The 66497-nt window shown below is 42.5% G+C and overlaps 1 protein-coding gene across 1 annotated transcript; it reads right to left on the reverse strand.

The window, feature by feature from the left end:
• Positions 1-24939: 24939 nt before the first annotated feature.
• DDX1 (DEAD-box helicase 1) lies at positions 24940-60263 on the reverse strand. Its single transcript, XM_002923069.4, has 26 exons — positions 60130-60263; positions 57469-57520; positions 57114-57177; positions 55958-55987; positions 55248-55344; positions 53414-53461; positions 52187-52270; positions 49721-49804; positions 49272-49348; positions 48518-48590; positions 46807-46883; positions 46578-46692; positions 45717-45855; positions 41040-41100; positions 37739-37837; positions 36801-36890; positions 35302-35490; positions 34356-34407; positions 32437-32583; positions 29174-29265; positions 27770-27842; positions 27542-27614; positions 27415-27457; positions 26592-26687; positions 25960-26080; positions 24940-25280 (listed from the first exon to the last, which is right to left on the reverse strand). The coding sequence occupies exons 1-26, from the start codon at positions 60143-60145 to the stop codon at positions 25150-25152; spliced, it is 2223 nt and encodes a 740-aa protein (XP_002923115.1). The 5' UTR covers positions 60146-60263; the 3' UTR covers positions 24940-25149.
• Between the last annotated feature and the right edge of the window lie 6234 nt (positions 60264-66497).

A 66497-nucleotide genomic window follows, 5' to 3' on the forward strand; every position in this document is an offset into this window, starting at 1 on the left:
ACCTCACCTCGTCGGTTGGCAGTCGTTTAGGTGGAAGAGGGTAAGTAGGGAAACGGGACAACCAGGTAACCATTGTAGGTCTTTTCCCCCAATGCATCCTAGAGACAATATCCAATTCCTATCACGGGAGACTAGCTCCACTCTGGAGTGTTGGACTTACCCACATTTCTGCTCACTAGACACATGGACGGATAGACAGATGTGTGGACAGGGGAGAGAGTCGCAAGCTTGTTTTGCCCAGGCCATCTTCATAAACCCAGCTGTGTCATGTATCTGCTCTCTGAATGGCAGATCACCTGAGCAGAACATACCAACACAGAATCCCTACTTTATTGGGTAACGAGTGTCTCTTCCTGTTTGGGGGATCTCCTGTGCGCTTGGTGGAAACTTTTTCTTTCCCAATGAGAGGTGGAAATGTTTTATTTATGTGCAGCTTTTCCTAGGTTTATACCTATTTCCTAATCACTAACCATTCAAAAACATTGCCCCAAACCAAGAAGCCATTTCCTTTAAAATGTCCCAAACTCACAGCTTGCATTTTGTTCATGTTTTTGAGCTGTTCCAAGCTCTTGTCTGTGTTGCAGGCTGAAAGATGTCCCTTGGCACAGGCAGTGCTCACAACCACATGGAATTCACTAGATAGCCAGACTGCTCTTGAGCTCTGTCTCTATACTTACCAATCATGCTAAGTCCTAGCTCTGTATTTAACGATCATGGGGACCCTGGGCAGATTCTTTAAGTGCTCTGTGCCTCCTTTTCCTCCTGGTACAATGGGGATAGTATTAATATCTAGCTCACAGGCTTGTCCTAAAGTTTACATGAATGGATCCATGTAAAACACTTAACGACAGCAAGGACTTACAGATATTCTTGCAACTCACAGCAGATTTCCAAAAAGATACAGCTCAATTTTTGGCAGATTTCCCATTTGGCAGAAGAGGGTAGAGATTCTCCAAGGCGCGTGGTGAGGGGACAGCCAAGCTCAGGCTAGAGCCCAAGATGTCCCCTCAAGGCTTTTTACAGACGTCGAATTCATGCTCAACCGCTACCTATTATGGCTTGATATTGAGTGAGCTCATTGTGGTCCAAGGTTATTTATTACTGAAAATTCTGAGAGCTTTGCCTGAAAATGAGAATTTCAGCTGTTGGTCAGGCCCAGAGCACAGGTCCACAGAGACAGGTCTCATCAGCAAACCTCCAGGTACCCCGGTGACGTCAAGCTCCCTTCTCTTCCTTTCCTGTTTGGATTTGGATGGAATAGTGCTTTTTGCTTTCTTTCTCTTTCTTTTTCTTATTTTACTAATAGGAAAGGCACTTTTCAGAAACATAATGTTTGCTTTTCAGATGTTAATTATAATACATTTTTATAGTGTTGAAAATGTAGGAAATTGATGAAAAGCAAAAGAAGAAAAAAATGTTAACTATCCAAAATTCTATCACTCAGAAATCAGCGTTGGTTTGGTATATTACTTTCATGTCTTTTTTCAGTGCATGGGATGAGCATATGTACATTTCTTTCTTTTACATAATTTGGATCTTGGTGGTGGTGGTGGATGGGGTGACTTATGTGACATATTGCAAGCATTTTGTTTGCTCACCTTTTAATTGCTTTGGGGTTAATTCTCCAAAATATAGATAAAATAGCAGAATGCAGGGGTGTAAAGCAAGGACAGCTCAGGTTTGAGTCCCGGCTCAGGCACCTGTTAGCTGTGTGACCCTCAACAAGTTACTTACCTTCACCGGGTCTCAGTTTTCTCTGTGTAAGACAAGAATGATAGTTTACACCCCAGAGGGTTGACATGCTTATGGAACGGAATGAGCTAAAGTTAGAAGCAGTAGTGGCTTGAACTTGGAATGCGATGCTTTTATTTTGTTGGTCTGGACTAGAGCTACATTCCATGTAGGATTGCTGGTTGTATAGAGACACAAACCAATATAAACCCAAAAGAAGACTAAAGTATACTGAGTAGAATACCTAGTCTTCCACCAGGAAGGCCATTTGGATGATGACCACTGGCATCACTTGAGTGCCTACTTTGTACCAGACACAGTGGCTCCTTTAGGCCCCTCTCACACTCATGGAATTTGTCCTCATAAGTTCCTACAAAGCAAATGTTAGGATCTTCTGTGTATTAGGCACCTGAATCTCAGAGGGATTAAATGATTGTTCAAGATCACAAATAAGGAAGTAGTGGAATCAAGATTCAAACCCAGGTCTGACTTAGTGGTGTGGCTCCTTCGTGCATGCATTCATTCCTCCGTTCAGCATCCCAGAGTGCTCACTCGCTGCTAGACTGGGGGCTCCTTGGTGAGCACGCAGACATGATCCCTGACAGCATGGGGCTTACAATCTAAGCGGAGAGAAAGACATTTGTCCAGTTACTACACAAATAAAAATGACACAGCAGCAGTAATGTGGGCTCTGGAGGGGAGGTCAGTGGTGCTCTGAGAACCTGTACTAGGGGGCGCCTGGGTGGCTCAGCCGTTAAGTATCTGCCTTCGGCTCAGGTCATGATGCCAGGGTCCTGGGATCGAGCCCTGCATCCTGCTCTCTGCTCAGTGGGGAGCCTGCTTCTCCCTCTCCCTCTGCCTGCCACTCCCCCTGCTTATGTGCTCTCTCTCTCTTTCTCTCTGTCAAATAAATACATAAAATCTTAAAAAAAAAAAAAAAAAAGAACTTGTACTAGGGATTTGACCTTGACAGGGAGGTGATGAAAGATGATCTTAAAAAAGTAATGCCTGAATGGAAGTGGGTTGTGAGTGGAGTTGATGGCCAAGGCCTGGGGGGGTGGAGAGGACTGTGTCAGGAAAAGGAAACTGCACAGGTTCTATGAGAGAAAGAAGTGTAGAGTTGCAAGACCTTACACCTGCCAAAGTGTTAGTTAGAAATGGGGAAAAGTAGGGAGGGGTGGAGAGGTGCATCTACGGAAAGGAAGGGGCAGGTCATATAAGGTTTTGAAGTTAACCAAGGAGCTTTGGCTTCTCCTAAGGTCAATGGAAGTCTTTAAAGGATTGAAAACAGGGAGATGACACAGTTAGATTTCACTTCAAAGATATCACTCTGGCTTCAATGGGGAGCATACGTCGGGATGAGGAACTGGCTTACCAATCGGGCCTGTAGCAATAGCCCAGCATGGCAATGACAGCAGCTGAGACCAATGATACGGAGAGATGTGGACAGACTTGGAGAGATGTGGACAGACTCGGTAGACCTTTGGGAGGTCTACCAAACCTACAGAGTTTGGTGATGGATTGGCTATGGAAAGAGAGTGAGAGGGAAGGGTTGAGGATGATGCTGGGACTTCCAGCTGGTTTAACTCAGAGAATGATGGTGCTATTCACTGACCAGGTCCATGGGAAGATTCAAATTGGAGAAGGGTTTTCATCAGTTTGGGGTATGATAAGTTTGAGGTGTCTTTAAAATACCTCCCCAAAAGATGTTGAACAGAAAGTAAAATACAGAGGTCTGTAGTTTACAAGGGAGGCCTGGGACAGAATCGTGTGAGTGGGCATCATCACCTATGGACATTTGTCATTCTTTTGGCTGTCCCCCATCTGAACTGCCTTTCTCATGTTTGGGGAATCCCTCATCTTATGAGGCAAAGCCCACCTCCCACTGTAGAAGCTAGAAAACCAGCTTGGGGGTGACCTACAACAGTTTAAATCCAAACCCACATCTCCCAGGACCTCTGTGGTCCCACAAGCTCCTGGTTTGACTTGGGTTTGAATCAGTGCCTCCTGCCTGGCAAGAGCAAGTCTTTCCCCATTTGCAGTGAATTAGACCAAGGTGCAAGCGTCAAAACAGAGGTTGTATGTTGTTTGCTAAGGAGAACGGGCTGGGGACAGGAGTCAGGAGGACCCCCTCTGCCACAAGCTAGTCATGTGGCCTTGGATAAGTGCCCCCCCCAACTCTTGCTTTTGGCAACCCTACATGTGGCTAGGGACCTCAGGGCTCTCCAAGGCCCTTACTTTCCCTAAGAGGCTCTGATGTGTGCTTGCCCTTAGCAGCCTAAGGACAACCAGCCAGAGCAATTACCTAGTTAATTCAGACAGAAGAATTATCTTATTGGGATGAGAAAGCAGATTTTATTTTCCTGGCCCTGAATAATTGCAATTGTTCATCCCCAAAGCTGTAAATATGCCACCCAAAATAGCAAAGAACTGAAAGAAAATGAGCTCATCAGCAGATTGAAAACAAAGTTTCCTTCTTTCTCATTAACAATAGATTTTTTTTTTTTTTAAATCTACATTTTTCTTCAGTACGAACTGAAGAAAATTTCCTTTTGCTTACCTAGGCTAATGTAATAAAACAGTCCCGGGGGTAACAGTTACCGATAACTGAGACAAAACAGAACCAGTTTGGGCCCTGGGTGGTTTTGCCTGAAGAGCAGACCGGCGCTGCCCGATAGAACTTTCTGCGGTGATGGGAGTATTCTATTCTGAGCTGTAATTTACTAGCTACTAACGACATGTGGTTAGTGAGCAGTTGAAATGTGGCCAGCGCAGCTAAAGAACACAATTTTTTATTTTAATTAATACAAATGTAAATTTAAATAGCCACATGTGGCTCGTGGCTACTGTTCTGGACAGGGCAGAAGACATTTGCTGCTCTTACCACGGACGTGTTTTCTGCCCCTACACAAAGCTCAAGGCAAATCTACATTTCCGGAAGCTAGTCATTGGGAGTTTTGGGACAGGGGATCAGGGGACGGGGACAGAATTCACTCTTTCCCGGTGCTGTGTGTGGGTTTATTAATTGTCTACATGATTGCTTCTGTAAAAAGACTACCTCTCTGAACCCAGAATTAGGAGCTCTGAATTTGAAGCCATTTATTAGGCTTAAATTTATGTGGTGTGAAATCTGTTAGATCATTTGCTCATCAGTAGGTTGTCTAGAAAAAAGGCCCATCTACAAAGGCTTTTCAGGATGAGGGTCAGCAGTGTAATCAGAAACATACCAAGCCTGGCCTCCAGCAAAAGATTGTGTGCTTTCAAGTAAATTTTGAGTTTGCGAAGTGGCCTTTTGAAGACCTTGCCATTGGTAACATTTCCTCTCTTATTTAAAAAAAAAAAAAACAATTATTTTTCACTATTGTTCAACTTCACCGAAAGGTAGAAGCCTCTCGGGTGGTTCACATTTGAAGAAACGGAGCATGGGACCCGCGTGCTGATAGGAAGCTTTCGAAGCTAATAGGCAGATGTTGCGATCCAATAAGAAAGTTTGATTAAAACTCAGACAAATCATACAACAGCACTGGCCAACCAACCCCAGGAGTCAAAGTCATATTCACTGCAGTTGATGAGAGGAAATAATTTGTCTCGGGTTGGAGATCGGGTCATTCATTCCACAGACACTGGGACTGTGGGTCCCGCGCAGGCAGGGTTCTATGGGCAGCTGCTGGCCGGGGGCTCACATCCCAGGGAGGAGGGCAGCATAAGCCAGGCAGCATGCCGACCCCTGTGAGCGTTGTTTCCCAGACCCGTCGGATCCTAAGAATCATCTGAGGTGCATTTTGAAACACGGATTTCCAGGCCCTTCTCTCCAAATATCCTGATGCCATAGGTCCATGGCAGGCCCTGAGAATATGTATTTTCATACAGCACCCTTACAAGGCTCTTATTAAAGACAATTTGGGAAATTTTTTGAAGTGAATGCATCCTCTCTCCATCCGTAGCTCTTCCTCGTCACGTCGCTCACTCCAGCGAGAACCAGGGAGCCACCCTCAGCCCTGGCCGCATCACTTTGCAACATCACTTCGTCCAGCTGAGTGTCCCTCCTTTGTAACTCACACGGGACCAGAGCAAGTCCCTCACCTTCCTCAAGTCTTGATTCTTCCCTCTCTAAAGTCATTCTCCGAGGAACTGCCAGCAGGAGCTCTTCAAAATACAAAGCTGAAGGTGTCTCACTCTTGCTAACACAACCTTGTGGCTCCCGCGGCCTGAGAACAGAGACCCCTGCGGCACCCAGTGGCCCCAGCAGCGCCCAGCCTGCTCTCTTCCCCTCTCCCTTCCACATGACCCCTTCGAGGCATGGATGTTACTTCACCTTCAAGGCTCACCCCACACACACCGCCTCCATGAAGCCTTTCCAGATCCTGCCAGATCATATCCTCTATCTGCCTGCCTCTGGCCAGGGCACGGCGAAGAGAAAGGGAAGTGGAACTTGAGATTGAGAGAAGCAAATTGTCCATGTGGCCAGAGTGTCAGGCCCGGCAAGGTCGCACTGGGACACGAGAGGGAAAGTAAAGGCAGCCTGGGTCAAGAAGGGCATTAACACAAGGTGCGGAGGCTGGCTTTTATTCTGTAGGAACAGGGAAGAAATCTGGATAAGAGTTGCTTCACCTCAAGGAAGGGACACAGACAGCCCCCGGGGTTTTTTGGGTTTTTTTTTACCTTGTATTTTAGAAAATCTCTAAAATGTTTCAAAAATAGGAAACATAGAATAATGAAACCTCATAAATATCTGGGGACTGACTGAATCTGGAACATTCTATCCAATCAAGGGGAAGCGAGGGGAGCTTTGAACGGACATATTCCAATCCTAACCACTGATGCCCAGGCACCTCCACCTGCCCAGCAGGTCTCTGCACCCCTGGCTTACATCTTCTGCTGGGCTTCCACCTAATTCAGGAAATTGCTGCCCAGAGAGAAAGAGAGGCGAGCAGCACCCCTCATCCTAGCATGGGGCCACCCCCTGCCCAGCAAGATGGACAGGAGCACGCTGTCCTTCCACCTGATCACGCAAGGTGTGCAGTGCTGGAAGAGACAGGTGCTGGGTGCACACGTGTGGCAGGCACTGTGGTGGCTTAGAACGTGGCCGGTGCTGGAGAGAGGGGAGGGAGGGCTGGACGCTCCGAGCCTCGGGTGCCCTACCACGAGCCTGGAGGCCGTGGGCAGCCACGCAGGGCTCCCAGGGAAGAGAGTGACAGGCTCAGACTGTGTTTTGGGAAGAGCAGGCTGGCAGCGTGCAGGCCATGAGCCTGGAGCCTGGAGCCCAGTCAGGGACCCTTTAGGACCGTATCCACGCGAAGGATGTCACTGAAGGGAACGCTGTGGCACAGGGCAGGCAAGGACACGTGTGCGGGAGGTAAGCAGAGGAGCTCCGCAGGCCTTCCTCGGTGACCACGGCCAAGGGGGCAGTCAGGGACAGCACCGGCTCCCTCCCCAGAAAACCTCCGGACTCCAGCCCCCACCCCCCACCCCCTCGGGCCTCCATTAATGCTAACCACCTGGCACCTGCCATTTGGTGGCCTGACACTGGCCAGGCCTCCTCGGGCACCTTTCATGTGACATTCCTCCCTCTTCGGCTTTCACAGGGCGAAGGGTTACTGCCTGTGGCGCTGGGAGATGAGAAGCAGGCCCCAGGGGTGAAAGGGGGTGTGCTAGGACCCCCGGCTTCCCCGGGGCAGGGGCCGCAGCTCCAGAGCTGCCGGAGCTAGACGGGAGGTGTGAAGGCCACGGAACGGGTCGATTTGAGCAGTCACCTCCACGTGGGGCCCAGAGAAGCCTGCGACTCTTGGCTGCCACACCTGTAGCCACTGTGTGTCACCAAAAGGCCAGGAGAAGGTCTTCTGACAGCACCCGAGCTTTTCCAAGAAACCCAGAACAGGCACTGCGGGTCGCCAGATCCCTTTCAAGGACGCACTGCAGAGTGTGTTTGCAAAACCCTTTGGTCTCCGGTCTATCAAAACAACGAGGAAATTCAAAGCATGAGGGACCACTACTGGTGCTATTACTTCAGGGGGGAGATTATTCAGAAGGTTATTAGCAATTTTAGGCACAAATCTCTTCAAGCCAAGCTAACCCAAGAAGCAGGAAGAGAAGAGGGAATGGGGGGGGGGTCAGGTAGAGCCAAATTCAAGTCCCGACGCTGACACTTGGCATCCAGGTGACCTTTGGCTGAATCATGGAACCTCTCGAGTTCCGTGGGCGGCAGGGGCAGCCAGGCCTACCCCGCTGGGCGTGGTGAGGCTGACACGAGCTGATGCTGGTGACATCCTCTTGTGGAGGGCTGGCGTGGGGAAGGGCACTAGCCTCGCTCAGGTCCCAACCGTCCATCCGGGCTTTTGGGCATCTGATCCCAGCGAATCTCCCAGCAACAGCGCAAGGTCATTCTTTTCGTGCCTGTGTTACAAATGGCAGTATGTGACTTGTCTCACATCCACCAGCCAGGAAGGGGCCGCAAGCTTTGAAACTGGCCTCAGGTAATCAACCCCGCGTCGCAGACAGTGTGCAAATGTCAACTCCTGCAGGGACCCTGATCCGAAGCTTGGCCACAGAAGGGTCCCAGACTGGAGGCTGAAGCCTGTCAGGACTCGGTGTCTGGGTTCCCAGGGTGTGCGAGGCACACACCTCACATCCAAGGGGCAGCAGGGAGGACGGGCCGGCGGTGTTGGGTGTCTGTGGGAATTGTCGAGTTCGCTGGTCATTTGGAACTGTGTCTCTTTGAGGGCTGATTTACATGCACTCCGGAGGCTCGCCTGTTTGATCTCCAGCCCGAGGGCTGAGTGCATTAGTGCGGCCATCCGCCCCCACCCCGAGGGGCTCCCATTACCAGCCCGTGCCCAGCTTGGCCCCGCAGGGCCAGACAAAGGCCTGGTGGGCCAGCAGCAGGGGCAGAGCTGGGAAGGGGAAAGACATTCTTCAGGGTTATTTCCAGGGAGGCAGATCAGGGTGGCAGAGAGATCATGAGCTCTGGGGCAAAGATTCCAAAGTTCTAATCCCTGTTCAGACTTACCAGTTGAGAGTCTCTGGGGGCATTTCTCAGAGCTTCCTTAAGCCTCTGTTAGTAGAGGCTCGGTATGGCCTCCTCTGAAGAAATCTGGGGGCAATAAAAAGAGATAATGAGCCTAGAGCCCCTGCTTTGGGGTGAGCACTCAAAAAAATGTACCTGTCATTGTTATTATTTCATATCAGAAAACTGGCCCTGTGACAATAGCCCAATTTCTAAACATTGGCCCCAAGTTCTAGCTTGTACTAGTTGAATGAAAGGGAGATTCATGAGGCTTTTTGTCGAGGTGGCCAGCCAGCAAGTTCTGCCACCAAGCTTCATGGTAGCCCAAGCCGGGACTGGAGAGCTGACTTGTGATTCCAGCTCTGCCTTGGTTGCACCTGGGGTGCCCCCTGGGCCCTGTGAGTCTAGCTGCAGAGCGGGCAGGGGGCCAGGACTTTGATGAAGCTTCTCCGACGTCAGGCTGAGGACAGGCTCACAGCATCGGCCTCACCCCGGCGCGTTCTCAACCATCTCATGGCTTGCTTAACACCCAAGTGATGTGCGGGGGAACTTGAAGCTGCTGGAGAGATGGAAGGCATAGTGTCTGGGAAGTTAAGCCTTTTTTAAAAGGGAGAAAAAGCAAAGGCGTAACAGCAGCAGCAAAGCAGGTGCCATGAAGCCACCACAAGTGTTGAGATCAGGGCCCACAGTACTGGGTGAGAGACACCTGGGGCATTTGCAGCCCACAGGCCCCCTCAGTGTGGGAGGAACTTGCCCCCTCCCACAGCCACCTCCTGGGCTAGGCACACCTGCACAGGTCCCAACACACGAGTGCGCATCGGCCCTCAATACGCAGTCCCCGTTGGTTCATGCATAGCCCAGTGTTGTGTCAAGATCCAGGTCTACCCTTAACTCCCTGCTGACCAGAAGTGGTGGTAGGACCGGACGGTCCCCCTTGGCCCTTCCAGGTTGACTATTCTTCCTGTGCTCTCCCTTGAGTCATTAATGTCTCTGACTATGTCCCCTCCATGTGGTAAGTCCTTGGAAGTGATAAAGGAAGGGGGCTGGCAGGGTGCTGTGTCCAAAGACAGTGAATGGAGCACAGGATACATGTGGGACCAAGCTAGCAGAGACAGAGCTAACATATGAAAACACAGAGAGAGAGAGAGACAGAGAGAGAGAGAGAGAGAAGAATATGAGAGAATCAAATTCACATCCTTTACAGCAACAAGAAGGTACCAGCGGGCGCTGGGGAACATGAAGGGAAGAGGGAGACTGGGGACCCCAGGTGCCTCGGGCAGCCCTGGTCTCCCCTCTTCCTGCTGGCAGCTGCCAGAGATAGCCCTGCACATGGCTCTGCTCAGAGCCAATTAACTGCTGCATGGCAAGATGGGAAAGATGGGTCCAAAGATTAGATGGGTCCAGAGATTAGATGGTTAGAAACTGGGGGAAGGAATCATTGTCCTCTACGGGGTGAAAAGCAAAACACCTGGGGGGAAGACAGAATCAAAGCTGTGCAACCCTGATGTGCTGGGACCAGCAAGGTAATCTCTACCAGGATAAGTCACAGATTTGGGCTCAAGATGCAATTTGAGGAGGATGGCCTACTGGCTGGGAAGGGGTGGGGGTGGGGTGGAAAGAGAGCTGAGCTGCTCCTAATACCTAAGAGCTGCCAACCCTTAAGCCACCCTAGGCCACATGAATAGAGGTCAAATGTCCAGTTCTGAGGAGGTGAGGACCCTGCTTCCTTCCACACCAGCCAGACCCAACTTAGACAGTGTGTCAGTCCTGGGGTCCATCCCTTATCACTTGGAAATTCAGAGCAAAGTGACCGGGACAAAGGGGACCTTGAAGTGATATTAAAGAGACACAACTGAAGGGGTGCTGGCTCTTTGGTCTGGGGAAAAAAAGCCCAGTGGGAGGTATTTCTGAAGGACTTTGAGGAGTAGAGATTTATCTCGTTTGGAAGAGTGAAGAGCAATAGCGGGAATTATAGGAATCCGTATTGTCACACAGAGCTACAACTCGTCCAACAGTAAACTCATGGCCTTGCACAGAGTGAGCTCCCCATCGCTGGGAGCATGCAACTGACATGTGCAAATACCATGTGCATGGTGGAGGGGCAAATCCCCATGTCTTTCTCTGCATTTCTGAGATAAGAGTCTGCGGTTAAATATGAATTCTTCCCCAGGATGCAATGCAAAATGTGCCCATCCAGATGCAGAAACACGGGCTGCCAGTCCCCCTTCCAACAATGTGGGCTGCACATGCTCGTTGGGTCCAAGATGCCAAGCCTCAGGTCCACAGCAGAGGTGATGTCACCGTGGAAACACAAACATTCCGGCCCACACCTTTCCAGGTCATGGAACTGTCCCTGCAGCAGGAAGAGGCACTTCCTGGCTCTGGTCCCTCTCAGGGGTCCCCGGCCTGGTATCCTGTTTCTCATCTGGCAGAGCATCCTGTGATGGTCCCTGGGGCTGCTGGAGCCTCTCGGGGGATGCGGGCCTGGCAGAGCCCTAGGTGCCGGCCAGGGACATCACAGCGCTCAGGATCTGCTGGGAGACTGGGCAGGAGGGGGCGCCACCAAGGACAAGCTGGGGAGCGGCCGTCCCACCGCGGGAGGAAGCACAGCCCGAGAAGACCCCTCTGCCTTCCTGTCACTGCCCTTGGTCTCCCTCAGCCAATTCTCTAACAAAATCCCTTCCCCAGTGTACTGGAGGCGGCCCTTGAAGATGACCCAGCTCCTGCCACGTGCCGGGCTGCGTGGCCAGCGGGAGGGTCACCAGGCTAGGACAGAGTTTCTCTCAGAAACTCAGAGGAGTGCTCTGTGTGCAGGGGCCTTGGCGCCCAGTAGGGAAAGGGGTGTCTGTCCCCCAGGAGGAGCTGGCAGGAGTCTGAGCACAGCCGCAAGGAGCCTGCCTGCTTTGGAGCCCCTTCCTAAGGGAGGCATCCAGGGTCTCTCAGCTCTGAGTTTAGGGAAATGAGAGCCTGAATATATGGGGTGTGGTTTCACTGGCCACAGGTCTTGAAGCGACCAAGATCATAAAAGACAAAAAGTGCCTTAAGAAAGTGGGGCAGACCATTCAAAGGATTGTGTGCTATATGCCAATGGGGAAACTGAGGCACTGGGCAGGCGAGTTTTTTCTTCCTCTAGGTTCTACAGGCCATTTCGGTAGCATCCCAGAGCAAAGCCACCAGGCTGCAGGTCTCTGGGGTATCAGTCATTCCCGTGCCACCAGGACAAGCAGTCACCCCTCCGTGAGGCACCATCCAGCTCCCGAGGGCGGCGGGGCCGGTGACTGCCCACCAGCACTAGTGCCCGGGACTGGCCCCATGCGGAGGTGTGATCGCTCCTGGGTGCTGCATTTGCCACTTATTCAGGTCACCTATTCCTAACAGACATTCTAATCCCAGAAGAACCCAGTCCTGGCTAACCACCCCTCCCTGAGGCTGACTCGGCCCCTCGGTTCTGGCTGGCAGCTGCACTGGACACAGGGTAGCCTGGCACTGCTTTCCTCAGCAGGGGCTGTGGAAGATGCACCTTATCACCTCAAAGATTCAGACATAGACGGACATGCCCGATGGACATCACCTTACCATGCTGTGTGGAAAGTAAAATGGAAAACTCTCCCCCCTTGATCAACAGCTACGGTGCCTCAGGACACAAACCCTATTTCACCTTCTGATGTCTTCCCTGATTGCCAGGGCTCAAATCCCAACTTGCTACTCACCAGCCATGGATTGTGGATAAGTTATCTAACCTCTGTGAACCTGATCATTTTCATCAGTGAATGTCCACACCCCCAGGGCCCATCTGGAGTGGGTCATCCAGGCTCCATGCCCCTCCTTCCAACCACAGCTCTAACAACTTCTCTTGGGGGACCATCTTCCTTCCTCATCTCATTCATTTGCAGTGGGGCTCTGACCCCAATATGCCCAGATTTTAAGAAAGGAAGGAAGGGAGAGAGTTTGGGAGAGAGGGAGGGAGAGAAGAAGAAAGGAAGGAAGGAACGGGGGAGGGAGGGAGGGAAGGAAGGAAAGGAGGAAGGGAGGAAAGGAGGAAAGGAGGGAAGGAAGGAAAGAAGGGGGAAAAATGAGAAAACTTAAATGTTCTAGCCTCCCTTGCAGAGATGTGCCCTCAAGTTCTGGCTAACAAGATGTAAACAGAAGTTGTTGGGTCAGACTCTGAGAAGACTCTTCAAAAGGATGACAGGTAGGGAGTTTCCTTTGGTCCCTCCTTTTTTTTCCTTTCTACCATTTTTAGTGCAGATGTGATGGCTGGAGCCCCAGCAGCAATCTAAGACCATGAGGCATCTTTGAGGACGAAAGCTGTGACTAAGTACGGCAGAGCAGAAGGAGTCTGACTCTCCGATGATAAAGGTCCAATTACAGCAGCTTCAGACTGCCTGCCTCCACACTTCTGTTATATTAAAAAACACACAAACCTCCTTTGTGTTGAAACCACCATATGAGTATACTGCTGCATGTAAATGGACCTAATCCTGATGTAACGTATCACCAAATTTTTATACTAATATTCATTGATCATAGGTATTTATCTTTTTCTAATTATAAAATGAAATTTTAAATCTATGTCCAACATTTTGAATAGTGCGTGTGTGTCAGATATTCTGGTGACAAAACAGTGGGAGACACAGACGTAGGAACGAGGAGGGGGAGATATTTTACAATTACATCACTTTCTCTAAAAAAAAAAAGAAAGAGAGGGTATTATTTTACTGATTTATGGTATGGAAATTAGAGGTTGTTAATTTTAAAGTTAGAATTAAGGCTTATATTTCCTTATGCTTAATTCTGGTCCCTTCCGCCCCATCAACAGCAGGTGGGAGGGCTGTGGGTGATCAGAGTAATTCCTCCACGGAGCCTGAGTGGATCAAAAGGCTAAGAGAATGAGGAGACTTTTCTCCTTCAAAATAGCTCCTCGGCCCCTTGAAATGAATGAGCACCTTCTTTAACGGACTTTTCCTCCAGCTCACATTCCCCATGGTTGGTGAGGCAGAAAATTCGCAAGAACAAAGCTCTTGCCCTAAAAAGATCTTCTTTTCAATTTAGGGTCAATTCCACATTTGGGGCTTCCAGGAGAGTCACCTTTAAATTAAGAAAAGAAAAAAGGGGGCTATTGCATCTAAGCCGGGGAAATCACACACATGAATGTGCACAACGCCCGCCCTCCCGCCCCGCACCACACACACACCCTTCATGGGAAACTCATACATGGCACTCCTCAAGCGGGCTTCCAAGAGGCAGGGGTGTGCCAGAAATCACCGGACCTGGGAGTGCCCAGAATGGATTCATTTCCCTCCCCACTGTGAGTCCTCAGGCAATTTCTAGGGGCCTGACCTAGTCCTTCCTGAAAATGGGCGAACAGTCTGCATCCTGCCTTCCTCACATAGCAGTTGTCCAGCCAAGAAGAGCTGCCATTTTTGAAGCCACCCTGCCTCCTACCCTGCCCCCCGGACAGGTGGCCTTGTCACTCCAGCCTGACCATGTGGTAAGCGTTCTGGCATATAATCTACCTGGGATCACCTTCTCCCCTCAGCCTTCAGGGACATATCAACATGCACTTGGGTTAATTAAAGTCAACATTCTTTACATTTCACCCCTTATAAAATGTCAGAAAGCTAGACTCCACATGGAGCCTGGTCTGGCTCCGCGGGGGGTGCCACTGCTGAACCCTTGTTCTTAACCTATCGGCGTGGGGTGGGATCCTGTGGGATTGGCTGTGCTGTGGGATTGGCTGCTCCCTCTGAGCCGGCCAGCCCTCAGCATGAGCGGTAACCAGGATGGGGGAGAGGGCGGCCAGGCGGCCAGTCTGCACCCAGGGGCTAGGTCAAGGTGATCGAGTTTCTCACTGCAGTCAGACACCCCATCACCCCTGGCTCCAGGGTCATAAACTCAATCTTGGGGCTTGAGCTGTAACACGGTTCATTTCTGGGCCAAATCCCTGAAGCCGAGGGTTTATTTTTAAGGACAAGCAGTTTGCTGTTTTCAGCGTTTCTCATCAGAAATAGTGCAATTCAGCCCGATCTGCATGGGAAGCATAATTTATCATCTCACACAGATGGTGACTAAGGGTGGGGAGGAGGTTTACTTTCCATTTTAGTTCAGCAAACATTTCCTGAGCCCCTGCGTGTGCCAGGCACAGGGCAAGGCAGTGGGGCTCACAGATGAGTAAGGCAAGCTCCTGGTCCTTGAGACAGTCTAGGTAAGAGGAGACAGACCCCCCCCCAACCCCAGCTTTGGCATCAGACAATCCTGGCTGGGAATCCTGGCTCTGTCATTTACTATCGGGGTCCCCCTGGGAAATTACCTCACCTCTTTCTAACCAAGGTTGGTCACCTTTGTTGATTTTTTGAAAAACCAACTTTGGTTTTGTTGATTTTCTACTTTCTATTTCACTAATTTCCATTCTAATCTTTATTATTTCTTTCCTTCTGCTTGCTTTGGGTTATTTTTCCCCCAGTGCCTTAAAGTAGGAGGTTAGGTTGATTTGAAATCTCTCTTCCTTTTTAATTTAATCACTCACAGCTATAAATTTCCCTCCAAGCACTGCTTTACCTACATCTCCATAAGATTTCCTATGTCGTGTTTCTGTTTTCATTCATCTCAAAGTACTTTCTCTCTTCCCCTTTGATTTCTTCTTTGAATCATTGGTTGTTTAGTAGTGTGTTAATTTCCACATATTCATGAATTTCCCGAAGTGCTTTCTGTTACTGATTTCTAGTTGCATTCCAATGTAATTGAAGAACATCTTTTATATAATTTCAATCTTTTCAAATGTACTGAGGCTTGTTTTATGGCTTAGCATATGGTCTCTCTTGGAGAGTGTTCCATGTGCACTTGAGAAGAATGTGTATTCTGCTGTTGTTGGGTGGAATGTTCTGCAGATGTCAGGTCCAGTCAGTTTATAATGTCGTTCAAGTCTTCTATTTCCTTATTCACCTCCTGTGTAGTTGTTCCATCCATTGTTAAAAGCGGGGCATTGAAGTTTCCAAGTATGATTGTTGACGTGTTATGTCACGTCGTTGCAGGAGTAATGATTCCTGCCCTGCAGACCTGTAAAGATAGAGAACGCAAAGCACGGCAGCATGGCCTGCCACACAGTGGATATCGCTGCTGTGTCACAGATTGAGGGGACAGAGGATAGCACGGTTGTGAAGAGGATTTCCTCCAAGGGTGGTTTTGGGTTAAGCCTGCACAGCTCGAGCCCAAAAAACATAAGCCCTCTCAAAGAGAAAAATGAGGCTCAAAGCCTGTCTTTTTCTGTGGCCTTCTACTCAGGATATGCAGATCTCCTGTCCAAAACAAAAAAAAACTAAGTAGCAAACAAATCCTAACTTCCCATCCTATTTTGTTAGCTAATGTCCAAAATTCCTTCAGAGAAGTTTCTTGTGATAATTCGTCCGTCCATGCATCTACCCTTCCTTCCTTCTCAACAAATGTTTGTGAACCTTCTCTGGGCCAGACTCTGCCCTGAGGACCGAGGGTATGGAAACCAGACCTTCTGTAAAGGGCCTACCCACTCTGGGGAGAGACACTGATATGTGAGCAGGTAAATAAAATGTAGGCATATAAATACTCTAATGAAGGAGCAAAAGGTTTACAGGACACAGAAGAGGGAAGTGACCTGCCTGGTGCAGGAAAGAGAAGACGAGATCAAGACGGCTTCCCAATAAATGTTAACAAAACTGAAAAGAAGTCGTCAACGGCGGCAGGAGTCCCATAACCCTCCCTGCTCCGCCAGTCCTCTCAGGTAGGAGGGCCCCTGGGAGGAAAAGGAGGAAAACAAGAGGATGTTACACAAAGTGAGTCATCAACCTCAAATAACCAAGAACTGCAAAGGCAGAAAGTTCTTGACTTGGAAGTTTGCCAACATCAATGCTGCAAAAATAACCATGATGAATTCACATATTTCTGTGCAAGTATCGGTCCACCATAACACTGAAATCTCAGCCATAGGAAATTGGAGCTTTGGGCCCCATATGTTCAAAATCATGCTCATATTTTGGTCAAGATCGTCTTGAAGAAGCTAAAAGCTGTGTTTTCCTGATGAAAGTGGTGCTGGTCTTCCATCCTGGCTTGGAGGAGACCACAGAATCACGGTTCCTGCTCAGGGTTAAAAGTCACAAGGTTTTGGGTCTCTGTCTGTTTGGAGTCCCAACCTCTATGGAAGAACTGTTGCCATCAGCTAAGTCGATAGACTCTCCCCATTGCCTAAAACTTAGCTAATCAGTAATACTTGCTGTCTGCCCACTCTGTAGGCTGCAGGGAGAGAGAAGGGAGCCCAGATACCCACCATTTCCTGGAAGAACTTTCGATCTGCCTGAACACACTGGAGAAAAAGGGTCATAAAACAGTTTTTAAAAATTAAGAGCTACGTAAAGTGTAAGGACAACACCCAGAGGAACATGCTGGAAGGCTTCCTGGGGGCAGAGCTTAGGATGGAAAAGCACCGGCTCCAGGGCCTGACAGACAACTTAATGGACTTGGACTCACCTCTCTGGGCCTTGGGTTTCTTATCTGCACAAAAAAATTAAAAATTTTTTCAAAAATTAAAAAAATTAAAAAGAAATCTGGCTCTTACGTGAGGCTGAATATAAAATATCTGGCTTATGGCAGGCATCCAAAAACGTGGTGTTCTCTTGCCCCCACGAAGGAGGTAGAAATGACTCAGCCCCGTGAGGATGGGTGGCATCCTGACAGGCAGGGGGGAGGTGGGAAGGTCTGCCCGCAGTCCCAGCAGCCATGCAGTCCCAGCAGCAAGAATGCATGGGACTCGGCGGGTAAGTGCCCGCATGCAGACTCTGGCATCACTGCTTACTACCCAGGGAATCCTGAGCAATCACTAAGCACTGGGGCCTCTGTTTTCCCATCTGTAAAATGGAAACACTAATAGAACCTATCTCCTGGGGTTGTTAGGAGAATTCATACAGACGAGTAAACACACAGAACAACACCTAGTACACAGTGAAGGGTCAACTGATGTCAGCTATTTTTATTACGTATGGAGGGGTGTGAGGAGGCCCGATTCAGTACGAACGGCAAATAAAGGAGATGAAAATAGGAAGGCTGGCACCCTATTTTGGAGATCCCTAAGTGCCCCAGTTAGTCTGGACTTAATTAAGGCAACAAAGGCCCTTTGCAGGTTCCTGAGTGGAGGCTGACATGGATTAATTATAAGCTGAAAATGATAGAATCAAACGAGTTCCTGTCATAGCTTTACATTACACCAGAAAAGGCTGTTCTTGAAGAGTGACTCAAGTCTCCTCCCGTCTCTACCCCTCAAAGATGGCATTCTTTGGGGAAAAGTAGAAGGCAAATGACAGATCGTATATCTGCTCGTTTTTCTGGTCTCTCAATTTACAGCCCCAAGAAGTCACTTGGTCAGCAGGGAGACCGGCACTCGGGGTGTCCGATCATCCTTCGGACTTCTCAGATGAAGTAGCCATGAGCTACTTTCTGAAGTGACTAGGCTCATTGTTTGGGCTGTCTGTCTAAGCCCACACATCCTGCCCTCACCCCCACCCGTCCCCACCCACGGGCAGGCAAAGTCAACTGGGGATCATTCTGCAAATCTCCACCATGCTCGCAGAGGGCAAGGGCGTAATTCCCAGGATCAGCGGGTAAGCGGGTAAGCGGCAGGAAGATGAGTGGGCGCTAACACGCTACCTCCTCACTTCATTCAGCTCTGGGCCTTTACAGATAGGCAGAATCAAAGAAGTGACTGCGGAAGTGCATTCTGCATTCTAGAGATGGTAATGAGAACGACAATTAGCATAAATGCAATTCTGATGTGTGTATGTGTGTGTGTGTAAGTTCTTTGTACAGGGAACTCCAAACGGGTCTGGGATAAAGTGGGTGCTGTGATTCTGTAAGTGCTTTGTTACAGGAGAAACCACTGGAGCACGAACTATGGAGGCAACTCATGGAAAAAAATCCCAATGCACATTACTTGGCCTTCAGGATCCGGGAAAAAAAGACCACAGACTCTGACAGATGTAATGGGAAATAATTCCTTTGAATCTATGATTTGCCTAGCAGAAGGAGGAAAAAAAAAAAAAAAGGAAGTCAGGTAATCCTTAACTGACCCCAAGTGGTAAAAATATACCAGCCCAAGTGTTTAGGTCTTTGTGGGTATCCACAAAGGTGTGACATTAGCGCCACCTGGTGCATTTACCAGGGAAACGACAAACCCCAGAACCCCGAGAGCTGGCACAGATGGGTCTTGCTGCATTCCATCATTTTGTAGGAAAGTATTATTTCGGTGCAGGGTGGTGAGCTGCCAGTAGGAAAGTAAATAACAATTTATGGACAGAAGTATATGATACAGTTTGTTACTACAACCAACAGAACTAATGTTTTAAGTGAACAGTATTTAATGATATGGGTATAATCCAGTGTCTCCAAATTGCTAGCCTTCGAGAGCCAAACAGAATACCTCAAGCTTCCCGCCTGTATGACTACAGGTTAGACAGTTCTGCCCCAAATATGCCTAAGAATTCTCGGGAGTGCCTGCTAACCCTGTCTGCCACTAAGCCTGATTGTCATCTTTCTACGCTTTGGTTGGGACAACTGCTCAGGAGAGTTTTCTGGTCCCCCACCCCAACCCCTGCAATTATGTAACAATTTCCCACAGGACAGGGTCCTAACCAAATCTCACACCCTCCAACACCACTTTGTCAAAACACAGGGCCCTCCCTTTAATACCCAATTCATACTGGCATACCTACTTGCTAAAAACATAGCCAATTTTTGAAGATTTCAAGGGGATCACCATGTAGAAAAGGAAACCCCAGACTCATTATCAGACCCCATTGCTCCCATACACAACTGACCCCATTCCTCCTGGTGATCTCTCTCTGGCTCCAACCTCCATCCAGGCAATTCCTATTCTGATCAGGATATCCCGTGCTGGACTCTCTTCCTGGAGACCCTGACCACCCACCACAAAAAACTGGGAAGTCCTTAACACCCAATTTATCCCCTGCAGAGAGACAACCTCTGGCTGGCTCTTCAAAGTCCTACTTTGGCAGTAGTGAGTATTTGTCCTTTGATGGGGATTTAAGGAAACACACAGCTAACAGCCTACCAGAGCCTTTTCTGGTTAACAGGATGAGTTACCAAGCAGGGGAACAAGATCTGAGGTAAAATAATGGGTTGAACCAATGATTTCAAGAAGTCTATAAAGTACCTCTGTCTAAAAGCATTTGAAATGTTTTGAGTAAAAACGAAGTGGCAATGTCAAAAACAGAAAAAAATGAAAAGGCCAAATGGGTTTTGAAAAACTGAAGCATCCTTAAAAGATTTGTCTGAATCGTCAAAATCACTATTTTGAAGGAAACTAAACTCATCTGGCTACAAAATTAATTTTTAAAATAATCTGAGTTTGTCAAAAATGATAGGACACCATTTTTATCAACTTTTTTCTCTACAATAACCTCCACTGCAGAATACAGTGGCAAGGGTTCCAGCCTGAACCTAAACTCTATTCAATCTTAAGACGTGTATTAGCTTGGGCAGGTGCAGAGGGCACACACTACACTGATTTGCAACAGAATCAAGAACTCTCTAGAGTGGGGCTCAGTTTAAAGCAGCAGCTCTCAATCCCAGCAGCAGCTGAGCATCACCTGGGGCACCCAGGCCCCACTCCAGAACGGTAAAATCAGTTTCTGGAGGTGAAGTGCAGATACTGGCATTTTCTTTTAAAACTTTCTAGGTGATCCCAATGTGCAGCCCTGGCTGAGAACCACCCAGCTAAGGAGAGAAACAAGGTATCATTTTTGGCATAAAGGCAGCCGACCAGCACTGAACCACAGATGATTCTAGAACAGCAAGCCTCTCAGCTGTCCTTTTGAATTATCTTGCCAAGGTCCTAGGGTAACAGATTGCAGTGAGAATTACAGCTCTAAGAGCCATCTCTTTGGAACAATGTTTCTTGATCTGTGGTTCAAGTTGCATCTGTGCCACGATCTTCCAAGGAATGTGTTAAAATGCCGATTCCCAGGTCCCACTGGGGACCTCGACCTCCTGATATACGCATGTGATTAGCTTAACTACAAGTTGATGACTGCTGCTAGGGTCAGATCCAGGCCTGTCCGACTCCAGGTTCTTTCAAATTCCCCTCAACACTGTTGACCAGTAAGAGTAGGATCTCCGTCAGGAAAACCAGAGCTTTAGATGATTTTAAGGGAAAGGTAATTATTTAAAGCAATAGAACGGAAAACAACAGCAAAAATTCCCCTTCCACTCCTCCCTCCAAAGGAATCCTCTATCAATTACTTTACAGTAGCCAAATAATATCCCTCCCTTTCCTTCCTGTTCCACTACATTCTTTCCCTCCTAACAAATATTCCTTTTTCCCCCAAATAAGGTCACTTGGAAAAATCCCTGGTAGGTGTCAGCATCTATAGGAAAATAATAAAAAATAATAAAATCTCCATATAAGTGAACCTACCCATTTTATATTTACCTACAGACTTCTCATATTTTACATTATCTCGTTCAGACTGCAGTGAAGTGCACAGTTCCCTCTTAAGTCCGAAGAGTAAGGTAAAAAATGTGACTAAATGGTTTAAATGGTTTTGCCCATTTAGAACTGGCTGGAAACCAACCTCTTTTTTTCTTATTTATTTATTTATTTAAGATTTTATTTATTTATTTGACAGAGAGGCACAGCCAGCGAGAGAGGGAACACAAGCAGGGGGACTGCGAGAGGAAGAAGCAGGCTCCCAGTGGAGGAGCCCCATGTGGGGCTCGATCCCAGAACGCCAGGACCACGCCCTGAGCCGAAGGTAGGAGCCCCTCTTTTTTTCTTTTTTAAATCCGGGCTATTCTCAGTCACTGCCACACACACTCTACCTTGGAAAAAAAAAGCAGTTTGCACCTGCTTTACAAGCTGGATCCTTGTACAACAATGATGGCGCAGGCACATGAGCACGGTGAGGGCAGGGCAAGGAGTCGTGTGCAAAGAAGCCACATGTAAGATTTAGGCGACCTCTGCTCGCCAGCACCAACTCACACCATACCAAGAACCAGTATGAAAACAAACTTTACGGGGCGCCTGGGTGGCTCAGTCATTGAGCGTCTGCCTTCGGCTCAGGGCATGATCCCGGCATTCTGGGATCGAGCCCCACATCAGGCTCCTCTGCTGGAAGCCTGCTTCTTCCTCTCCCACTCCCCCTGCTTGTGTTCCCTCTCGCTGGCTGTCTCTCTCTCTGTCAAATAAATAAATAAACTGTAAAAAAAAAAAAAAAAAAAAGAAAGAAAAGAAAACTTTAAATGCAATGAGTACCATTTGTAAAATACATTGTACAGAATTCTATCTTGTTAGTGTACATGTCAACCAGTACAGCCCTTGCAGGAAGTGAGCTGGTAATGACCCTGAAAAATGTTCACAAGCATCACTCATTTTAATTCAACAATCCAGTTTCTAGGATTCCAGTAACAAGCAATCCAAAAGAGATCAAACATGTTCACAGCAGTGAACAGTATAAATACTATAAAATATGGTACAAGCACCTCTTATCTGCTGGACTTCACTGAACGCTTAACACAATCCTGAATGATTAAGAATTACATTTGCCATTTCTATAAACAAAGAAACTAAATCTCAGAGAGGCAAAGGAACGGGCCTTCTGTCCTCGGGCTCGCTTGGGTCAGGGCCGGATTCACACCCAGGTTCACACCCTCCTCACTCCCCTTGGTGCTCATGGGCAGTAAGAATGCAACAGTCACATAAGTTTCAGCACAGTCCATGGATCATGTAGCCATTAGATATTTACAAGGAAAATAAGTCAAATGAAAATACAAAATTGTATATACAGTAGGACCTACGGTGTACCAAAAATTTCACACACAAAAAATGAGAACCAAAATGTTAGTGATTTCCTCTGAGAGAGTGGGAACAGAAGTCAAAAGGATGGAAGGGTAAGCACTGTTCTAACCTGAAATTTCCATTTCTGTTTATAATAGGAAAATACATGCTAACGAGGTAAGCGAGGTTTTGCAATAACTTATGCCACTGGTGAGAGTCCTCGAGACCCGGTTCTCTTTAACACAGCGGATCCGTAAAGAGTCAGAGCAGCTCACTTAAGTTTATTAATATTTGAAATAGAAAAAAAAAAGCCCTAAACACAAAACCTGAAAGTATAACTCTACCAATCAAAGCCTGAAGCTAGCTTCCAAGAGAACAGAATGAAAGACTAGATAACGAGGAGGAATGTGGCAAGACTCCTAAGCCCCCAGGCCGTTTAGGATGTGTTGAAGGTGGCGCAAGTCTTTGTATTTTTGTGCAGCGGGGAGACTGACGGAGAGCTACAAGCAAGCACAAGGTGTGTGAGTACACTTATAAGCTCTTACACTGTAAAGGCTGAAGCTATGAGTCAGAAAGATGAACAGGTGATGGTTAATATTTAACATTTCCTGGGCTTTCATGTACCCGTAGTGTTGTGTCAGCTGGGGTAGCGACCTAACCATATGGTGGCTCAGAGACCATCAAGTTACTGCAGGCCAGAGAGGGTGGCAGCTCCCCTACAAGGTCCTCCAGGTTCCTCGTCTGGTCCTCTGCCATTCCCTAAGCGGGAGACTTTTCTAACGTGGACACTGGCTCACTAATACCACCTCCGAATTGCAGCTTGAGAGAGGAGAGAAAGAGCAGGCAGAGGACATGACCAAGAAGTTGTAGGCATCACTTCAACTCATACCCCACCGACCAGAACCTGGGAAAGGCAGTCTCTAGCTAGGCAGTCCGGTACTGACGAAAACTCAAGAGGTTCTGTTTCTAAAAGAGGAAGGGGGGCAATTAGCATCCCTCATGGCTCAGTGACCACCTCTTTAACCAGACTTTGAACAGTTCTTTACATTCTTAGCATGAATCCAGAGGCCTGAAGGAATGTGTATCTGGAAGCAGGGACTGAGAGTAAAGGGAAGGGTTACTGGTGATGTGAGTAGAAAGAAAGGGCCAGCCAGGTCTCCTGGCAACCAACCCCTCTGCTGGTCTGGCCACACACACTTTGCCCTTTTAGAAACTCTGTGGCCCAGGTCACTGCAGTTAGATAGTAATTTGCAGAGGAAAAGCCAAATACCCACTTCCAGTCTCCATTCCTCCCTGGCTTACCCATTTGGACCTGAGGATCATCTTCCAGTGGGAAACGAAGAGTAAAGCTGAGACTGGGGAACCCAAGTCCCAGCTCCACTTCTCCAAACGAGGCCACGTGGGCATGCATTCCTACAAACCACGCTTCCACATCCATAAAAGGAGGACCTCCCCCAGCTCTAGTATTTAAAGGGTCCAGATCTCAGTCTTTTCTTTCCCCTTCTATCAGTTAAAAACCCCTTTTTAAAGGGGTGATTAATATGTGTGGACACTGTGGAGAGCTGCCATCACATAGCTCTGAGATCAGCTGGGGTGGTTCTAGGACATCTCCAAAGAACAGGGTCTAAATGTGAGAGAACGGTATTCTCCTCATTTCACACAACTACGACTCAAAATACTAGGCAACGGTTTTCCCGCTGCTAATGTCTACCCTGAGTTTCACTCAAGATTTTGTCTGAAGAAAGTATTTCAGTGCTAAAAGGTTCAAAAACCATCATACAAGAATTTATAATAAAACCTGTGTTCTTAAGGAATCCTAGCACAGGAATAATACTTTATTAACTGAGAGTCAAAAGGCACAAAATAGCAATTCAATTTTATCTGTTTAAATTTTCTCTTCTCCTTTTGGTATTTTAGGCAAAAGGGATTGAGGAAATACATTCCAAAGAACTGTGTTTAATTTTAAAACACAGACGAACAGCAGAATAGCTTTATCTTTATCAGTAACTGTGCTCTGGAAAGAAAGGTTCTTAGAAAGAAGGTAAACCGTCCAAGATACATCTTCGCTGTCACCATCACACACCAGTCCTCAATCCTTAGACACGGAACCTTTTCTACCTGTCTAAGAAACTCCAGGCCCCCTACAACTAACCAAGCTGTCCTTCTGCCTTGGGATCTTCCAATTTTCTTTCCTGTTGTAAGTCTCCAGCTTCAGCATACACCTACGTCACTAAAGCCATCTCAAGAACATCTCCATTGAAGATCACTTCCTGTGATAAATTCTACTCCAGATAGTCTCTGGTGGCTCCACATAGGTCCTCTGCCAAACTCACATACCCATAAACTTTACTTCATAAAACTATCAAATAACTTTAAAAATAAGACACAAACCTTCATAAAAATATAGTCAGCAAATTTATTATTCTCATTAGGTTGCCATTTTATGAAGAATTCCTAAGATTAATGTTTCTTGACATGCAAGAGTTTTAGCATTAATAGCTTATGTTACTATAAATACTGCTGCTTGGAAGCAGTACAACTGTTTTAGAGTTTTAAGACTACAGACTTTTATTATTCAAATCTTATTCAGTGTATGTTAAAATCAGAAGGTTCTGAACAGCTGGTTAGGAAGGTAGCCAAGATGCAGGAAAGATGTCTGCGCCTCCTTTTCAAGGGCAGCCAACTCTTGAACCGTAGGTGCCAAAATATCCACATGGCCTTTATAGTTTCCACCTGCATCACACACACAAATTATAAAGTAATGTCAATGACATGCTTGAAATAACTTGTCAGCAGCAATACTTTGGCTCAATTACATCCGTTTATACATTGCTTCTAGCAATAAAAATGTACTACTGGGCAAGACATCTCCACAAGTGAGTTTTAAAGACGTTAAATCCATATAAATTAATGATCAGGCCTCACTAATAGTGTCCCAAGGCCCCTAGCAACCCCTCCCCACCTCCTTTTTTTTTGGTTTGAAAACCACAAGGCTCAGTCGCCTGAGTCTTAAAAAAAATTTTCAGAAATGAGCTAAGGGCATTCCAGGCAAAGAAATAGTATGCTGGGTTACCACCTGAAATTAAATCAAAGGTTTTCAATTCTTTGTTCAAAACTGCCATTATACCTGTTTCCTAATAATTCCATAAATGTTCAACTACTCTTTGTGACATTAATACCACAAGAGAAACAGCTAAGCTGCTATCTCCTTCATTCGCATACAAATCACACAACCAAAAATGCCACAAGACAAGTATGGATAACGTGCTATGAGAGTAATAAGAAGGAAACGATTAATAAACTAAAAACAGCCACTTACCATGATGAGATGAAATTACTCTCTTCCACACGCTGAAGCCCAAGAAGGACACAGTCACATTTAGAATAGAAATAAAAGTAATTCAAAACTTACCACCAGCAGCCCTTTTCTGACCATAGGTGACTTTCCCATCAAATTCATCCACTGGTACCTTTATATCTGGTTCGACCTGAGAAATGGTGCAATTCAGATGCTCTTCTATCTCAGACAGCAACTAAGAGAGGAAAGGAAATATAAAAAGCATTTTTAAATAAAAATTTCATTTTGACAGAGTTGAATTTTAACAGTATCCAAAAAAACCAGGAAGACTATAATACTTAGTATAAATGGAAGTTAGATTTCTGAAGATATAAACACACAAGTTACAATTTACAAACTTTAACTAACATTATAAACAATTACTACTTTTCCTCACAGCTAACAACAGGTAAAAGGTGAGGTACTGGGGCACCTGGGTGGCTCAGACAGTTAAGCGTCTGCCTCCAGCTCAGGTCATGACCCCAGGGTCCTGGGATCAAGCCCCATGTCAGGCTCCCTGCTCAGTGGGGAGCCTACTTCTCCCTCTCCCTCTCTTCCCTGCTTGTGCTGTCCATTGCTATCTCTGTCTCCCTCTCTCAAATAAATAAATAAAATCTTAAAAAAAAAAAAAAAAAGCCAAGGCATTACTTTTATAATTAAATGTGGCCTATTTTTGCCAATTTTAGTACTTTTTTTAGGAGTCTTACCTGCATCTCATTGTACCAGATGGTACAGCCGCCATCTTCCTTGAGTCTTGTGTTATAACATCCTTTTCCACGGCTGCTACACACATGGTACCAAACCTACATGAAAGATGGAAAAAACATTAACATGTACGGAGACTGAAACATGCTAGATATCTTTATTCTCAATTAGTTTTTAAATATTTTCCATCCTCAAGGAGTAAGAAAGGAGACTGCAGTATGGTATGTCATGCAATTACTACCCCTGTTCAGGACCTCATTAACTAGATCTTCTGAAAGAGTTGTTTTTGAGAATAATCCTGGAGTCTTCCTAAAAATCCATGTCAATTACAGAAAGGAATTCTCAGATAGAAACAAGGATGAAAAAGTAAATACTGGAGAATGCTGTATCAAGATTATATCAAAAAATAAAGTCCAAATGCTTTCTTTAATAAAGCAAATAGCAACCAGTTTGGTCACTGAGTTTATGGGAGTTCCTTATTCTTGCAACTGTTCTGTAAAGTTGTATTCAATTATATTGCAAAATAATAAGTTACCACCCTCTCCCACAAAAGTTTTCTGTGGCATGATGTCAGGGAGAGTTTAAATCGTTTTTGGTGAAATCGAGTACATTAAAGCTATTAGTGAAAATTACATTTTGCATTTTTCCTTTCTAAACTTCATCCTACTGCTGGTCCATTCAAGAATATAGAGAAAAAGATGCCATTAAAAAGTTCACTTATATTCCATATGCAACTGAATTCAACGTAAATGGAAAAATCAAACTGCTTTTACTTTCAACATCTAAAACGACACAATGAATGTAACGCAGCACTGAAAGGATTACCTTTTCTTTCTCTGTTGCCACCAGGGAAATGGCCAGACCCATCCTGAAAGATTTTCGAAGTCTTTATTAGACTTTATTCCTGAAGCATTGAAGTTTAAAAAAAAAGAAAAAAAAATTACAGCAGTACCTTTCAGCTCTTCCAACTCTGCCAATTCGATGTACATAGTTTTGCTTTTCATCAGGCAAGGTGACATTTATGACTGCAAATAAAAATAATTATTACCAACTGGCATTAATTTCTAAAATTTTCAACCACATTAGATGTTTGATGTTCTAAATATTTCAAAAACATTAGAACGGGTTTACTTTGAATTCCATAAAATTTAAACTGCAGTTATAAAAACTTTCTTTTTACCATAAGGAACACCATGGATGTCAATTCCTCTGGCGGCTACATCTGTGCAAATCAAGAATCGTACATCTCCTTTCTACAGAGAACAGAGAAGACAGAAAAGAATTTATTAGGACATATGTTAAAAAATAAATACAAATACTATCATTCCACTAAATGGGACCTCCAATAACTAATATGTTACTATTGGATTAGAGGTCCAGATATTCACAATTCCCTAGACCATGTCTTAAAATTTTTAAGTTATGATCTACTAAAACAAGACATTTAGGTGAATAAATCAATAACTGGATTCATTTGTTCTTTTCTTTTTTCTCACACCAAAGACATTAAACTGCTTATAATTTGGCTTTATCTTTAGAAATCCTGACTGGTAATTCAAAAGAAAGTTTATAAAATTTTTTTTTAAAAAAGGAAAGATAAGATAGAACAAAAATGTTAAAATGTAAGCATTATCTTTACCCTTGTATTAAAATAAATTCAGAGTACTAGGTATTTTACCTTGAGGTTACACTTTTTGTGACAACAGACAAAATCCTAAGAGAAGGGAACAGAGATTGGGCCCCAGTGCTCTCATCAAGGAAATACAAATTAGCCTTTGGATGTCATTTGTGCCCCAAGGCACAGCAAAGTTAAGAGATGGGCTGGGGAAAGGCATGCTGACCTGGGGTACAGCGTAAGACCCTGGGTAAAGAAGGGCAGACACACACACCGAAATGTGACCATACAACATGCTTCAAAATCCACATTCTGCTCACCCTGGAAGCATAATCCGAAGTTCCTAAGCTCAGTACTTCCCACCTTTTATTCACATGATGGGTCTGACAGAAAATGCTATTTGTACTCTGCACTGCGGTAAACACACCGGTAAACAATAAGAATGCTGTGGGTGGAGGCCATGGACCTTGTATTCTAAATGACTCAAGCCCTACCCACCACCACAAAGAGCTAAACTACCTGTTCACGGGCTGCCAGGATGTAACTGGGACAGTGTGCCCCAAACAACTACAAGTATTTTTAAATCCACAAAACTGTATTCTTGATATAATCTACAAATTAACTTCTCTATGGGTATTGCTATGAACTGTTAAAAAAATAATAAGACTCACAGACACGGCTTCACTATCCCGTGATGCTTCTCCTAAAAATATCTACTTGAAAGAATTTAACTAAAACTTCTGTTGAAAATTATTAGCACAGCACTGTTGTGCAGAGAACGCATAATTTACCATTTGACTGCTAAAAGACGACTAAGCCCTGTCATGGCAAAGATATACCAACAGGGTAAAAATCTTTTGAAATATCTAGGACAAGAATGGCTTTAATAATATTAACTGGAACTGGTTAAAAGTGGCTACGACTCCCCTCTTAAGTATTAAGGAAATGCAGTCAACCACATAGCAGTACCTTAAATCTTTCCAAGTTTTGCTTCCTTTCATGAGGCTTTCTGTCCCCATGAAGACAAACACATGAGAACTGGTGTCCTTTTTTATCAGGTCCTGGGGAAAAGCACATTGAACAGTTAACCTTGGAAAACATTACACTGAAGACTATGTCAAAAAACCAACAGCATTCAGACGATCATGGCGCCATATAATTCCACAGAAATCTATACCCCAAATGTGCCATAAACCATGGTTAACACAATTTCTGTCACAGGTAAAGTGCCATTAAAATAAATTCCATGAGCATTAAAACTGATTTGCTCTGAAGGACATTTTTAAGTCACTCTTCCTAATCTGCAGTAGAGAGAACAGTACGCCAATTAAGACATGTTACTAAAAGGAAAACATACATGTACACCAGGAACTATTCCTACCCCATATGAAGTGAAGAACTAAAAAAGTAGACAAGAGAGATCAATCTTGAAAGAACCAAATTAGGCATTAAGAAGTTCATGCCCGTTACTAAAGGCCATGCCCACAAGCCTACGCTCCTCAGGAGGTCCTAAACAGCTTAGGTAACTGGTACCCTGGCCAGAGCAGATTATAAGAAGCAAACTGGTAGGATGGAGATGCAGTGGTAGCCAATCCTAAAAAAGAAACTCAAGTAGATAAAGTAACAGAAAGTGGTCCAGTCCAGACCAGAGTAAGGGTAAACAGCCTTCTAGAACTCAACAGAACCTACAGGCTCCAGTACGAGCACAGGGTAACAATTATGCCGCAACTACTCTCCACAGTAAATTTTAGGTTCAATAAAATATACTTCAGAATTCAAGGAAAAATGTATCATGAAAGCTCTCCACCCAAAATGGCCAACACAAGAACTAATTACACAGAGGAGAAATAATCACTAATCTGAACTTCCAGAAGCCTACAGCTTAGGTCTTACTGCATTCTGAATTCAAGTGGTTTAGGGAAGTATCACATACACACTCCTACTCCCTAGCTGAGCTATGTAGAGAGAAGGGAGGGAGACTTTGTTTCCCTCTCTTAAACCTCTGAAGTTCTGGTTTATGTTGTGTTACTTGGGTTTTAGTAACGGTTTGGGAAACTTGTTTTTAGACAAAGGTACCCAGAATACTTAGGGAAGGAAGGTAAAAAGATCTAAGGAATATTACTGCTTGAGCAATGGCATTTCTAACCAAATAATGAAATCTTCCATTCAAAGCAACATGGACAGGAAGAAGTATCACAAAACAGTTACTATAACTAAAACAACCAAGCAAGTCTGTTTGCCATGACTTGGAAGAAAAAAAAAAGGTACTAAACTGTTCACTGTAATGAACAATATAACCTGTTCTTTATACGACATTAGTTTAAACTTTTTTTAACTGTTCGAGTTTCCTGGCTCTTTGATGTACATCAAGTATAAAAAGAGATGTGTTAGAGTCCTCCCCATTATGAAAGCAGGATTTATCTGTTACCTTGGACATATGTCCATTTTTTATATATTTTTACATTATATTTTCAAACACAGCAACAATGAAAGGATTCTAAAAGTGAATATCTATATTTTCACCTCCTACATTATACCATTTAACATTTACTACATTTCCTTTACTGCCTAGCTAGCCCTTTCTCCTATCAATTCATTTTTATATTTTTGATGCATTTCAATGTAAATTGCAAATATCTGTACACAGTTCAGCATTCATCTCATTAACTAAAATGCAGTTGTTTATTTAGGTTTTACGGTTTTCCTTCAAGGTAAAAGTTACATACAAGGAAATGTACAAATCTTAAGTGTATGTCTGCTGAGTTCTGACAAACGTATGCACCTATGGAGCCCAAAGCCCTAACAAGACAGAGAATACAAATGTCACCCCACAAAGTACCCTCATGCCCTTTCCAGGTCAACCCTACTCCCATTCTGCTGGGGAAAAGCCACTGTTGTTTGTCATGGTTTTTTTCACATAATAGATTAATTTTGACTCTTCTAGAACTTCACACAAATGGAATCATACAGTATATAGGCTGTGTGAGAAATCTTTCATTCTGCAAGATGCCTGAGCTTTAACCACAGTTGTTGAGTCCACCAATAGTCCATTCCTTTATATCACTGAGCAGTATTCCACTGAATAAATATTTCACAACTGGTTTAAGCCATTCCCCTACTGACAGCCACCCGGAATATCTTCAGTTTGGGGCGATTATAAATAAAGCTGCTATGACCATTCTTGCCCATAGCTTTTGTCAATAATCTTGGATAAATTTTACTTATCTTGAGTAAATATTTACGAGTTGAATTACTAAGCCATAAGATAGCAATGTTAATTTTATTTATAAATTTAAGACCTTTCACCAACGTGGCTATACAGCCATGGTGGGAGTGGTCCAGTTGCTCCACATCCTCGCCAAAATGTGGCACCGTGTGTCTACTCTAGCCATCGCACTGAGCACACGGTGCTATTGTACTGTGATTTTGCATGGCCCTAACGACTGAGCGTGTTGAGCACTTCTTCATGTTGGTTTCTTTATTTCATGTTACAAGGAGCATTACATTAGAATCATCATATAGTCATTGCGGATTAAATATTTTATTACACAGTGACCTTTATTTCTAGTCATATTTTTGTCTTAAATTCTACTGCATCTCGTTAATATAGCTAGACCGACTTTCTTTTGATTAGTAGTTTAGCTGACACATATATTTCTTCAGGCCCTTTCGATCTGTCCATGTCCTCAGGTTTTAAGTATATCTCTTGTAAACAGCATATAGCTAGATTTTATCCAGTCAAACCATCTACGCCTTTTAACCGAGGACTTTAGTCCACTGATATGTAGTATTTACTCCTATATATACTCAGACTTTTCCACCAGCCATCTTACTCTGTAATTTCTAACCATTCTGCTTTTTCTTATTATTTCTCCTCTTGCTTTCTTAGACTTTTTAAGATGCCTTTTTCCTCATCTATTGGCTTAGAAAACATACATTCTATTATTTAATGATTATACTTGAAATTTTAACATTAAAGTTAATCAGTAACATTACCCTTCTTCCAAATGACAGCAGGGCCTCCAAACGCTGTGATGAACCTGTCCCTGCGTGGAAAGCCCGCACTGTTTCCCCAGGGCTGAGCATACGAAATACTGGATAAGCACAGACACTTACAATGCACCATCACTACTTTAAATTCTGTGCATGCATTCTAGACTGCATCAACATGAGACTAATAATCTATTAAATGAGGAAATAAACACAATTTATTTCAAGTGAGGAAACATTACCTCCTCCTTGTTGCATAAAATATTGCTCCAAGTTATCACAGTCAATTTTGGTTCTACAGAAAATAATTGCTTGATCCATCTTGTGTTCCTTGATTGCCCGGACAGCATACTCCCCCTTCAGGATTTTAATAGCTTCAGACCACATCTCTTGAATATCATAATAACAACAAAAATGGAAAAAGAATTTCAATCTAAAATTGTTATAAACACACATAATTACAGTCATACACTTACTGCTTAACGCACCTAAAACACTCTGCTTTAATATAAGTATTACAGACAAAAATAAGTAATATTAAGATAGGACGAAATAGTGAGAATATCCATTCACTCATTTATTCCTATTTCTGTTAACACGTTTGTGCCAGCTTATGGGGCACCCAAACACCTATACCCATACCTCTTATGAGGGAAAACAGACATGTAAACACACAAGTAAACAGAACTTCACACGTACAACAAAGCTCTGTTCCTCCCTCTCATGGACAACTCATCATATTCTGCCTTGCATTAACTTCCCTAACTGCTCAATAAGTGTTTTTAAAAATAATCAATGTACTTTTTAAATCAATCTAACATCAGAAAGTTCATACTTCTTTCTAAGGAATAAAAACTGTACATCAAACTAAGTCATTTCTCAGCCATCACCTGCTATCTCTGTTTTGGTGGGAAGCTGTGCTATACTTACTAACTAACTAATGCGAAATGTTAATTCTGTAACCCATTACATTTCTGAAGTCTCTCTAGTCATATGTAATTGTTGTATAAACTACGCAAAACATTTACAAGAAAAAAATATGAATTAACAATTTTTACTTTATAAAATGAATTCTTAAACAGTGGGAGGATACATGATTTTGAACCATCAGTGTCTCTGCCCTTCTCCAACAATAAGGCTAATTGAGCATGCTCTTTGTATATAAATTTGGAACTGCACATAAAACTGAATCCAAAGGGACTCTATTTAATCAAGATTTCAGAAAATTCACCTTTCAGATACTTGTCATAAACCTACCCATGAATCCAACTGTGAAGCAAATGCAGTCTCACCCTTCCCAATGATCCACATGAGACATCTGACATCAACCATGCAGCTTAATGGGTCTGAAATCTACTCTAGGTCTGAAACCTACCATAAGCACTATCCTTGCAAAACAATGTTACCCGTCTGTAGATCTTTAAAATATTATGCACCTGAAACAAATGGCCTCTGCTCTGCACAAAAGTATCTTCATTGAATTAAATGTTCAGCTTTTTAAAAACTGATAAATATTTAATGATTTAATGATATTCAGTTTAGGAGGATGAAAAAGTCCTGGAGATGGATGGTGGCAATGATGCAAAGTAGAAATATACTTTATGCCACTGAACTTGATCCACTTGAAAATGGTTAAAATGGGAAATTCTGTGTCAAGTATACTTTACCAGACACAAAAAGAATAGATAAATATTTCAAGATAATTTCTGTATCTTTCACAAAGTTGTAAGCTAAAGACATTTTCCTTTATTACTTAATTCCCTCAATGAAGAATCTATGTGACATTTCTCCTGGAATTCAGGACCAATATAAAATCTGTTGCCAGAGAAATCTGCTGATATCCTATGATAAATAAGAATTCCAAAATCCAAAATATTTGTGACACAGATGCCAGGAGACTAACGTCTGAAATTCAGTGATTAATATTGCTCTAAGTTGACTGGTATCAGCCATTTCCCCCATTTCCTTATTATTTTTGTTGCTTTTATTTTCAGATTTCCTATTCTAATTTTATAGGTCACCTCAAATCCTTCATGAAAATAAGGTATAAATTCAATAAAACAAACCAATTTGTTTTCAAAATCTTCCAACACCATTCATTAATTCATTCACCCATTCATTCATTCACTTACTCATTCACTCATTCATTCATTCAGCTTACCTGGACTATTAGCACCAGGCCTTGTGTTATCCTTTGCATGTACATCATCGGTCTATCAAAAGAAAAGGATAAAAAAGGGGGAGCAAGTGGCTAAGTAAGGATTCCAAACAGGTATCATTTTCTTTTTTTTAAGGGAAAAATATATCTAACTTTAGACTGCATTTCAGACATACGTCTTTAGAGTATGTAGGCAAAACCATTCTTCAGATTTAGAAAACTCTTTATTAACTGTGGGTCTAAGGCTAATCAACTTGAAATGTAATAATAAAAACATAAAGGTGGCTTATAGAATATTGTATATTTACAATACATAATACACCCTTATTTTAAAAAGGTAAATCTAAGAACAGTGGGGGAAATAAAGACCAGATAGACACACGAAATTGATTTTTAGGAAAATAAGGAACCTCAAGAGGACACTAAAATAATATTAAAAATAGCAATCATTGTATCTGAAATTAGATCTATGTATATGAATAATCCTACTCATTTATCAAAATTACATCAAGGAAGATGATCATTAAAAGTAACTCTTACAGAGGAAAAAAAATAAAAGCCTATCACTTAATCCATGCTCTCAAGGCCTAAACTTTCCTGGTCAATGTGCTGGACTTCTCTTTTCTTTTCTTTTTTTTTTTTTTTAAAGATTTTATTTATTTATTCGACAGAGATAGAGACAGCCAGTGAGAGAGGGAACACAAGCAGAGGGAGTGGGAGAGGAAGAAGCAGGCTCTCAGCAGAGGAGCCTGATGTGGGGCTCGATCCCATAACGTCGGGATCACGCCCTGAGCCGAAGGCAGACGCTTAACCGCAGTGCCACCCAGGCGCCCCTGGACTTCTCTTTTCTTAGGTACAATATTTGGCTATAAGCATCACTAAGAGGCCAAGGTTAAGCTAGTTTAGGAAGTTTTATTCTCCACAAATGTTAACAGGGTAAAGTACTCACTCTAATGTGGTTTTTCCCAAGCCTTTCCCAGAGTCTGTCAGTTCTGGGATTCACTGGGACAACAACATGGTGTACAGTGTCCGGAACGGAGTCTTCTCCTTTTAAATCAACCCATGTGGGAAAATGCATTATTTTCTCAGACAGCTTCTTCACATCAAAAGAATGCAAAGTAGCAGAGCAAACAATCACCTAAGAGGGAAATAAAAAATTTACATCAACTTTTACTTTACAATAATAATTCTACCATATGAATATTAATGTGGGGCCCAAAGTACGTAAACCCGGAATCTACAGATGAGTTTAATACCTGACCCTGCAGCAGCACTAGTGGAGTGACTTTGGGCTCGTTATTCTCTCTGAACTACAGTCCCCTCACTCACACCGAGTCCCCTCACCGCCACAGAAACCATGCCAATTCTACATGGTCCTACAAACACCAAGATGAAGGGTTTCTGAAGATCTGAAATCTTGAGTTACTATTTATTCCCTTCTCTTCCCCTTAAAGCCTCCTCTACCTCTTAAATTCTTCCTAGGGAAGACAGGGGAGAAAAGTAAGAGTAATATTTTAAGAAATAATTACAAAAGAAACAACTGTTTTTCAACAGCTCAAGATTTTGCCTCCTCAGGGGCGCCTGGGTGGCTCAGTCGTTAAGCATCTGCCTTCGGCTCAGGGCGTGATCCCACTGTTCTGGGATCGAGCCCCACATCAGGCTCCTACACTGGGAGCCTGCTTCTTCCTCTCCCACTCCCCCTGCTTGTGTTCCCTCTCTCGCTGGCTGTCTCTATCTCTGTCGAATAAATAAGCAAAATCTTAAAAAAAAAAAAAAAAAAAAAAGATAATGCCTCCTCAAACAGGAAGCAGTACTCAGAGTCTGGAATATAAACTCAAATGCTCTGTAGAGAAAAACAACTAGGAATTTTTTACTTATCATCCTCTGTGACACCTAATTTCCTCAAGTTCCCTTCTTCATTTCTAAGAACAGCTTTCAAGACCGTTTCTTTGTGCGTACTATTTACTCGGGTAATAAAATGTTTTATATAGGGGCGCCTGGGTGGCACAGCGGTTAAGCGTCAGACTCTTGATTTCACCTCAGGTCATGATCTTCAGGTCCTAAGATCAAGCCCCGTGTCAGGCTCCGCCCTTAGTGGGGAGTCTGTTTAAGACGCTCACTTCCGGGGCGCGTGGGTGGCACAGTGGTTAAGCGTCTGCCTTCGGCTCAGAGCGTGATCCCGGCGTTAAGGGATCGAGCCCCACATCAGGCTCCTCCTCTATGAGCCTACTTCTTCCTCTCCCACTCCCCCTGCTTGTGTTCCCTCTCTCGCTGGCTGTCTCTATCTCTGTCGAATAAATAAATAAAATCTTTAAAAAAAAAAATAAAATAAAACAAAATAAAATGTTTTATACAGCAGTTAACTTAATCAGAAAACACTAAAACAAAATGTAAAACAAAACAAAATAAGCATTAACACTATTTTAAAGTGCATCCACCACTTCATACCTGAAGTCTTTTCCCATCAGAGGTAATCTGAGGAATCTGATTGTGAATCCTATTTATAAAATCGGAGTAACCTTGAGAAAGAAGTCCATCCTGAGTGAGAAGCAAAGAAAAGCAAACATTTTTTAAATCAATACCTGAATCTTTTTTTGTAAATTAAATGTAGAAAGATAATGGAAACGAATTCATAAGCACGCACATCCCCATATTCTCAAAATGGTTATTTTCCATAAGATAAAGACAAGTTATAAATCCAACTTTAAATTCCACATGACTAAAATATGAAAAAGCTGACAATAAGCAATCCAAAAACTATACTCCAGTAATCCAGAATGAATACAAGAGATAACAGCTCCTACCACATACCATTAAACATATGATTTTAATATGAAAAAATGAAAACAAAAATCCTCAGTGCTAAAAAAAAAAAAAAAAGAACACCTCATCTTGAAAATACTATGGAAGTACATCTCAAGATCCTCCAAGACATTAATGTCCTTAGAGTTCACACTGTGCAACTATGACAGGAAGAAATAATTGTAATGTGTAAAATAATCTATGTACCAACAAAGACAGCTATTTGGAGTAAAAAACAAATCTACATATCTAGTCACAAAAGTGGTTAAATAAACCATGAAGAATTCATATAATAGAGAACTAGACAGCCTTTAAAAATTGTTCACAAATAAGGACACGAAATACTTATGATACTTCATTGAGGAAAAAAAAAAGATTTCCTAGATTCACACAGCTTGATTTACCACATAAAATAAGTCTTTATATTATACAAGGAACGTGAAATGTACCAAACTGGTAATAATGGTTATTTCTAGGTAATAAAATCATGACTGAATTGTGGTTTTTTCATCATTTTACATATTTTTATCTCCAAAAACATAAACACACATTTTTTTTTAAAGCATGACTATATTTCAACATACAGCTTCATCCAGGACCAGGAATCGAACTTGGGATAAGTTCAGCTTTCCAGTTGACACCAAATCATCTAGTCTTCCTGGAGTGCCAACGACTATATCTACCTGAAAAGTATCAAAAGAAGCACCTGATGAAAACCAAAGCACTATCACAATCACTGTGAAACAGGAACCAACCGTGGTTCACTTACAGGGGAAACACACATACTGAAGCAGTCACCATCAGCTCCAAATTCTCAGAACAGGAGCTGTAGATAATGCCCTATTACCAGACCTGTATTTGGTTTGGAGTTCATGTGAAGATTTTGGTAACTGATTTTGACATCCTTAACTGTTACGTACAGTCTAATAAATAAAATTTGTATTTTCTGAGTGAAGGAGTTTATGGAACTCTGAAATCAAACCAGGATTCAAATCCCAGCTTCACCATTACCCAGCTGTGTGACCTCAACTTTGTTCATCTCTTCTAGTGTCAACTTTCTCTTTTTTGAAATGGGCAACACCTTCGGCGTCGCAAGATGGCTGTGACAACTGAGGGACAGATACGTAAAGCACCTGATGCCTAGTATGCCAGATGCTCGATAAATGTAGTTCTAGTTGGTGACGATGATATGACTACCTCGGAACACAATAACCACTACTTGTCAAGTGCTTATAATGAACAGGCACTGTGTTAATGTTTTACCAGTACTGTATCATCTCATGACCACTAAAGAAAACACTACTATTATCATTCCTTTTTTTTAAAAAGTAGGTTCCATGCCCAGTGTGGAGCCCAACATGGGGCTTGAGCTCATGACCCTGAGTTCAACACCTGAGCGACATCAACAATCAGATGCTTCGCCAACTAAGCCACCCAGGTGCCCCAATTATTCCTATTTTTAAACGAGGAAACTGAAGTTTAGAATACTGAAATCACAAAAACTTAAATGATACAGCTTGTAAGTACCCAAACTGGGATCTCAAACTCAGTCCAAACATGAGAAAAGGTCTAAATGAAGAACAAAGTTTATTTAACTTTTTATTATAAAAATTCTCAAACATACTCAAAGGGAAGAGAATAATGAACCCCCACACCAGCATAAACAATGAACAACATTTTCCATTCACACACACATCTTTTAATCATGTTCATAGTAATCAGGAATATGGGTTTTGAAGTAAGCTCTACCTCGGACTCGTAAGATCTTGGGCAAGTGACTTAATATTTAGTGTAAGTCCTCTTCCTAATCTGTCAAAATGAGGAAGAGTGCCATCTCAGAGGGCTACTGTGAGAACTGAGTAAGAAAATATATGTAAAGCATTTAGCTGTGCTTGGTCCATTTCCAGAAAGTAGCCAATAAAGGTAAGTTATTTTTAAAGTGTATAAAAGGATGTGTGTGAGCACAAATAAGATATTATAAAAAATTATTCAATTAAAATTAGGCAATTTAAAATAAAACTTCTCTATTAATCGGCCTGAAAACTCACTTCTATTAATTGTTTTCTCCACTGTAGACTAAAAACATAAAACTTTCTCCAAACAAATTTATCACTATAGTATCATTACTTCAATATCTCACCCCTTGAAAAAGCAGAATACTGCACAGAACAGGACTTTTAATTTGAACCAATATGAGGCATTTATATCCCCTGAAAAATAAAAAGCTTTTCTAAAGTTATTGTTTCATTTGTTCTGACAACTATAAGCAAGTCTCAGTTCAACGTAGAGAATATTGCCTGAAAATATGAAGATAATGCCTGTTAAATGTATTAAGAACAAAATACATGCCAAGCGCTGTGACAGGTGCTGTACACAGCAATGAACAAAATATCATTCCGGTTCTGTGTGTAACATCTCTTTACTATAGGATTCCAACCCACATGTGAGTTTCCACCCTCCTCAATTTCAGCAGCTAAAGTTAGCATGAAAACTCTCTTTATGTGAAATACAGACACTAGGTCTCTCAGGTTTAACAAACGACGAACTGGAAAAACCTGTATAATAGAACCAACTTCTACTCCTCTAGGCCTCAACTGCACATGTTGCATAACTGAGCAACTTTTTAAAATTGTAATTACATAGTTCTACTCTCTCACTCCAAAGCTGACTTCTAGCCCAGCACAAGACCCAACATAAGACTAAGGCTGAGCCAGAGGGTGATGGAGATCACAGGAGGAGAGAATACAGTATGGAAAGAGCAGAAAAAGAACATATTAGATCCCTAAGTAGAACGGAACTGAATCCTGTCAAGAAAGCCACAGAATAACATTGCCGTTGGATTTAGCCAGTACCAAATTTTAGATATGACTGACAGAAGCATATAGAATTCCCTAAAAGCTCTGAAGCTGGAAAATAGGAGTTAAGAAGCTTAATAACTTATGAGGAAAATGGATTTGGGTTTGAGGAGCCAAGAATGCGAATGAACATTAAATCTCTTATGACCACTAAAAAATATAGCACAGCAAATAAGAACATATCAAAGCAATATTACTATCTTAAAATAGTATTAACAAGTACAGTAATAGGATTCCTTGCTTTTAATATGTCATATCGGGTCAATCTAAACCATATGGCATAAAATTTCATTTGACAGGGGCACCAACGGAACTGAAGGAAGTGGACATATTTCCTCGCCATGACTCAGTAACAGGTGGGTTAGATTAAATGTTGAAATATTTAGGAAAGGAAATGGAAGAGAAATTTGAAAGGCGCAAGTTATTTCATACATATGAAATATTTTATGAAGTCCTAGCTATATCTGTGAAGCTAGATATAGCTTCAGTTAAGAATATTCCCCAATAATGAGGATCCCGGTCCTAGCTTTGTCCTTTGTAACTGCATGCCTGCGCACCCTCTGTAAGACCCCTGACCTATATCTGAACTCTTTTCTCTCCTCCTGAAACCAAAGTTTATCACTTTTCATCCTTCCCTTGGGTCACTGCCAAAATGTCCACATTCTCTGCAATCCCCTTGATTTCCATTTCTGTTCTTAACTCCAGTTTCTTCTTTTTCCATTATTCCTAAACAAAGGACTCTTAATTCATGAGAAAGCAAGAAGAAAATCCTCCAAGTGCTCACAAGGTAAACCAAAAGAAAAAAAAAATGATGTATGCTGAATTTTGCCTGAGGGGTTTGGAAAAACTACCGAGCTATATACTCTTGGGAAAAGAAAAGACATACTTGCAACATGTTTTTGAACAAATTTTGTTTTCATCTTGTGCTCATTTCAGCCTCACTTGATTTTTCTTGAAACACAACAGAACTACACTGCCAAAATGACAACTCATAATGTAACCTCTTAAAAATTTTCAAAGTACAACTTACCCCATTATCCAAAACAGAGAGCTGATCCCGCGCTGCAACACCTCCAATTATCAGAAGCTCCCTGAAATAAAATACCATAATGATAACGTAGAAAAAGACTGAAGCTTGCTTTATTGTTTGACTTATATCCACTTCCTTTAAGTGGATTAAGGTTGAGTTAAGTAACTGAGAAAGAATCTACAATGAAAGGCCAGCAAAGGGTGGAAACCAAGCACATTTGCAGCAGCCACATAAATGCTAGAGCAGCCGACGTGCTGAGCGAGCAGCACGTGAAAGCTCAGAACCCAGGACATGCCAGTTCTCACTTGTCTCCATGTCCTCCTGTACTACATTAATTCCTGGCACCCAAAAATCTGCTTTCAATCTACCTTCTTGAACATTTGTGGTTGTAGGTGTACAAAATATCTCTGAAAGAATATATAAATATCAATTTTTACAAGTTGCCTCCGGGTAGGATAACTAAAAGCTGAGGGGAAAAGGTGACAGACTTACTTTTCACAGGATATTCTTTTGTATTGTTTGAATTTTTCTCATTCCTAATAAAAAAATTTTTTAATGTTTAGGTTAAAAAGATTGCCTTAGGGGCGCCTGGGTGGCACAGCGGTTAAGCTTCTGCCTTCGGCTCAGGGCGTGATCCCGGCGTTATGGGATCGAGCCCCACATCAGGCTCCTCTGCTATGAGCCTGCTTCTTCTTCTCCCACTCCCCCTGCTTGTGTTCCCTCTCTCGCTGGCTGTCTCTATCTCTGTCAAAAAAATAAATAAAATCTTTAAAAAAAAAAAAAAGATTGCCTTATACCAAGGCAATTCTGGTGGGGGGGGGAAAGAACAGCCTTTTCAACAAATGGTGCTGGAACAAATGGATATGCACATGCAAAAGAATGAAGTTAAACCTCTTCTTTATACTACACACAAAAATTAACTCAAAATGAATTACAGGTGCAATTATAAGACATAAAACTGTAAAACTCTTAGAAGAAAACATGGGGTAAATTTTCACGACTTTGGGTTAGGCAAAGTCTCATCATATACAACAACAAAAACAAAAGCAACAAATAAAAAAATGAATTGGACTTCATCAATATTAAAAACTTTTGTACTTCAAAGACACTACACCAAGAGGGTGAAAATATTTGCAAATCCTTTATCTAATGAATACTATTACACGGGTATCAGACTATATAAAGAACTCTCATAGCTCAACAAAAAGACAACCCGATTAAAAAATAGGCAAAGAATGTGGACATCACAGATGGCCAATAAGCATAAGAAAATATGTTCAACATCATCAGCTATCAGGGAAACGCAAACCAAAACCAGAGTAAGATACTACTTCACACCTATTAGTGTCCTCTTAGGACGGCTACAGTCAAAACGAGAGGTAAGTGCTGATGAGGATCTGGAGAAACGGGAACCCTTACACATTACGAGTAGGAATGTCATGCGGTGTTGTCACTTTAGAACACAGTTGGGCTGTGCCTGAAAACATCGCACATGAAGTTACTGTATGATCCAGCAATTCCACTCCTAGGTATATTGCCAGAAGAAATGAACTGGGACTGGAAGGGAAGATGAATAGTAAAATCTTGCACACTAATGTTCACAACACAGTAGCCAAAAAGTGGTAACAACCCAAATGTCCATCATGGATTCATAAGCAAAAACATGGTGAGTGCATATAAAGGGGATATTTTTTGGCAATAAAAAAGAACTAAGCACTGATCCATGCTGTGTCATGAACGAAAACCCTGACAACATCATGCTAAGGGAGAGAGGCCAGTCACAAAAGAGCATGTATCACCCAATCCCATTTATGTAAAAAGTCCAAAACAGGCAAATCTACAGACAGATAATAAATCAGTGGCTGCCTCGGCATGGGGAGGTCAGGAGGAAACCTAACGGCTGTTAACAGGTACAGTGTTTCCTTTGAGGGTGAGGAAAAAGTTTAAAAACTAGTTTTGGTGATAGCTGTACAACTGTGAATATAATAAAAACTAAAAGCAACCTGAACACTTGAAAGAGTGGATTGTATGGTATGTGAATTAAATCTCACTAAAGCTATTTACAAAAAGATTGTCTCCGTCTTATAAAGCAGGCAAAATTAATTTCTGATACAGCCAGATAACTTTCAATCAGAAATATTTACCATGTATCTTCCTTTATTAATTTTATTCTTAATGATTAGTCTTTTAAAAAATCCCAGAGCACACTAAGAAAGTAGATGACTTTAACAATGAGCCTTGTAACACCACGACTGATTTAAAGATTGGCTTTATGGTTTCCTATCTTCATCTTGAACAATTCAGATAGGAGAAATAACACAAAGCGCTTTCTCACCTATAAATGTCCATTATCTTGGCATATTCCCTAACCACCTACCATTCTAGAGCCATTACATTTCCTAAATCTGGTAATGTTAGATGCTGAATTATCTATATAAGAATCAACTGGAAGAGCTGCCATTTTTAAGAAAACAAATTCTAATTCCTATTCCCTGGAAATTCTGATTCAATATATCCAAAAGAGAAACAATAAATAATTTGTATCTTTAAATAAGGTCCCTAAGTTTTCAGGTTTGGAATCTATGGTCCTTAAATCTATCATTTCTTCTTCTACAATACTCTTACCCACTTTCCTCATCAGATATACATATCCCTATAAAGTTAGCAGAAAATACACACACACACCCCAATCTATGCTTGTATGCAAAGCACTGTAGGCTTGAGGAATATAAAATAACAGCCTGTCTTAAGGATTGTAAAACTAAGCTAGGATGAGCAAAGCTATGCCTATTTAAAACAAGGAACACTAACATTTGACAGTGTGTAAGGATTAAGGTGAAGCATACACAGTCAGTGGTATCCAAGGAGGGAGAAAGAACTGGGCTGGTATAACCAAGTCAGCATCACAGACTAGGACTTGAGCCGGGTTTTCAAGGAAGGCTCATTTGTACAGAACACCAAAACGAGTAAACCGCATTTTACCTTCTTAACAAATAAATTGATTATATTATTCATCTTCCCTTCCAGTCCCTGTTCATAAGCATGTTAACCTCTACACATAATTATAGCACAAAAATCCATTCATATTTTACATTCTTCCAAAAAACACTCTCTTACGAAGAATTCCAAGTCCCTTACACGAAGCAGATGCCCTGGTTGTGTCCTCCTACAGTGACTTTCCCTATCGTATCCCCAAGGCATTTTACCCCATTTATTCCATTGTTTCTCTCCCTTTCACACAAACCCCACACGCCCACACTTAATTCTGTGAAAGCAAAGACTTTCTCATTGTTATGTCCCTGATCCTGAGCCTAAAACTTCACACATAGTAGGTATTCAAATAGTTCCCGAATAAGTGACAGGCATCAGTCCTCGAAACAAAATTAAGAATTATTTTACCTAAAAAACTGTATCAACTATAATTTATCCCTGAGTAAGTTTAACTTGTAAGATCAGTATTAAAAAGATGGTCCTGCATGATGTCAACAATTCCAAGTTTCTGAAATCAGACAGTGGTGATGCCGGCACACCCTGACGTTGCCAAAACCACTGAATCGGCCCCACGCTGGGTGTAGAGATTACTTAAAAATCAAAACAAACAAACAAAAAAACCCCACTGAATTGTATACTTTAAATGGCGAATTTTATGGTGTGAAAATTATGTTTTAATAAAAAAGGTAATTAACAAAAATCGAGTGACAAATCAACTCAGAGTAGTTTATAAGGTACGGCCTACCTCAAAACAAAAGGGGTCGCTACTGAGCAAGAAGCTCCACAAGATCACTTAACTCAGGGTCTCCCTCCAGCGGCACCGAGAGGCCTCTGACAAGGCAGTGACCAGTGAAAGCCCTCATCCCCGTGAGACAGGCTAGACTCAGCTTCCCCAAACGGTTTACCAACATGCTAGAAACAGTGATATATTTTCTATACAAGTGAAGTGATGAATGTAACACTGAATGAAATGTTCCCTTTAAAAAATTAATTCTGGGGTGCCTGGGTGGCACAGTCAGTTAAGCCTCCAACTCTTGGCTTTGGCTCAGGTCGTGATCTCAGGGTCATGGGATCAAGCCCCACTTCAGGCTCTGTGCTTGCTCAGGGAGGAGTCTGCTTAAGATTCTCTCTCCCCTCTCCCTGTGCCCCTCTGCACCCCCCACCCCCGCATATGTGCACACCCTGTCTCTAAAATAAATCTTTAAAAAATACAAAATAAAAAGTTAATTTTTACTGATACTGTTTTGCAAACCATGACATTTCATGTAAGAGAAAAATCTCAATTTGCTTATTTTTGAACAAACTTATCAAACAGGAGTTTTAGGGGTGCCTGGGTGGCATCCAACTCTTGATTTCAGCTCAGCGTTATGATATCCTCCAGCCTCTTCCCGGGCTCTGGGCTAGGAGTAGACCCTGCTTAAGATTCTCTTGGCCCCTCCCCAACCCCAGCGCGTGAGAGCACCCCCTCTTTCTCTCCTCCTCAAAAAACAAAACAAAATAAACAAAAAAAATACTTGTTGTATATAAAAACTAATTGCTACTATATATCAAAGTTAAATAGTTACACACACACGTGCATATGTACGCATACTGAATTTCTACCTCATTTTTTTTTTGTCTTACTCTTCTTTCACAACACCTCAAACCTAAAAACAACAGGCATTTGAGCACAAAAGGAAGCTTTACCTTAATTTAGGATTATCAATGTATTTCTTAAATTGCTTGACGTTATTCAAAGTCTGTTCAGCTAACTCTCGGGAGGGCTCGACGATGAGAGCTTTCGGAGCATTGGGGAGAAACTTTGTTTGTGCCACCTGCGCATTACCTTAAAAAATAAAAACCAGTGGAACATGTTCAAATCACACCTCAATACCTTTACTTGTAAAGCATGAGCATAAATATTCCAATATCAAAATTTTCAATAACTGTCAAAAATGACAGGAGATGGTCATAAAACAAAGTAAAGCTAAGATCCCTAAAATGAACTACGGCTTCTCTAAATTTACTTGCAATGACCGCAATTGATTATATGTTTTGTGATAAAGTAAACAAGCTACGAAATGTATAAGTAACTGAATTAAATTAGCCAACAGAATGATAAGAGTATGAGCTTTGGAATCCGATTGCTTGGGTTTAAATTCAGTTCTACCACTTACTTGCTGTGTGACCTTGGGCAAGTTACGTCAAGTCCCTATTCCTCGAGGTCTTTGTCTGTAAAATGGGAAGAGTACTACCTTATAGGGTTGTGAAGGTTAAATAATCTACGTAAAGAATGTAACACAGTGCCAAGGCACTTAATAAGCACAATTTTATAAATACTAGGTATCATCAACATGATCGGGTTCCCCCAAATGCCTAAACTGAAACCAAATACTCAAGAGTTTATGAATTAGGTTCTGAAACTGAATTCTACTGATGTGTTAAGTAAAGAGGTGTGACTCAACCAGCACAGGGAGCATGTGTAACTCACTCACTACGAGCAGCCTTCTTACTGAAGTTTTCACCAGTACCCCATTCTTGCAATTCTTACCCACTCAAGAGCAATACCTGAGTGCTGTGATTTAACAACATAACTATCCGATGCCTTGGAAAGAGCAACAAAACCATCTTTTGGTGGAAACTTAAATTCTTCTTCACCGAAGTTAAATTTTAGTTCGGCATTCTAGCATGGAATAAAGGGAGAAAATGAAAATTCTTAACCTAACAGCAAACTAACCAGTACAAAATAAAGCAGATCAAAGTAGCTTATAAACATAGCAAACATTTTTCTGATTACCTTCAAAACACAAGCAGGAAAGAGGGCTTGGTTCTTCATATGTGGTGGTATTTCAAATGCCAGACCAAGGTCTTTTCCTAAAGAAAGAGAGATTGAGGAAAGTGAAATGATCAGAAAAGAACTTCCACATGCTCACATCATCCAATCTACCAACCTACCCACATTCATGCTGTCCCGTCCTGTCCCCACGGATAGACTGGGCTGCCTAATGTCAAACTCTTCACTTTTTTACTTTCCTCCCACAAGTGCCCCTTCTCCCGCTCTACATTTTCAATCACTCCCTTCGTACCAGATCACTTCCACTGGACACTTCAAAGAGGCAGTCCACGGCATACCAGCATGCTCTAACATTAAAAAACAGACAGCCTCCCTAAATCCACATCTTCCTTCATTTACCTTCTATTTTTCTTCTCTCGTTTGTAGTAAAATTCCCTGATTTCCGTTTTCACTCCGTCATTTCATTTCATCCCATTCTCTACTGAAGTGATTCCCAATCAGGCTCTCCCCATCTCACCCGTCACGCTCATCAAAACAGAGACCATTAGTGATATCCACTTGCTAACCCAGTGGCGAATCTTCATCTTTCTTTCTAGGCTATACCCATCAGCAGCACTGGGTACAATGTGATTCTTCCCTCCTTCAAATACCTTTTTCACCTGGACTGCAGGACATCAATCTCTCTTGGTTCTCCTCCTCCTTCACCTCCGCTAAGATTCTCCTCAATTTGCTGACTTCTAACCAAAAGAACACCCCAGGACTCAGATCTCCCCTATTCCTTATCTACTCTCATTCCCTAGGTGATCTCATCCAGTCCTCTGGCTTTAAATATCATCTATAAGCCAACGTCTCCCAAAGCTGTATCTCCAACCCTGACCTCCTGACTTACACATTTAACCATTTACTTGACTGCACCACTTAGATGTGTAATAAGTATCTCAAACTTAATATGCCCCAAATAGAACCCCCAGCATCCCACTGGCTCCCTATCTACTGCTACCACGCCTGTCACTCTGTTTTTAACACAGAAGCCATGATATAGTGAAAGTGAAGAAAGAGGATATCAATTCTCTACTCAAAACCCTAATGGCTTCCAATCTCACTCAGAGAGTTTGTATCATGGCCTAGAAGGCCCTATATGGCCTGGCCTCACTACCTCAACTGACCTAACATTCTACCACCCCGCTCCATGCTCAGTGTGTTCTAGACCCACTGCCCTCCTCAGTGTCACTCAAATACCTTAAGCACACTTTTGTCTCAAGGCCTTTGCATTTACTGTTCCCTCTGCTTGAAATACTCTCTGAAGATTTTTGTACAGCCCACCACCCAACTCATCCAGAGTGCTACTCAAATGGCACCTTCCCAGAGAAGGATTCTCTGGCCACCCAGTCTAAAGCAGCATACCCCTAGACTCCTATCACCTCCGTTCCCCTTACCCTGATTACACTTTCAGTGCACTTGTTCCAACCTAACATATTACCCATCTGTCTCTCCCCCCACCAGTAGGTAAGCCACAGACGAAACATGTTTGTCTACTCCATCTTCTGTTCTATCTCCAGCACCTACCGGTGTACCTGGCATTGAGTAGAAGCTCAGTAAGTATTGGATCAAGAGCAGGGAAGGAGGGAGGACTGAAGAAGAGGGTAAGGGAATTACAAATCACAAATACTGGGCATCATATAGTCTCTAAGAAGGCAATCCATTAAAAGCTTACCATTTTTGGAGAATTTGACATGCCCTTTATCTATATCAAGGTAACATCCAATGGTATCATGCATAGTGAATTCCTAGAAAAGCAGAAAGTGAAGTGCTGTTAATAGAAAGAAAAATTGTAAATTAAAGCTAAAAGTTCACATACAGCTACATCAAAAATAGTCAGTGCTTCAAAATCATTCCTTGAAGCTCTAACGTCAGTGTTAAAAATGCCTATTGGGGCTCCTGGCTCAGTTGGTGTAGCACACAACTCTTGACCTCAGAGTTCTGAGTTCAAGCCCCATGTTGGGTGTAGAGATTACTTAAAAATTAAATCTTTAAAAAGAAAACAAATGCCTATTACAGCATATCCTATATCACAGTAGAGGCATCTTGACAGGCTTTTTAGAACCAACATGATATCCAGGCTCATCCACGTTACTACAGATTAAGATCTGACAGAAAACCACACTTAGATTCACCACGATTAAAGAGAAGAGAAGAACATATGTATTCACGTCAAAGCCAAAATCGAAATGGGTGAAAACAAAGACAATGTAATGTATTGTGGAGAGGCTAATAAATGGCATAAGGGAAAAATATTTATCTCATTTTGTAACTTTTCTTCAGTGAAATCCAAATCTGAACTTTCGGTGGAAAATATTCAGAAAATCCGCTTGAATTTCAGAGTCCCTTTTATACCCCTAGACATATCACAAGTGATCAAATAAGTACACAAGAAAACTTACTACGATCAGGTCAATAATACAACTTACCTCTCCATAATTATCAAATTGTTTATTATGGGATTTCTTTCCTGTTCCACCAAAGCCAAAGCCGAACTTGTCAGTACCTAGATTTTAAAATGTATTTTATTTATGTGGTTAAGAGTAAATATAAAACTAAAAGCTCTGTACAAATCTATCAAACTACAAAAACTTGAAGCATCTATGCAATATCATGTGGTAAATATTTACGCATACTAACGGTGCTCTGACTTCACTCACACTCTTAACCTTCTTCCTCCTGTTTTACTCTGTAATAATATGTATTTTTTAGTACTTCAAATCTTTTTGGAACACAGTGAGGTACACATAGATTTATTATTTCCGAGTTTTGAAAATATAAACTTTGTGTGGTTTATTATTTCACTCCCCGCTATAATAAAATGTCAACAATCCACAAATATAAACCAGTAAATTCAGTTAATTTTAGAAACGCTTACCTAGGTCTAAGGAAGCCTGCATGGAAGACCACCCAACTCTGCATAATCCTTGGTCATGACAGGATACTTCATAGTAGTGCTTCCCTATAAGGGCAAAATACTTCGAGATTTATATGCGCTTACGAATCATTTACCATGTAGCCACTTTCCCATTGTTTCTGAATTACAATTTGTAAGTTCCGAAAGAAGAACTGTAGACCTTTTTGTAACAGTAGAAATCTTTTCGGATCCTTGATTTAACTGGGGGCATCACAATGCCGGATTTCGAGCTGTACTACAAAGCAGTGACCACAAAGACAGCATGGTACTGGCACAAAAACAGACACATAGACCAATGAACAGAATAGAGAACCCAGAAATGGACCCTCGGCTCTTTGGGCAACTAATCTTTGATGAAGCAGGAGAAAACATCCGGTGGAAAAAAGACAGTCTCTTCAATAAATGGTGCTAGGAAAATTGGAGAGCTACATGCAAAAGAATGAAACTTGACCACTCTCTCACACCATACACAAAGATAAACTCCAAATGGACGTGATGTGAGACAGGAATCCATCAAAATCCTAGAGGAGAACATAGGCAGCACTCTCTACGACATCGGCTAAAGCAACCTTTTTCATGACACATCTCCAAAGGCAAGAGAAACAAAAGATAAAATGAACTTGTGGGACTTCATCAAGATAAAAAGCTTCTGCACAGCCAAGGAAACAGTCAAAAAAACTAAGAGGCAGCCCACNATCCCGATCAAAATACCGAGGACATTTTTCAAAGAACTGGAACAAATAGTCCTTAAATTTGTATGGAACCAGAAAAGGCCCCGAATCTCCAAGGAACTGTTGAAAAGGAAAAACAAAGCTGGGGGCATCACAATGCCGGATTTCGAGCTGTACTACAAAGCTGTGATCACAAAGACAGCATGGTACTGGCACAAAAACAGACACATCGACCAATGGAACAGAATAGAGAACCCAGAAATGGACCCTCGGCTCTTTGGGACAACTAATCTTTGAAAAAGCAGGAAAAAACATCTGGTGGAAAAAGACAGTCTCTTCAATAAATGGTGCTGGGAAAATTGGATAGCTACATGCAAAAGAATGAAACTTGACCACTCTCTCACACCATACACAAAAATAAACTCCAAATGGATGAAAGACCTCAATGTGAGACAGGAATCCATCAAAATTCTAGAGGAGAACATAGGCAACAACTTCTATGACATCGGCCAGAGCAACCTTTTTCACGACACATCGCCAAAGGCAAGAGAAATAAAAGATAAAATGAACTTATGGGACTTTATCAGGATAAAGAGCTTCTGCACAGCCAAGGAAACAGTCAAAAAAACTAAGAGACAGCCCACGGAATGGGAGAATATATTTGCAAAGGACACCACAGATAAAGGACTGGTATCCAAGATCTACAAAGAACTTCTCAAACTCAATACACGAGAAACNCACGTGAGAAACAAATAAACAAATCATAAAATGGGCAGAAGATATGAACACTTTCCCAATGATGACATACAAATGGATGGCTAACAGACACATGAAAAAATGTTCAAAATCATTAGCCATCAGGGAAATTCAAATCAAAACCACACTGAGATACCACCTTACGCCAGTTAGAATGGCAAAGATAGACAAGGCAAGAAACAACAATTGTTGGAGAGGATGTGGAGAAAGGGGATCCCTCCTACATTGTTGGTGGGAATGCAAGTTGGTACAGCCACTCTGGAAAACAGTGTGGAGGTCCCTTAAAAAGTTAAAAATTGAACTACCCTATGACCCAGCCATTGCACTACTGGGTGTTTACCCCAAAGATACAGACGTAGTAAAGAGAAGGGCCATATGCACCCCAATGTTCATAGCTGCATTGTCCACAATAGCCAAATCATGGAAGGAGCCGAGATGCCCTTCAACAGNCGGCCTTCAACGGATGACTGGATTAAGAAGTTGTGGTCCCGTATTGCATGGTGCACTGGGTGTTATACACAACTAATGAAGCATCGAACTTTACATCGGAATCCGGGGATACTGGAGGAGATAATGCTAAGTGAAATAAGTCAAGCAGAGAAAGACAGTTATCATATGGTTTCACTCATCTATGGAACATAAGAACTAGGAAGATCGGTAGGGGAAGAAAGGGATAAAGAAAGGGGGGGTAATCAGAAGGGGGAATGAAGCATGAGAGACTATGGACTCTGAGAAACAAACTGAAGGCTTCAGAGGGGAGAGGGGTGGGGGAATGGGATAGACTGGTGATGGGTAGTAAGGAGGGCACATATTGCATGGTGCACTGGGTGTTATACGCAACTAATGAATCATCAAACTTTACATCAGAAACCAGGGATGTACTGTACGGAGACTAAGATAATATAATAAACATTAAAAAAAAATAAAGCTACTTAAAGAAAGTTCATATATTAATACACTACTTCACAAGTTCATTCAAGTACAAACGCTATTTAAATACCTTTCGTTAATCCTTTAGTAGCTCTGCATCCATGCCACTCCTTCACTTCTCTGCTTTGACAACAAAGACCATCCGACCCAATTGCTGGATTTGAGAAAAACACAAAAGACCATGCCAGTTACAGATTACATACATTAAGCATCTTGAAACAAATATCATTCAGTCTCACCAATAAAATAATTCCTTCACTTGCTGCAACATTGCAGACACTGAGACTTACTGATTCCTGAGTAATAAGATCTTCCTCAAAAGTAACTGTCCTCATTCATCCCTGGAGGGCCTTGGCCATGTGGCGGACTAGTTCCTATACTGCTATCTGTTAACTAGGACAAGGCTTTATTGCATCAGGTCTGGAAAGGAATCAACACAGCACCCAGTCTCACTCCCACTGATACCGTAATTGTACCACCAACACAAATATGTCTAGACAACCATTCTCTCAAGTCTTTTAAAGAAATGGATCCTCAGAAGGGATGCAGCACTCGCTCATCAATCCCTGTTACTCTGATTTTATGCTTAAATTAGAGCTTGAGCAAATACTACACTTAAAGGAAAACAGGAAGTATCTCTGGCTTGTTCCCTAATCCATGGATCCAGATCCATAAACAGAAAGCAGGAAAAAGCACAAATCAATACACCTGTCGTTGTTATTTGTTAATACTAGGACCCTAAAAAAGTATGCTCTATATTCTACCTCACAGTCAGTCACGGTGCTTATTACAGCTTCCTGACTCTAAGGAAAGCATATGGCTTTGTCTGTACCGGAGAGAAACCATAACTGCTGTCCTGGGTCAGGCTTGCAACCCATAATCAGCACCTGAATGTAGATGAAACTTTCAAGAGAAGCATCTACATACATATGTATATTTAGATCCTAAGTACATATAGAATTTGTTTCTAATTATAATTTTACATTGCTACAGATGGGGCATCAATTATGTCAGCACCCTTACTAAATAAATCATCCTTTTTCCCACTGAAATGAAATATTGTTTTCTGCATATTAATGTATCATATATACTGGGACGTATTTCCATCATATTCCAAAGACATACTTGACTATTCCTATATCACTATTAGACCATTTAAATGTAGTGACTGTATTCTAGTATCTGGTAAATTAAATCTTCATTTACTATTCTTTTTCATAATTTTCTTGGTATTCTCAGGTATTATTAAAAACAAATTTCTGAATTACAAATAAGCTGCTAAAATCTATCCACTTACCAAAAGCAGATCCTCTATCATATGGGTTCATCTGCCATTTGTTGAGCACTAAAATTAAAATAAGTCACACACAATCATACGAAATGGAAAACACTCTCTAAAAAATAAACCAAATCTTTTGTATTTTATATCATACCTTAATGCTCTAGATTTAATGTGATTTTATAAATTACTTAGAATGTATAAGTAAACATTTTGCTGTTTTTATTAAAGGCAACACTGAAAGTGAAAACTGACACAAGTCAAAGGCAATAAGCACTGCCCTCTGGGCTAAAGGCTTTTCTCCTCACTTGCTTCACTGCACCTGGTAGTAGACAGCACTGATCTTTGTCGTAACCATGAAGGCACTGATAAAATGAAGCTTTGGTAACTGAACACATCGAAATAAATGACCAACATATCAGGACCTAGTTAAGTACTCTGTAACATTTTTAAGAGAAAAACAAATCCTTTAAATAAGTCAATATCACATTCAAAAGTCGTAATTTTTTCTTTGCTCACTTGCACGGGATCAGCATTTTCCTTTTTCTAAAACATCTTAACCATCTACGGATAACCAAAGAATTGTAATAGCTAGAGAATTCTGCATGTTTTCAGACCTAATTTCCTGCCAAAGGTAGAAATCTTTTCTAGATTATTTGTGGTCAAATGATACCTATCATCTGCTTAAACACTCTGACGGAGAAGTAACTTACTCTTGAGGTTCTCGCTCTCATTGTGGGCTCCATCTAGTTACTAGTAAGTACTTAGAAATCTTCATTAGATTACTTCTAATCAGTCCTGGTCCTTTCTAGAACCATTATTTTCTCTCCAGATCCCTTTGAAGATTTTACAATTATCTCATCTCTCTTGTACTTGTTTCTCCATGTTTAAACATCTAGTTTCTTTATTCCTCACAGGCCATGATTTTTGAAATTACTACCATTCTGTTTCTGTTCCTCTGGAAGCATCCTCTTTTATCACCATCTCTCATAAATGAGGGTTTATAGTTGTTACGAGTTTTAAAACTATTTTCGAATAGGCCAATAGTCTGAAGAGTTCATATCCATTATCTCACACAATTTATTTACAAATGAGTTCGTTCTATGAACTATGCAACATTGTTACTTTCAAACTACTGAGAAGACAAATGTTGATGTGCCAAGTTCACTCCACTTAAGCTTGCTATTTTGTCACAATACAGAACAAATTTTGTCAAAATATAACAAAACCATAGATTACTCAAGGCAGAATGGGATTCAGAACCATTTAATCAAAGCAACACAATTTACAGATGAGGAAATTGATGTAAGATTACTCATGGCATAGATAGGACTGGAAATCCTAGTAAAGGATCAATCTCCATGTAAATAGCACTAAACATAACGGACTGTAAAATTTATACTTTACATTTTAACTTCCTGGACTCCTTTCTTATCTTAAAAACAATGCATGCCTCCTTTCCCTGTGGAAAGCGATATCTCCCACCATCATGGACTTTTATTCCACCAATTTTTTAATAAAATCCTTAATATTTTTGTAAAACTTCCAATTTATCTTTAATATTAGACATAAAAGATATTAAGAAAAACATTAAAATACCTAAATATAATTTCCAAAATGCCAGTGTTTTCTCAAAGAAAGCACTAGTAGTATTTTAGGAGGGACAATCTTTCACTGTTTATGCTGTAAATGGCATTTAGTATCCCTGATTTCCAGAGCACCAAATGCCAACAGCCCTATCCCCCAAATACTGACAACAAAAATGCACACTCTAACGTCCCATCTGTCAATGCCAGGAATGACAATTACTATTTTTACATAAGAGGAAACAATATTAATATGCAAAACTTACCTGAAGCACCAGTTTTAATTGTTGTTTTTCCTTTTTTGCCTTCCTGTTGGTCTTTCAGAGTCTCATAAACTATCTGGATAACTGGAATACTGAAAGCCTAACAAAGAAACAATAGTTCTCTACATTAGTATTCAGATATTAATGATAATTTAACAATCAATGTTACAAGTTACACATGCACATTAAATAATTACATATTCCAGACTGATACTCTAATTTCATTTGCCCAAACCTAAAATACCAGCAAAATAACAAGAGAGTTGATTAAATGAAGGAAATAGGAGGCAGCTGACAACCCAAAACCATAAACAATGGGGACCTCCGGAACAAACCTAAACTAAAGAGGAAAAATATTGTCCAGTCTGACAAACTGCTTCCCTGGTCCAGGCCAACAGAAGAGCCACCTCTATCTGCAGCCTCTTTATTACCAGAGCCATTGCATTAAAATTCAGGAATAAATATAAATACAAAAGATACTGCAACTCTTTATCCAATACCAGTTTAAAACTCTACTAGTCTTAAACATATATCCTTGCAGATCTTATTTCAGAATTAGCTGGCAACTAAAATATCACTCCCAGTGGCAAGCAATCAATTCCTTACATTTTGGAAAAGGTTGTTTTAGTAAGTATTCAAAGTAAAAACTACTGTTCAAACTTGCGTTAAAATTCAACTCTTACAAAGTAAGTCAATTTAAGTTTATTACTTACACCAGTTTTTCCACTTCCTGTTTCTGCAGCCTAAGTGGGAAAAAAATAGTTGAGTTTACAATTTAGGTTGTCAATTAAAAAGTCAAATTAACATGATAGCATGGAGAAATCTTTAAGACTTGACTGGCTACTGTAATTTTCACAGTGCCTCTCGATCCCTCAGGTTTCTTCAGTCAACTGTGGCTACTGCCAATCCTGTCACTTCTTCCCCATCCCTCAAGAATCTGCTCTCTGCTTTCCTTTCCCATTGCTACCATTCAAATCCAAGCCCTCATCATTCTAACCTAAATTCTTACAAAAGTACCCCGGCAGTATCTAATCTCTGAGCTACACTACAAACTGCTACCAAATCTGTCTTCATAAATACACAGTTCTAACGATGTAACACATCCCCACTTAAAAATGTCCAATGATCACGGGGTCCCTGGGGGGTCAGTCAGTTAAGCGTCCAACTCCTGGTTTTGGCTCAGGATGGAGCCCTGCATCAGACTCCACTCTTGGTGGAGTTTGCTTGAGATTCTCTCTCTCTCTCTGCTCCTCCCCCACCCCCGGCTCATGCTGGCACTCTCTCTCTCTAAAATAATAAATTTTTAAAAAAATTTCCCAAGGTCCTCTCTGCCAACAAATACCAATTCTTTAACATGACACTTGAGAAAGAGCCCAAATAATCTGACCCACTATATATTTCCCATCTTATCTCAAGTTACATGCCTTCCCCCTGCCCCCACCACACACATTTTATGCTACCATCTAATTGAATTACTCTGGGATCATAGCCTGCATTCTCCTACTCACTGCTTTTGTTGATACATTCTCTACTTAACAGAGCATTTCTCTTTCATCTCTCCTTTGTCCAAAATAATACTTCCCCCAAGTAGAGCCCCTTGTATGGCAGACATTTATCGGTATACCTGTCTTACCGTGCTAGTGAATTTAAGCTTCTCAAGGGTAAAGATCACATCTAATTCACCTTTGTGCTCCCCACAACTTCTGCCTCATTACTTTGAATACAGTATGTGTATCCTAAATGTTTATGAATAAAAGTAATTTGGTGAAAATATCATTTCTAAGCCTATGGAGCTCTTCAAGTGGGTCACAAACAGCCCCAGAATTGTGTGTCCTCCGCTCCCAAACACCTCCCCAAATGTAAACCTACCATAAGTACATCACCGCCTCCTAGGATCAATGGGATAGATTCAGCCTGGATATCAGTTGGGAGACTAAAAGAATCATATTTTGAAGAATTTTAGTTAGTAAAAAGAGAATCACCTATGCTAAATAATTCATGTTAAACTAGAAACCTAAAAGAGAATTTGGCAAATAGCACCAATCTTTTACAGCTAAAAATACATCCAAGTTTAAAAAGGCAGCTTTCTAGAATTTAGAGAATCATAAGAAAAACTGAATCTTAGTTACTCAACTAGACTCAAAAATATTTGTTACGATCACTAACCACTGTTTGTATTACTGAACACTGTTGTCACAGGTACATTTAAGCTTTATGTACTTACAGCCAATCCATCTCCTCTACGGCTTGAGCAATCTCAGGCATAACACCCATCTCTGAAAATAAAAATTCATTTTAAAAAACTGAACATACTAAACTTTAATAATATTGCTTTTAAAATTACTGTTCAAAGAACAGGGAAAAGGCTTTGGAGCATAACTGTTACGCAGTACCTCCAGAGTATGGTACCATTAAAAGAGTACAGGTTCAGAGAAAGACTTGAGTTCAAATTCAAACTCTCACTAGCAACGTGACCTTGAGCAAACTCTAGAGCTAAGGAAGCTATAAACCTATTTTCTCCACACAAAATCAAAGTAGTGTGATCTACGTTGTAGAGCTATAGGAAGATTACAGATAGTAATATGTACTGCATCTGACATATAGTTGTCCTTGACACACAGTAGCCACCAGTAAGTGCTTCCTTCCTATGGCCGGGGAAAATCTGCCAGAGTTGGAAAGAAGCTTCTCAACCAACATCTTGGTTGTTTTATATGGAGATAATGTGGAAGTCATGTGCCTTGACTATTCACGGACCATGTGATTAGCCTCAGCGATCTGAGAAAAGTTAACAGACAAGTGGAGAGATAGGCCCACACTTACTGGCAACCATAATCAAACTCTGGCTAACTGAAGAGGGAGGGGCCAGGGTGAAAACTTGGGTAACTGGAAATCACAGCTGAAGAACTGTCCTTAATTTTTCAGATATTTAAATAATTCACTTTGAAGCCACTCCTAAATTAAGATAGGGTTATTTATAATTGTATTTTGTCATTTTTGTCCTTTCTCAAATGAACTGCAGTAGTTAGTTGGATTGCGTAAACCTCCTTTCCAAATAAGTAATTTTTAAGTCTGCATTTATAAAAATGAAGCTTTTATTATTGTTATTACAAAAATACATATTTCTATTAAAACATTAACAACACTCAAACAATCCTAAGCCCCAGAGATAACCAACTTGGAAATTTTTTATTTCTTATAATTGTTTGTGAAAAGGCAAAAATCTACACATTCAATACGTGCACTGGAAAAACAGCTTTTTCTTTGCATGTGAGAAGAATCATACTAGCAAATAACACAACAGGTACAACAATAAAACTTTAGTACATAGTCAACTAGTTAGTATAAATATTAACGATATGGAAAAGTATGAAAATCTTTTTCAAAAAAGGTTCTCCTCCCTCTAAATCTCCCCAGGAAAATCCACAGGTCAAAAAACTAATCAAGATCTGAAGTTGTATATCCAAGCAGACCTTTCTAAGAATTGCTCCCATTAGAATCCGACTATATTCTCTCTCTAAAATGCAAGTGCTTGAAAAACGGGGAGCGATGGTCTTAAATACGCTACAGAGTATAGTGCATGCTGAAGTCGCTCGTGAAATGTGATACTGCAAGCAGCAAGCACAGACTGTTTCCAGCAAATTCTAGACGTCTTGCTCCATTCTGGTCATGTTCTCTGCATGTTTGCTTTGGAACCACGTTTTCTCTAAATAAAACACTTCAATATTTAAGGGAAAAACAGGAATATTCATGTTCTGTGATTCCATGTCTTTACTTCCTATCAGACTCTTCTAATTCTTTACCCTAACATGCTTGAAATTTGTGCATGACTCCCAAAGAAGCAAACCTATAAAATGACAATCTGAAACTGCTTTACACTCCTCGGCTCTCAAATCTTGTTTTAGGAGAGCGGGGGAAAGAAAATCAACTACCACTCTGAGTGGATGCCACCTTGCCTCCTCTTACGAGATGCAACTAACACAAACCAGAAGTCCTCTCTGGTGACTTAAAGATGTGGAATTCCTAATGTTTTTACAGGAGTAAACTGAAAAAAGTACAGTACTGTGCTATATCAGAAGTCATCTTAATAGGTTAAGAACACTGAAAGATATTAGGCCTAACGTGATACATTTACTGTTACATAAATTCACCACCTTTAGTATGTATAACGCTTATGGCAGCTTCGTAAAACTGTGGATTTACAAAGGATGACAAAGAAGAGGGAAAAATCACAACTTTGGGGTTAAATAAGCCACCTCGAATTACTGTTTGGAATAAAGGAGAGGATCATACAGCAAATAAAGAACACATGAGTTTTCCAAACGTATGCTGCGCTAGTGTGTATGCGGACGAACATGATTCAGTATTTAACATTAATGTTGCTATCACTGCGTTTAACAAATAAATATCAGACGTGTGCCTGGGGCTTTTCGATCCAGAAACGCCTGGAGAGACTGGGCAGAGGCAGGACGGTCACGTCCGACAGAGCCCTGCCCAGGCGCTGCCGAGCCCCGAGCCGGCGCGGGGAGGACAGGGCTCCCGAGCTCACCACTGCCACGTCAAACAGGCGGGAGGCCTAGCGCCCCGCCGCCGCATCGTTTCCGCGGCCGCGGGTCCCCGGGCGGGCAGGCCGGCCGGCCGACGGCGGGGGAGACAGCCGAGGGGGCGCAGGGGGACGCTCGCCCGGCCAGCACCTTAAGAGAAAGGCACTCGCCGACTCCGAGGAGCCCGGCCCGGCCCCCTCGAGGCCGCCACGGGTCCCCCCGCAGTTCCGAGACCCCGCCGCACCTGTCCGCCCCCGCCCTGTGGCTACCCGCCGGCTGCCCCAGCGCCCGGGCGCGGATGGAGCCGTCCGCACCGGCCCCTCCTCCCCGCCCCAAAGACGCACCAGAAAAGGCCGCCATCTTCGCCCGATGGTGCGCGCTCCGCTCGCTCGTTTTGCCTCCCTCCCTCCGCACTGACACGCTTCGCAGTGGCAGCGCGCGCTTCCGGCCCTTGGGCTGCGGCTTTCTGTGTCCGGGCAGGACCCCAGCCCGGGAAGAACGGTTCCGGTCGAAGAAAAGGCCCGCCCTGGAGCGCGCGACGCGTGGACCAGGTTCAGCGGGACCTCGCCTTCTACAGGGAGCCGGGACCCGTCATCATCATTAGCCGTGCTAATGGTTACCGTTAACTTCGAGCGTGCCGTGTGTCATCAGGACCACTGTTCCACACGTGAGGAAGCGGACTTATGTGATGAGGGGCACATGGTGGCCCAGGATGATCTGACCGTCAAACGCTGCCCTCTCTGGTTCATCACCTCCAACCTCCGAAGATAAGCAGGGCTTTGTGGTGTGTGAAGGATGGAGAGGACGGACTGAGCTCATTGCCCAGAAAACCGATACTAGTGGTGCCTGCACCCAAGACATTCACTTACTACTTTTGGTTTAGGGCTCCCAACCTCCCTGGCATGGTGTTTGAGGCGGTACTGAGCGTTCCAAGGTTATTTGGCTGCCGTGCAATTTTGACTCCTTTCTCTGTGCAGAGAGGGAGCAAGCGTAAATGAATGTTTAGACCTTCCCACACCTCGGTCAGGCAGTATTAGTATTTTTAGATGAGGACAGGAAGATTCAGGAAAGTTAATAACTCATCTAAAGCCACACATAACGACGAAAGGGCTGCGTGGGATCCGAGGCGGGTCTGCTTCACTGCGGGGTGCGGGCTGTACCATCTTGAGGCTGCCCCAGGATGACATGGAGGAAAGTGAACCCCTCAGGCAAGATGCATGGGTGGAGTTGGAAGTGCACCTGCAGGACCCCCTCTTCCTGAGTAACCCCTAACAAGTCTGGGCTCGGGTTTACTCAGCTGTAAAATAGCCAGGAATAGTGATACCTGCCTTATCGGATTGTTAAGAGGATTCAATAAAGTCGGTAAAGCCTAGCGCATGGAAACCATATGTAAGTGTTAGCTGTGTTACCGTTACATGTTAACAGGATTTGCCTGAAGCTCCAAAAGCCAAGGACAATACTTTGGGCCCTGGAGCTTCACACCTCCAGGGGGCGCCATTTACATTATAATCTATATCCTCACCCATGTAATATATATTTCTATATATTTCTATATATATGATACCCCTGAGAGTTCTGGAATAGAGCAATTCTGAATAGATGCCGCAGTCTAAAGACAGACATGAGATCCCATATCACAAAGGATTTACCTTTAACCAATCCCTACCTCAAATGTGTAAAAGGATTGAAGGTATAAAAAAAGAGATTTCTCTGAAGAGAGTTGTTCACATCCTCTGGCATTTTTCCTCTCTCAAGACAGACAGCGTTTTCCAGGGGACTACTCAGAGAATTTTTGATCTCTGGGCTGTGGGAAGCATTAGANGAAAAAGAGATTTCTCTGAAGAGAGTTGTTCACATCCTCTGGCATTTTTCCTCCCTCAAGACAGACAGCGTTTTCCAGGGGACTACTCAGAGAATTTTTGATCTCTGGGCTGTGGGAAGCATTAGACATGCTCTGAGAAGCTGTGGCAGGCGGAGAAAAGGGAAGGACAAGGCTGCTGAGGGAGCAGGTCACATTTCCAACAGCTGTGGGGGAACACGTGTGACCTTTCCCCCAAGGGCTCACTGGACCTGTGGGAATGGACTTGAAGCTATCTTCAAAGGAAATGTGCTCCAAAGAGCTGCTTGGAGAAGCTAAGTGACACAGCAGGCAGGCTCCCAAAGAACCCTGTTGAATTCACACCTTCTAAGCAGAGGAGAGACATCACCTGCCTCATGGAGGATACCAGCAAAAGGTACCCACAGAAAGTACCCCCTCAGAGAATCCTCCTTGCACACGATTGAACCAGAGAGCACCAGAGTCACATCGTGGCAGCAGCCAGATGAAGGTAAGTGTCTCCCCACCACACATGACTTTATCTCTCCACAGACACCGGAAACAACAGCTAGTGGGAGAGGGGAGAGCAGAGACTGACCACACACTCCACCCCATTGCCAACCTGGGGAGGGAGGAAGATACAATTTTGGTTCAAGTTGTGGATTTTACTCATTGCACTAGACTTGATGCTTTAATTACAGAAATGAGGCTATCACTGTGATGGAAGAAACCAGACAACTTTTCATTAACTGAGAGTAACCAGAAAAGCTTTGGAAGACGCCAGAGGCTCTATCTAGGTCAGGGAAAGAAATAGCCGTAGAGAGGGTCTGAAGGGAATGAATGATATTTTCTGCTTATGTCCTATCAAGTGTAGCTCATTTAATATACTACCTTAATAAATATGAATGTGGGGGGGGAAAGGTGGGTGTGTGTGGTAATACCCTGAATAATGTAAACTGCGATAAAATGTGATTGGCTACCCACTTTGGCAGGTTAGGACAAGGCCAGCAAAGAAGTCTCAGGCAACTTCTTCACTAAACCAATGGAGAATAAGTGCCCCCAGTCCAGTATGCTACTGGTCTGCTCTTCCCAGAACAAGCTCATAACATGGAGGCGTCCTATCAGGGAAACACTCCTAGAATCCCAGAAATCCAGCAACTTCTAGATCCTTAGGTGGGAGGACGACCACCACCAGGTGGCGCCAAACTGCAGCTGAGCCTGGTAGAGTTTGCACTGGATTTAAAACTACCAACCGGGACTTTGCCCTGACATTTATTTCTAGAACCTCAAGTAGCACCCCATGTTTCATGTACTTGGGTCTTTTGAACCCCACTAATCATGCTGTGGTGGAATTTTACTACATAATGCACGTACCCAGAAAGATTGTGCTGTGTATTTTCAAGTTAGCAGTTCTGTAGTCCACTGCAGAACATATGGTTGATTTTACAGCTGCTAAGACAGGCCTAGGAAATATGCCCTTCAGATAACCCAGGACAGTGAGGAGTCCAGTGAAGGACTCTGTAGACTGGCCACCCAAAAGCCACACACAGTCCCCTTCCTCCTCCTTGCTTTTCTCTATTGTACAGACTGGGAAAAACAAAACAAAACAAAAAAAAACAATCACCTTTGCAGACTCCCTTGGAGAGAGAGATACCCATGAGCCCTGGTTCTGTCTGGAGAGATGTAAATGGAAGTCCCAAGTAGGGGCTCTTTAAAAGAGAAAGACTTAACTGGCATGTGCTCTTCCTTCTCTTGGGACATGGACATGGTGCCTAGAAAGGCAGAAAATATGTCATGAAGATGAAAGCGTCATGCTATGGCTATTGAAACAAAATAGGAGGAGATTGGATCCTTGGTGACAATGGTAATCCAAGTTGCCAGCCCAGGTCTGGCTACCTCTAGACTTCTTGTGGTTTGAGAATGCCTTATGTACTTAAGCCACTGAGAATTCTCTCTTGCTTACAACCTAACCCATTGCCAATAGGTGCAGAAAAGAATGGAGATGAAACATTCCTCGGTATGGATTTGGTGTAATGAGTCATTCAGAAATTTTTTTTCAAATGATTAGAATAAAGCAATAAGCAACCAACTGTGGCTCTATGAAAGAGGAGACATTGTGGCCTGGGCTATGAAGGCACCATCAAAAACAGTCCTTGAATACACGGTCATTTCCTCACAACCAAAAATAAGAACGAAATGTGCCATATACAGAGGAGGAAGTGACCCTGAATTCAGCCTAGGAAATAAAACTCAAATCAGGTTGTATACTTTGTCCTTTCAATTGATACCCAACCCCCTCCCCAGACCTCAGTCTGGTTCCTGATAAAGATAAAACAAGCTGCCTAGTTCCTAAGGATCCAGCCTCCAAGAAGATGGAAGCAGTAAGGGAGAAAAAGTTGTCTTAATGTAAAAGAAGTTGGTCAGCAAATGCAATAGCTTCATGATATAAACCCAAGTCCTTCCTTGCGTGGTACAAACCTACCCATCATTCCATACATGAAACCACAAGCTTCTCCCTCCTCAAATGCTGCCCAGGGAGTTTGCCCTCCCATCCACAGGCTAGGAGAAGCAAGGTCTCTACAGTGCTAGACTCCGGATCCTGAATCCCGCTATCAGTAAACCAGATGTGGCCAACCTTCCATCAGGAAACCCCCTTCCCTTTGATACGATTCATAGTTGGTAGGGCTCTTGAATCCGCCCTCCTTAGGATGGCACACACCAGACCCTCCAGGTCCAGCCTCCTGCTAACTTCCAGCTGATTACCTGGGGTCATTTCACCCTCCAGCGTATTAAATGTAGGATTCCTTACATACACCAGACTGCCTCTTACCATTGTGCATTTTCTTATGCTCCTTCCTCTCCCTAGCATAGCCTTTCCTTTTTAGTTTCAGTTATCTGTTGCTGTGTAACATCCTCTCCAAAATGAATACAACCATCAGTGTCTTTGTTCATGATTCTGTGAGCTGCCTTCAGCTGGCGTCTGGCTGGGCTGGAAGGTCTGAGAAGATTCACTGCCGTGTGTGGTGCCGCAGTGCTCCCATACGTGGTCTCCCTCTCTCCACAGGCCAGCTTGGATCTTCTCACAGCAAAATTTGTCCCGGGAAGACAGACTCCCTACACAGTAGCTGGGTTCCAAGAGGGTGTGTTCTAAAGATAGAAAGCAGATGCTGCGTGTCTCTTAAATCAGCCTGGAAAGTATTAACTGTCACTTTTGTCACATTCTGTTGATCAACACAAATCACATGGCCAGCCCAGACAGATTCATTAAAAGGGGAAATAGGCTCTATTTGGGACAGTGATTGGCAAAGAGTTTGCAGACATGTGTAGTGTAACCACACCTAACTTCTTGGCAAAGTCCTGGTTGTTACTGAGATTCACCTAAGCTATAGCACCTACCAGCAAATCCTGTTAGATGCCAATCCCCAGCTAGAAAATACTGCTAGTTTGCCCTGATTTTTATTTCTCTTTTTCCTTAAATTTCTGACTCTTAGCTGGACGTATGACTGCCCCGCCTCCCTGGGACTTAGATATGGCCATATGCCTGTGTTCTGGCCAATGGCATATATACAAAAGGGTCCTTAAGGGAGGTGATACATTCTTCTTGCTCTTCTTCCTTCCTGTTGACTGGACTGTGGACGTGATGGCTGGGTTTTGAGCAGCCATACTGAACTATGAGAAGAGAGCCATATATTGAGGATGGAGAAAGAAAAGAGAGAAGTATCTTGAGTCCCTCATAAGGAGCACCATACTAGCCAAAACTGTGATTCAAGATTTCTTACATGGGAGAGAAGTAAACTCTGTCTTCCTTATTTTGGGCTCTTTGTCCCACACAGCCAAATCGAATCCTAATTGATATATCCCCATTAGGTGTCTCTTGCTACGAACATGTTGCCCCACAATCTAGTGACTTAAAACAGTAACTGTTTATTATCACTCACAGTTTCTGTGGAATAGAAATTCAGGAGCAGCCTGGGTGGGCACTTCTGCTGGGAGTCATTCTTACTATCGTAGTCAGTCTGAGGGCAGGGATTGCAATCATCTGAGGCTGGGGAGGGAGACTCTGTTTGCAAAGGTAGCTCATTCTCCTGCCTATGTGGCCCGTAGCAGGAGACTTCTCTTCTCCACGTAGACCTCTGCCTTGGCTGTTTGAATGCTCTTATGATAAGGCTGCTGGTGCCCCCCGCCCCAGCCCCGCTCCCTTGCCACCAGAACGAGTGGTCCTAGAGAACAAGACAGGGTGAGTGATATCTTTCATGGGCTAGCCATCAAAACCACACAGTCGCTTCTGCAGTATGTTATTGGTCACAAAGGCCTATTTAGTGTGGAAACACAAAGAGATGTGAGTACCAGTATATAAGGATCATTTGGGGGCCATCTTAGAGGCTGGCAACCACACCCCCTTGCTTTCCCTAACAGACCCTTGATCTATTCAAGTAGCAGGTGGTAATCCCTCAAAATCAGGAAACAATATATTCATATAGCATCTTTTAGGACAAATCGTGTTCCCTCCAGACCAGCCATTGTTGTCATTAAATTTGTTGGCCCTAGCTTACCCTGTTTTTCTCAATTTGCCTGACTCAGAAAGCAGTTTGGAGACGGGGAGGCTCACGTTTAAACATCCTCTTTTTTTCCCTTTGAATTTCCTACAGCTTCTAAGCTGAGTAACAATCATTGAATTTTATGCTTTTGTCAAAATAAGCTGTCAGAAACTGGTCCAGATCTATTATAATGCAACATCATTCTCGCTGCCCCAGCATTCACCTTATGGTGCAGGGACCAGAGGGGGCCTGGCAAACAGACATAAATCCAGAGATCTATAATTCTCTATCCCCTGAAGAAGTGGCCATAAAGTCCATCACTCCAGATATATGGGGAGAGGGAGACAAAGGACAACCC

The sequence above is a fragment of the Ailuropoda melanoleuca genome, chromosome 4 (assembly GCF_002007445.2).
Source record: "Ailuropoda melanoleuca isolate Jingjing chromosome 4, ASM200744v2, whole genome shotgun sequence".
Taxonomy (NCBI): Eukaryota; Metazoa; Chordata; class Mammalia; order Carnivora; family Ursidae; genus Ailuropoda; species Ailuropoda melanoleuca.

Excerpts from the sequence above, each read along its gene's own strand:
- DDX1 (XM_002923069.4), bottom strand. Across the intron at positions 48,591-49,271 it reads AATTTGATAATTATGGAGAG|GAATTCACTATGCATGATAC; the intron begins GTAAGTTGTATT and ends CTGCTTTTCTAG. Across the intron at positions 27,615-27,769 it reads CATCCATGGTGTTCCTTATG|TCATAAATGTCACCTTGCCT; the intron begins GTAAAAAGAAAG and ends TTTTATTTGCAG.